Source organism: Ochlerotatus camptorhynchus, unplaced genomic scaffold (assembly GCF_037179485.1).
Source record: "Ochlerotatus camptorhynchus isolate MF236.1 unplaced genomic scaffold, CSIRO-AGI_Acam_v1.1 ptg000077l, whole genome shotgun sequence".
Classification (NCBI taxonomy): domain Eukaryota; kingdom Metazoa; phylum Arthropoda; class Insecta; order Diptera; family Culicidae; genus Ochlerotatus; species Ochlerotatus camptorhynchus.
Window position 1 is genome coordinate 2,766,208 of NW_027040567.1, and position 72,089 is coordinate 2,838,296.

Consider the following 72,089-nt stretch of genomic DNA (forward strand, 5'->3'; position numbering starts at 1 on the left):
AAGCTCATCCCCTTTTTAGTTTTTCTCGTTAGTCTCCTTCTCTCAACAAGTTGGTAAATCTTAGTCTTTAGGGGAAATACGCTTAACACTTTTTGCGCCGAATTTGATCCTGTTGCACGTCATGGTTCATCGGTATGTCTGCTCAGATAAATTAGTACTTTTATTTATTTTCTCTATTGCGCTAAATCGAACGAATAGAAATAAAAAGGGATGCCGGTTACGCGCTCGAATAATTGAAAGTTCGATGAATCGAATAGCTGAAAAAATCTTTACGATTAATCGTTAATCGAATAATTGTACGTTTAGGCATCCCTATAAAATAGTGTAATTTCATGTTTTTTGTGGTCCTTCGAAAATGTCGAACATTAGAATTGCAACCAGCTAGTGTAAACCATGAACCAAAAACGTTGCAATGCTAGTTTTCATTGCTATGACGACGACTGAATTAAGGGGCTTAGAAGCAGAGGGGTGAAAGTAAATTCTCTTCATCGAGTTCCGCTTTTGATGACCATGGCTTCACTAACCTATTTCGCACTATTTTTGCTATGCTCTTCTATCATCCATGCCGAGTTATTACGTCGAAACAGAAAGTCGATGAAGAGAATCGATCAAAATCACTTACATCCCTTCTTCCAAGTTTGGATACTTGCGCCCCTACTTCCAAGTTTGGTTACAAGATTACAACTCTGGTATCATTTTGCATGGTCATTGGGGGCGTGTAGATCTGAATATGGCGATGAGTGTGCAAAATTTAACGTAATATCATCCTCCCTATTCGCAAACGCCCGAAGATCGGAGGCGAATGCCACTGCGACTTGTTTCGTCTACTTACGACTCTCTGATGACTGTGTTGGGGAAACAGCATATGCATGTACATACGTAAATGGTGGATTTGTTAGTTATTTCGACACTTTTGGACAATGCTTGACATTTACCACTTTTTCAAAAGTTTTTTTTTGTTGAAATCAACAGTTGGAAGCATTGTTATCGATGTGTAGAAATGTTTCTGATCGATTGGTGATAAAATTATTGAAATTGGCACAGTGTCAGCTTAGTTATTAACGTTCAAAATCTTTCATAATTTCGTTACATGTTCCATTTTTGGTTTTCACAAAGTGTACCCCCATATAGAAATTTAAGACGTAGTCCTTCGTCAAAAATAAATTTTAATATCACATTAAAGTGGATGCCAGAGTTGCGACCTATCACAATCACGATCGCCAAACAGCTGATGGTAGTAACGCTTTGTACATTCCTATCAATGTGTTTATCGAAGCTCTCTCCATGACCATCCATCAAGTTGACGAAAGAAGTAAACAGCAACTGGTGAATGTCGTCTTCTGTTGTGATCCATCACCGATCTGGTCATTCCCGACAATCACGACACTCATCTGTGCTCGTTTTGAAGCAGTTACTGCTTTGCTTGCTTATGTGAGTGTGTTGATGAGTGAGCCCAACAACTTCCGTTTCATGTTGCATGCTTTGTTTGTAGCTCACACAGTCGCGCCTGCCGAGACGAACTTGGAATGCGTAGGCATTGTTTTCATCTTCTTCTGTCGTTTCGCTTTTTCTCATGATCGTACTGCAGAAGTCCTACTGGTTTCGTTGTGCTTTTCATCGTCAGCAGCGAGTGTAACGTTTTGCTAGTGAGCACCGAGCATTACTGGTGATTGTTGTTTGCTATGGCTCTAACTCTCACTTCGTGACAAAACGATCTTTCAGCGATATTCGGTTGATGCGAAGACGAGTGTCACGTGAGTGTCATGATATTGTGCATCACTGGTGGATGCACTTCAATTATGAAAATCATCAAAAAAAAAACATGGTGTAATAATACTTGTCAAAAAGTACAAAATTATCATTAATACAGCGCATGAACTGACATTACGCTGCTTTTACTGCATTTGCTTATTTTTGTGGCCACACAATTACATGAGATTTTCGACATGATTGAAGTGCATCCTCTTGGATGTATATTAAAATTTATATTTTGCTGTGAATGACCAGTGTCACTATTTACTCACACATTAAATCTACCTTCACCAACCTGGCAGAAAGTGCCCTAACGAATCTTGAATGTGGAGGGGCATGAGATTAAAGTCATAATGTTCTGCTCAGTAAGCAAAATTGTCGCTCTAAGGCCATCGAGCCCCTCATATGACATGACACCACTTATGATCTAGTTGTTGCCAGGGCTGGCAAATGTAATTCAAATGTGTTCAATGAAAGATCTCACGCGATATTAACAGAGATTATGTCACTATCATCGGATGAGAAGACAATGATAGAGATTTTCTTCAAAATCTGATCGATATTTTTGTCATGACAGAACGTGACAGTGTGGTGTTCATCGTAATTACTGGTTCCTTTATTGCTATTAAAGTTATTTGTAACGAGGAAATCTTAATAATATATTCACTGTACCGGTTACTCGTGGTTGCTTGCATGAATTTATTTAAATCAGTGAAAAATGTTGATGTCAAAACCGCATAAGAATTATTCTCATTGGAAAATGATAAAAAAGGCAGGGAAGACTACCGCATGATTCAGGATGATTTACTGGATCGTCTGCTTCGCCAAGAGAGGCCACTTTCAGGAAGGTGGGAGGACGAAAGAAGGATGCTGAAATCGGCGCATAATAATTGACCGTTCATGATTCGAGGAGAGAAGAACACCACTTCGCTGAACGTCTTCTTGGATCGCGTCGAGACATTTGTCAGATCGAAGAGTATGAGCGATGGTCGACTGGTTACCCGAGCAACGTCACAATAGTTGTTACCGAAAATCCATGAGATGTCGCCCCTTCAGTGGTAGGAAAATCATTTTTGCAGTATGGAGAATATCAGAAAATCCACGATTTGTTTCTAAACATGCTCGTGCAATTTTTGTGCATCTAAAACTGCTCATAAAGACGATAATGAATAAAAACCTAAAATTTTCATGCATTTCCAAATGGTTTCCTACCATTCCCATACATTCGAAAGTGGCTGACCCTCTGGATGTGGATGATTTAAAAACAACAAAACATGATTAATTGAGTCACTCACTATCATTTGATATACGACAGTGCACAGTGGTCCAGAATGCAGATTTAGGTGGAATGATATGTTTTGAGCCTGAAATTGAAACTTTAGACTAAAAGTCTCTTCTACAAATTTGTTTCTTATAGTTAGGCCCTCATTTTTATGACAATGAATTCTAGGGTGGTTCCAATTATCATTGAAATCAAAAATCTAACTTCTTTGTTCAAATAAATTGAGGTATGCATTCTTCGACAAAGTTATAGCTGAGCTAATTTCAAGCAACTTTTTGCAAAACATTTTTTTTTGTATCTCTTAAATTGGCCGATTTAGAGCTATTTTCTTGAATTGAGTTAGGGTGGCTCTAAAAAAACAATAGTTGTGCTCTAGTTTCCTTATTTCGAATTTCTCAGCAAAGGTGTCTTCAAATAACTTTTAGATCTTAAAAAGGCGCAAATTTTTGCGTCACAAAACTTGTCAATATCTTTCACCGATCAAGAGTTATTGACGTTTTTATACTAAAAATATGCACTTTTTAAATATTAATATCTCTGGTTGGGGCAAACAAAAAAAGTTTTTTTTAAAGCATTTGAAAGAACGTATGTTATTCTCAATAATATTAAAAAAAAATTAAGGTATGTTATTTTTTAAACTCGTTTAAAATCAATTTGAATTTATTCAATTTTTTCAATATATTTGGGTGTATCTTTTTTATTATAAGAGATACAGGCAATAAATCTCGCTATAAAACATTTGTCTTAAAGAGTTTTTAAAGTCTCTAGAAGATGACTTTCATGAGAAATTTCAAATAAAAAAGTTATTGGCAAAAGATGAATTTCATAGGACCACTCTAATGACAAATTTTAATAAAATGTGCTAGTACATTCGTTTCAATAGTTGGACATTTAGTGTCTAGGAAGAAGCTTTTGTTCTTAAAAATTCCCTTCTTTTGGTGTTTGCAAACGTCAGGATGGTCCTCAAATAAGGGAAATTTTAAAACTAACTTTTTTGTTTTACAAAATAAAAACATGTGTGGTTTAAAAAAGTTGTGCCTTAGTTAATTGCGAGCAATTAGCGAGCGTCGAAGAAATTTTTTTCTATCTCTTAAAGTTCTCATTTTAGGGTAATTTTTTGGAGTTGACTTAGGGTGTTCCTGAAAAAAAAGGGCTTTTAGCACTAACTTTTTTATTTGAAATTTCTCATGAAAATCATCTTCTAAAAACTTTTGAAACTCTTTAGGACAAATGTTTTATAACTAAATTTGTTGCCTGTATTTCTTCTAATAAAAAGATATACCCAAATATAGTAAAAAATATGAATAAATTCAAATTTATTTTATACAAGTTTAAAAAAATAACATACCTCCAATTTTTTCATATTATTGAGAAAAACGTACGCCCTTTTAAATGCCTTTTTTTTGTCTCAACCAGAGATATAAGCGTTTGAAAAGTGCATATTTTTAGTATAAATACGTCAATAATTCTTGATCGGCGAAAGATATTGTCAAGCTGAGTACAGCAAAAATTTGCGCCTTCTTAAGATAGTAAGATCTAAAAGTTATTTGAAGACACCCTTGCTGAGAAATTCGAAACAAGAAAACTAGATCAAAACAACTGTTTTTTTAGAGCCACCCTAACTCAATTCAAGAAAATAGCTCTAAATCGGCCAATTTAAGAGAAATAAAAAAGTCGTTTTCTACAAAGTGGCTTGAAATTAGCTCAGCTAGATTAAGTATGTAGGTTACACTCAATTGAATGATAAATAGCGTTTCTCAAATGAGAATGCCTTGCCATGATGAGAATGCCAATGCCATGCCTTCGTCAAATGACTAAGCAACTGATATCACCCATTCGAAGGAGGTCCCCTTTGATAGCGAATAGCTACTTTTCTAATTTTCATCAAAAATGTTCAAATGATTTTGAGAGTTTACTGCACTGCTCCCACATTCTTCGACTGCAAGTCAGTTTTCGTTCCCAAGGAGCTAGTGAGACTTTTGCAAACTATTACCGATACATTTCAGCATTTTTTCGGTTTGTGGAGCCACCAATTCTGGAAGAAGATAGGGTAACTGATGATGGTTGGACCTATTTTTTCAATCGCTAGTTTAGTCAATCTTCGCTAATTTTTTTTTCAAAGATCACTTTACTATCATAAAAAACTCCTTTTCTTCAATTTGCATGGGTGTTTTATTGAAAAAACTTCAAAACAATTGAGTTTCAATGTGTTTTCAAAACAGTTCACTTTCCACGCATTAGCTCGTCATCATGCCTTACTTTCAAACATACAAAAAAGGAATATTTTTTACATTTATTTTTATTTTCATGCAGTAAAATACTGCTTCAAGGTGTAAACAACACGTTAGTACGTCATTTATCCATTGGTTTCACTAAAATGTTTGAATAATTGACGAAATTCGAATAGATAAATATGATCATGGTTGGACCTACGCATGATGATGGTTGGACCTATGTGTTTCCTAAGACGGCCGCTAGGTGCGCTTCGGTTTGTCTACATCCTTCATGCGCAGCTGATTTGAAATTCGATTTCGTTTTGGCCGAGTGATCAGTTTCTTCGATTGAAAAAATAACTAAAGAAAAGAGTTATACGGTCGAAAATCTTCAAAAGGCTGTTCTTTAAGTAAGAAATAAATCACTTACCGCGTATCAGGCACAGAAAAGGTACAATATTCCGAAAACGACACTTCACGCAAAAATTAAGGGAAGCCACGGCAAGAAAAAGGAAGGGAAATAGTGTTGAGTGTTGATTTGGAGAACCAGCTAGGGGATTGGGTTTGTATGCGCGCTGCTTCTGGCAGTCCCAAGACGACCAAAAAGATCTTGGAAGCTGCTAAAGACCTTGAGTCACTAGTTGGGCGTAAATTTAAAGGAGGACTTCCATCGTCAAGCTGGCTGAAAGGGTAACCACCGATTTCCAAACTACCACGAAAGCGCCGAAAGAATCTGTTAATATGAATTTACATTAAGCACTTCTCATACACCTTATGTGTGTGAATTAACTTGAAATAAAATGTTAACAAACTAAAAATTGCTAACTGAAACTTATTTCCGAAAAAAAAAACTCCTAGGAGAAAAAAAAACTATAAAAGTGGAATTAAGTTCTGATATTCTGTCATTTTAAGCCCCTAAATTCCCCGGGGGCACCCAGAACATGCCCAGAAGTGGCCAATGTGGTCCAAGGCACTCAATTTTGTTATTGATCTTGTTATCGAATTTGGAAGTAATGTGAAGTGTCGCATGATAGGTTTTATTCCTTCCATGTCAAAATTACGTCCATGTTTCATATACCCTGGAACTTGTTCCGGCCATATCTCCGGAACCAGTAGACCGATTCCAAAAATATTCGATAGCTTTCAATGGGACCACAATACCTATATATTGACGTTAACAAAATTTCCAAATCGGGTCAATGATTTCCGAGAAAATGAGCCATGATAAATAGCTAATTCGTGGAAAGTGCACTTTTTTAAAAACGAAGTTAAACTAAAATTTCTTGATTTTTTTAAATAGCAAATTCATAAAAACTGTATAAAAAGGGTTTTTTCATGATACCAATAAGCTCTAAACAAAGTTTTTGAACAAATATGGGCTAAACTAGCATTTGCAAAAATAGGTCCAACCATCATCATTTTTTAGGTCCAACCAACATCATAATTCTTTGCTGAATAAAAACGTTTTATAAAATCATTTGTTCATAATATTTAACTTTTTATGTTATTATTAGAAACAAGAAAGGTAGATCTTTCCCCTAATCACGCATTTTTCAAAATTATATGTTGAATTCATAAAAAAAAATACGATATTTTATTTTATTTTTATTTAATACATCCATCTGACAATAAGTCTTAATGAACCAGAAGCCATAACAAATACTAAATGTATCTGGAGTTAATAATACGTCTCTGGAATTGAGCAGCAGGTTCCCCAAACTCGAACAACTCTTCAACTGTAGAAAACGTGCGAATCATACTCGTAACAGGTTCATGTTGTCCAAAAGAAGAGCGGTGTGAGTCTTGACGCAATAGGAACGTTGAGCGTAGAAATCTGCTTGGCGCACGAAAGTTCAAGCAAGAGAGTAAGTGGGTAGAGTCAATTTCACCACTTAATAACTTCGCGACGAATGTTGCCTGTTGAATTTGTCGCCGTCGTTGTAACGTGTCCATGCTTAGCAAGCGACATCATGAATGTTGACGTCGTGTGAAACCGGCCTAAATAGGTCCAACCATCATCAGTTACCCTAAGTGTTTCATAGTGAAGAATCGTCACCGCAGCAAGGCCTCGATCGTTGCGGGAGATGGTGGAGATTTATACCAGCTACGATAAGACTAGGGTGCTCATGAAGAGGCAACGGCGGATCACCATTCCAAACAGTACACTACTGGAACCGAACTTTGCAACGCCGGTGTCTAGCTATAGGCCTGCACCAATGCCGCAGCAACAGCCGCATCGTTTCAACAGGGTGCATGCAGTGGAGGTGGAAAGAGATGACCATGAAGACTGGAGGTCGCAACAATACGATTATCGAGGCCACGAAGCCTCAGCAGACACAGAGGAAGACAACTGGCAGTACAAGTTCGATGAGCTCGTTGAGCAAGTGAACACTTTGAAGATGAATTTCGAACGGAAGAGTTCCAGACCGAACGAGGTAGCATATAACCAGCGGTCTCGGTTAGTGGAAAGATTCAATCAACAGCACAGTAGCATGCAACCGATACCAGCTCAGCAACAGCAACGTCAGCAGAACGCGCCATAACCGATACCGCGAATACAGCAACAGGCAGACCAATAGCAGAGTGTGCAAGGCTGGCACATAAAACATTGGAATTAGCAGCAGGCAGCGGAATGAATCGAACAAACACAAAGAAGAAGTTACCCGGAGCAACAAGACCATTCACTACGGGCGGAACACCAGAACGATCAAAAGCAATAGGTAGCAGGCCAGCAACTGTTAGTGGTGATCTGTTGGAACTGCGACGAACAGTGATGGAAAAATCATCAATCAATTGATATTTTTCCGCTCTCAGGCGGACAAAATATCATGCTTGATATTGATTTTACAAGCTCCTTTGATATTGCGAGACTATTCTCAACATGCAAAAACCAAGCTGAGAGTTGATTCGACACAAAAATGATTCTGTTGCACATCGTTTTCTTAGAAAGAGAAAGTATAGTTTGCTATCTCTTTTTACTCTTCACCGATGGCAGACACGAAGTGACTGCTGCCAGCCGTTATGGAAGTTCCGGTTGCATTCGGGTGTAAAGCAAAAATCATGAAACTCAATCTCACCATAGTTTGTCGAGATTTGCAGCTGGTGAGTTTTGTTAGCTTGATATTCTGAGCTGCAATATCACAGTTTGCAAATTCAACCGCAGTTGTTTGCTTGTTGATTTTCGTCTACGGAAATCAAGCGTGATCTTGGGCGTTTGTGAGATTTGATTTTTTGATATTTTACCAACACTGGCGACGAAGAAGGACACTGGTTCATAGACTGTCTTAAACCGCAGGCGTGACGGAAATGATATTCGTTGCGTAGCTGCTTCACATGCCGCTCGGTAAATTACGCGACGGAGTACGCACAATAGATGGAAGCAGCTCTCCGGAAGCACTGGAATACCACTCAAATTTACCAGGATTTCAGTATATTAAGTCACAACCGTCTGCAATTTCTAATATCCGTAATAGGGATAGCGGAGCCGGGGGTAAACGTACCCAGCTTGCAGAGGAGTACGGTTTGTAGAAAGGAAGCGTGAAAGAAGGAATCAAGACAGCAGACGGAACACGACACAATATCAGTGAGTTTGTCTACCTTCCTATAGTGTACAACAACCGAAACGAAGTTCTCCCGGTTCGGTTAGTGCCATCAATTTCAGACTGCATCATCTTGAGAATGAACTTTTGGGATAAATTCGGAGTCAAGGCCGTTTGCTGTTCAGTCCAAGCATAAGGCAACGAGGAATGCAGTGAAGATCAGGAAATGAAGAAGCTGTCAAAGATAGGAGACGCAAATTCATGGAAGCAACGGTACTATCATAGAAGTAACTCTAAAACCAGAAGATCCCGAGGAAACATGCTCAACTTTTTGGCTCAACTCTGGTACTCTCTTCGGTCCCAAGCTAATCAATGCACCCCTCGAAACATATGAAAAATCACGAACCCCTAATTTTAACTGCTAAACTATCATATCGAATCAAAACATACATACACACTTAGAAATAACTAATTTTACACGTGACGGAATCCATCTTTGACATAAAGGATCAGACGTAAACAAATACGTTTGATTGAGTTGAGTTTCGCGTCTGTTATGACTCAATTTAATGTCAAAATTGACGCTCGTATATGCCAGTATTAGAGCACATAAATTTACATGATTTTTTCTAAGTGTGTAGTTTAGTACTAGCATTTCGACTATAATGGGGTACGCTTATAGATGTACTTGGGACCATTAGGCTAGTCAAGTAGTGAGCCAATTTAAAATCTGTAGTTTCCCCCGGTTGGTACTATCCCATGTCGCCGCTGGACGTCATAGAAGAAGCACAGTTCTCGCCGTGAAATAGTACATTAGTAACCGTCAAAGAAGACCGGTAAGTATCACGTTTGCTTGTGGAGTTTATATCTGTGCTAATTTGCTAACGCTAGTGTACTAGAACTGTACTAAAAGGTAGTCCGCATAATGTAAACAGGGCGTCAGCATCTACCAGCATGATATTTCAGGAACAACTAATATTCATGCTAGTTGGTTGAGCTGGTGAGCTAGTGAACTAGCATAAGTTTAAACAGACCATGAAGCACACAGTCGATTCAGTACAAACGAACTGTCGTCGCGAGAAGGCTGTACTATTGGGAAGCCTGGTTTGACCCTATTCAGCGGTCATGGTGTTGCGCATGGAACCCTGGACTGGTGCGGTGCAGAAATTCACAATCGAAACCTTCGAGTTGGTGCTGAAACTAGAGCTGATTGCCGATGGCGCAGATGTCGACGAGGGGATCGTTGAAGATGAACAAAGCACGTGGGTGCATGTGGTGGATATTGGTGGATTTGGTCAATGCTCTGTCGGAGAACCGTGTAACAGGGTGTCTCTCTTCCAAATTCTCTCCCGAACGCTGAAGCGGGTCTATCTCCCGCCTCTTTCACGGTTCATGTCAAAGTGCACGAGTAGTAGTTCCAGAAACCCTCAGATAGGTGTGACTTTAATCGAAGACAACAAATCAAGAAGACTGGTAACTTTGCCAGAATCCAAGCGACAGATACAGTAGCGCTGCGCTTGAGTGAAGGTGGAAGCTACGCATAGAAAAATAAGCAAATACACAAACCCTTCTTCTGAGGATGTAATCTTTTCTATAAAATTCGTTCGAAGCATTTACCTTTGAGCGGGAGATGACGTGATTGTACCTGTCTCATATCGTTTGTATGAGAAAATAGAAGAGTTGCCAGTCTTCTTGATTTGTTGTCTTTGTTTTAATGGTCATAGTGGCTGGAAGTACGCCAAATTACCGAAATAATTCAACGACCTTTACAACGACAATTATCATCATTTTTCTCTGAAAAACATTCAATGCTACATCTGTTTCCTATCATGAAAGTTCAATATACTATCTTGCTCAATTTTTTTTCAGTTACTCTTATAAAAGAGAGAACAGTTCGGACCCCAGCCTTCAACGAACAGAGAGCGTATTTGGGTCAAATGAAATTAATTAGCTGAACGTATTAGGAACTCATTGCTTTTTGTATGACAAGTGTAACTCTACAAGAGTGGACATTCCTTGGCGGTGATCAAATTTATGAATTTAATTGTAAACAACACAAGTTCATTGAATAAAATTAAATGTGGAAAACTGTACAAATATGAATTCTGTACCAATAAATAACAAACTAAATATATCACTAAATAAATGGAAAAACGTACTTATTATCGAATACGCCTTGTCGCAATGTGGTTGCCCAAATCGGTCGAAGTTTCGTCGACCGGCGATGAAAAACCAAACTCCACATCGCCAGCGCCGCTGGGTAAACGTGACTACTTTCTCACCCCAAATGGGTCTGGGTTCAGTCCCTGCCGAGGTCGGTGGGATTTTTCTGAGGCATAAAAATCTCTGGCCAAATCTTCCTTCGGAAGGGAAGTAAACCCGTTGGTCAGACCCATGTGTGTTGAATGGGTGCGATATCCTACACAGGTGTGGAAGCTGCCTTCCTGCATATTCGATTGTCGTCAATGGATGGCAATCGATGCCCGTCGGTGATTGGCTTTAGATTGCGGAACAGAGACTGACGTTAAATAAAAGAAAGAAGAAAACAAACTCCACGCTACTGCGCTTCGATCATTCCCACACAAACTTGATCAAACAACCCATCCTCCCACAAAGGTTTGGCTCCCAATTACCACCGCCATCACCACCTCTGTCCATGTGAAAAATTGTACTGCACTAACTTCAAATGAGTTTTGAATTCTGAGAAATATATGGCTATATCTGGAAAAAAAAGGGGCAGAACCACTGAATTAGGCAATTAGTTGGAGAAATTAGTTCAAAGATTCAATTATTTCAAGCAAATTGCTTTGAAAGTCGAGTAGAATCCAATTGCTTCATAACCTTATGGAACGAGCGAATGACCTCTTTAACTGCAGTCACTCAATTTTGCTTGGGTCAAATCCATTTTTTTAACCCAGTGCATCGTCCGGATCATTGTAATGAATACCTTTGGCCATGATGTGTGTACGTTTGTACACATCTTTCCGCTTTGTCCCTTGAAATGAGAGTGTTTGACAAACAGCAGCATGCAGCTTCCATCAGAACCATCATCATCGCCATCGAAGGGTGCAAAAGCACTGGTTAACGTTCTCTTGTTTGCATATCATCATCATCATCCTCATCCTCATCGGTCGGTGTATAGCAACATCACCGACCATCCATCCATCCATCGTAGAGACCCATAAAGACCGACGAGCTAGCCAACTTGAGCCCGGCTGAGTACATCACTTCAGAGCGGCCTCAAGATTGTCCCCATAAGGCTGGGATGCCTGGGAAACTGGATGGAATGGGAACGCTTTCATGTAGTCTTTCTCCCATCCATTCTCCGGGATGAATGTGCGGCGGATGGTTGACATAAAGACCTCGTCACGATACGCTCGCTTGAGTAAGCCATCGTCGCCAAAGTCATCAAACCGCTCTGGCTGACGCCGTCCGTCGTCGTCGTCGTCGTCGTCGTTTGGCATCGTCCTATCATCACATGACCCGACCCCCAAAGATTCCGGCGACCGACAAACGCCTCACCCATGCGTTTTTGAGTAGCCTGTTTCATACATAATAAATCCATTCTCATTAAAAGATGACTGTACACAATTTTTCCAACCCATTCCACGGGCTTCCCGCACATGGGCTGGGAAGGAATTTCCATACCTCATTCCCTCGCACGCACCCCATCATGGCTTCGCTATTGTTTGATAAATGTACGTTCCATGTACATTTTCCACCCTACTTGTCAGCACAGGGAAAGACACAGACACGAAAAAAGAACCTCGCCGAACTTTCTACGATGGGTTCCAAAGGGAATCAATTGAAATGTTCTAAGCATGACGGACGGACGACGAACCTCACTTGCTGTGCTACGACATTTAGCTGTATGATTATTATGAATAAATATGATGATAACGATGACGGTGGTGGTGGTGATGACAAAATGTAACGTGATGGTGCTTGTACGACAGCAGAATGGCAGCAGCAGCAGCAGCAGTAAGCAATGATTGTCACTTGTGATAAAGCTATTATTAATAACCTTCTCTGATGGGAATTTCCCTCGACGAGAATGGCTTATTAGCTCTGTTCCGGGGGATTTATCATACTCTTTTCAGGTTGGAATCTAGAATTGAAAAGCCACTACCGCTCTTGCATTCGAGTTGTATAGCTGATTATGCTAGTCAAACAGTGTTCTTCAATTTTCTAGCTTCAACCCAGAATCATCCTGTTTACAAAGAGATGCTATAATGTGCTATCAACCTATCACGAAAACCATGAAAATCCGTAAGTAAACATTCAACAAGAATCTAATTGTCACCGGGAATTAGCTCCGTAGCAAGAGATTTCTACCCCATTATTCGAGAAGGACTCGACCACAGGAACGAACTGCAACAAAAAAGGGTTGACATTTTCCCTCCCGCCGCGGGTAGACCGAAGCGTCGTGCAACATCCCATTAGGGAGCAATAAATTATAACTGCTCAACAATTGCTTGTGGCATGTGGACATACTGGCTGACTGCCCGAAAGAATATCCTTCACACTACTTAGTCGTTCTGCCTGCCTTGCTGCACGCGGTGTCATTACAATTTCATCATTTTCGTTATTAATGTATTCACCCTTCTACCGGTGGGCGTCTCAATTTCGGTCCCTCCGGAGGATTGTCCCCGGTGGTGTCAAACACATGTCGTGCTGCCGAAGAGCGAGAAATAATCCCACCCCCACATGTTCCAAAATTACACATTTTCCTTTCATCATCATCATTGTCATCGTCATCATTTTCGGCATGTGGGAGACAAATAAGCAGCTTCGGAGATTTCTCCCCATCACCGATTCTCCTGCAGATTCGCAGACGAGATACATTTTTAATACATATTTAATAAATGCGGAATCATTGCCACATCGACAGGCTGCTATCGCCCGGCTTCTCATAGGAGGAAGTAGGTATTTTTCCTCTCATGATCCTATCGCGAAGATCCGAGAGCGTGACAGTACTATATGCTATCAAACCAAGCGTCTCCATATTTTGAACCCCGTCTTCTTCTTCTTCTTCTTCTCGGATCACGTGATTTGCGCCTCATCAGCTTGATGTTATGATATGATACTTATATGAGACGGGCGAATCGCGATACGGCAAGGGAATTGATTTTGGGAATTTTCTTCCGCAAAATGCTTCTCGGTGAAAATATGTCGCTGCTGCTTTAGGATTATGATAACGATTTCAATCCAGAAGAGTGTGTGTGTCTGTGTGTATGAGAGGGAATGCTGACAACAAGTGCGTATAATACGCGACCGTCATTTCTTTGATTTTTTTCTGGTGATTAATCATTGTTTCGCATGAAAAAGAAGAAGCGCAAAAATATGAGGATTTGAACATTTATTATGGGTTTTCTGGGTAGTCATAAATTTATAGCATTCTTACATAATCGATACACAAACAAAATCTCATCTATAGGTACTGCCCATAATCGCACAACCGTCCCAATTCAGATAGGGAATCATAGGGCTGATATTCGATTTTGGAAATTTGTACAGGATTTACTGACTGAGCTAAACTTTCCAACGCCCATAAGAGAACTGTAAAGTAATCTACTTTCTATTTATGAAAAATTGTTGATACCACTAAAAGATGTATTTTTGTGGCTCATTTTACCGATTCGGTTTGAATCGGTAAATTCAATGTTATATGTTATGCATTCATTATGCCAATTTAACTTGTAACAAGGACGCTTTTAATTTATTTAGTTATTGTTTTAGAATGTAGCTTATTTTTTTTATTGGGTATCAAGCTGGAGCTGCGTGACAGCTTAGTTTTCAAGACATGACCCATTTGAATAAATTTTGCTTCTATCTTTGACAATACAGCAGAAGGACTAGCCTATGTTGGCCACTTGAACACTGGATTCCGTTTGTATTGTTTCAAGATAGTTATAGAAAAAATGCTGTGACGTGTGCGCGTAGATACATCCGCGTAGTAAACCGATTGAATAAGTAAATCCCTTTCGAACGAAATATCTAAATTATGTAAGTTACGAAAACCGCGCGAGTGCCACCAAAATAAATGTGATAGCCCATGTTGGCAAGTTGATTAATTTTGGTTTCCTCCCTAGATATTCTACTTATTTACTACTGAGCTCTGTATCAAACTAGTTAATTTAAAGAACGTATGAATCATTTCAAGATTTCGCGACCGCACCGAACAAACTCTATATTACATAAGCTCAAAAGCGTTTGACAAGCTCTACCGAATTGCGTATCACTTCTGCGTAAGCTCCGTAGACGTAGGCGGGTTGAATCCGACAGTCGGAAAAGGTTTAACCTGTACCAACACCGCTTAAGGAACGACCTCGAGTCAGTAAGACCGTATAGAGCCCAACATCTAAATCACGTAAGATACGAAAATCGCGCAAATTGTGAACGCCACGCAAAACAACCGTAGAGAAAAAAAAACAGCTTATTATCACTTAAAGAGTGCCACCAAAATAAATGTGATAGCCTATGTTGGCAAGTTGATTAATTTTGGTTTCCTCCCTAAATATTCTACTTATTTTACTGTTGAGCTTTGTTTCAATTTAGTTACTTTACCGCACGTATCAATCATTTCAAGATTTCGCGACAGTACCGAACAAATTCTACACTACAGAAGCTCAAAAAAAAACTTTTGGTGAGCTCTACCGCATTGCGAATCACTTCTGCGCAAGCTCCGTAGACGTAGGCGCGTTGATTCTGACAGCCGCGAAAAGTCAAACATGCATCAATATTGAAAGATTGATTTTACGTAGGGTTTAGTTCATAGATAAACATTGACATAAACATTGCAAAACCGATACTGAATCAAAAGCCCCCTTAATATCCAAGAATACAGAAGCCATTTGCTCTTTTTTAGCAAAAGTCAACTGAATTTCAGTGGAAAGCAACGCGAGACAGTCGTTCGTTCCCTTGCCCCTACGGAAACCAAATTGAGTATCTGAGAGTAGGTGGTTCAACTCAACCCATTTGTCCAGGCGAAAAAGGATCATTTTCTCCAACAATTTTCGAATACACGATAACATCGCAATGGGACGATACGAATTGTGATCTGACGCGGGTTTTCCAGGCTTTTTAATGGCTATAACTCTCACCCGCCTCCAATCATCCGGAACAATATTAAGCTCCAGGAACTGACAAAACAAGTTCAACATGCGCCTCTTAGCGACGTCTGGGAGGTTCTTGAACAAGTTGTACTTGATTCTATCAGCCCCCGGAGCCGAATTGCCACACGAAAGGAGCGTGAGTGAGAGGTCCAGCATTGAAAAAGGCTGGCTGATCTCGTCTACCGAATTCGTCGTTTCGCGAGGAATCATCTGTGCCGGCACAGAATCAGGACATACTTTTCGCGCGAACTTGAGAATCCAACTATCGGAGTACTCCTCGCTCTCGTTGTTTGAAGACCGGTTACGCATCCTTCGCACCGCATTCCAAAGCGTATTCATCGACGTTTCGCGCGATAATCCGTCCACGAATTGCCGCCAGTATCCGCGTTTCTTGGCTTTGATGAGAATCTTGAGTTCGCGTTCAAGAGCCGAGTACGCTTCGAAATGTACGGGTGTTCCACGTTTCCGGAAAAGCTTAAACGCGTCGGACTTTTTACGATAAACCTCAGTGCATTGCTGGTCCCACCAAGGGGAAGGAGGTTTCCTACGGAAAGACGTTCCTGGAACCGGCCGAGTTTGAACTTGAAGCACGCTGTCCAAGATAATATTGGAAAGGAAGTTATATTCCTCCAACGGTGGAAGCCCTTCTACCGACGTTAGGGCATCTTCTATCACATTCTTGAACTTTGTCCAATCGATATTACGGGTAAGATCGTACGCGACGTTAACGGGTTCCGACGGATTGAACCCACTGGCAACTGAAACTTTGATTGGCAAGTGATCACTACCGTGGGGATCTTGGATCACATTCCAAGTGCAATCCAACGATAATGAGTTAGAGCAAAGTGTGAGGTCTAATCTACTTCCATTCGAGGATGGGCCAGCCAAACGTGTTACTTCTCCATTGTTAAGAATTGTCATATTAAAGCTGTCGCAGAGGTCATACATCAAAGTAGAACGGTTGTCATCATACAGTTCCCCCCAGCCTGTACCGTGGGAATTCAATCTCCCATAATCAACCGTGGAGCAGGAAGTACCGAACAGATATCTGAAAGTTGTTTTCGATTAACAACGGCTCTAGGAGGAATATAAACAGAAGTAATACAAAGGCTCTTACCTTTAATAATAGCCTGACATGCGATAACTTCAATACCTGGAAATTGTGGAAGATTCACTCTATAGAAGGAATGGCACTTTTTGATCCCCAAAAGTACTCCTCCACGCGAATCCTCACGATCCAGTCGAATAATATTAAAATCATAAAAAGGAAGATCGATATCTGAAGAGAGCCAAGTTTCACAAACAGCAAATGCATCACAATCATTATTGTGAATTAAAAACTTAAAAGAATCTAATTTAGGAATGAGACTTCGACAATTCCACTGTAGAACAGTGATCAAATCCCCGACCTCGTTTGGAAAATTATCCATCGAAGGAAATGATTGCTGCAAGGAGGGGCCACTTCAATGTCAATTGCTTCAAGAGGGTCTTCACAGAAGGAAGCATTGCCAGAACAATGCTTTTGAGAGGATCAGAAATATTCAGGTACTTGAGAATATCGTCCACAATTTTATCAAATGAGAACAACCCGGATGAAGAAGGGGCTTCTGTTCTTAAAAAATGGGCCATCAGTGGTTTTTGATGTCCCCGGGAGAGATGGAAAATTCTGGTTATAATCAGTTCTGCGGAAACCAGGAGGAGTTGAAACTTCCTTTTTTCCATCACTCCTTGATTTGGGCAAGCTGATTTGGGGTTCCTTATCTGCAACTTTCCGCGAACGGATGCGTTTTCGTTTCCGTGCAGAACCTTCCGGAAAACTGAAAGAAACTCCCTCCTCAGCCAAGTCAGAGTCAGACTCGTCATCAGACAAAACAGCAAAGGGATTTTTGTCGTTGGTTGATGGTGTGGCTGTCTTTAGCATTGCTGCAAAAGACTGCCTGGAACGCTCCTTAAGAGAGCGTTCTAGTTTCTCCCCGCGTTGTTTGTAGCCGGGCACGACGAGAGACCATGAGGAGTTCCCTTACAGTACACGCATTTTGGTGCAGTGACTGTGCAGGCGCCATCCTCGTGCTTCTCCCCGCATTTGGAACAGCGTGCCTTGCTGCCACAGTGAGAGGCCGTATGACCCAACTGTTTGCAGTTTTGGCAGTTCATGACCCGAGGAACAAACAAACGCACAGGTAGCCGAAGTTTTCCCAACTCGATGTAGTGAGGAAGGGCTGAACCAGAAAAGGTCACCCGAAACGAGTCTGTGGGGGTAAAGCTCTTTTTACCCTCGCTGAAAGATACTGAGTTCAGCTTCTGGACTTCCAGTATCTCAACCGTGGGAAGCAAGGGGTTCTTGAAACGGCCAACCGCTTGCTTCGCCAAGATCTCGGGGGTCAGACTCGCTTCGGTGACCACACCTTCGATCTCCACATCACGAGCTGGAATGTAAACGCTGTACTCAATCGTAAAGAGCTGGGAGGCAGCAATCTTGTTAGCCTGCTTCAGGTTAGAAACGACAACACGAAGTTTATTATGCCTAACCTTCGTGATTTCGGTCACGGCCGAGTATCGCTTCGTCGGATCAGTGGAAATTTGCATCAAGTTCAAAGGTTTGTTTTTGGGCTGAAAGTAAACAACCCATGGGCCAGTCGAGTCTTCTGGGTAGGCTCGCGATCGGGGGCTTATCTGTCCCTGTCCATTACCAGACTGAGATGACGAACCGGGGAAGGCAACACCTGTCTTCTCCGAAGACGTACGTTTTCGACCCTTCTTGCCATCGCGTGGCAAAGAAGTGTCATCTTCCGACAAAACGTCCATTTCGTCTTCCGACAAAATGTCCATTTTGCCGTACTAGTGGGAGCGAAAAACGCTCTACCACTGCAACGATAATCAAAATTACTCGGACACAATACACGAGAAAAAAAAAATACAAACACAGAAACACAAACTTAAAATTTAACTGATGGGAGAAAGAAAGAAACAAGAACAAAAACTTATCTTATAATCCTATACTACTACCACCGAGCGTTTACACAGCAGCAGCGGAGCGACGCGCAGCTTTGATGATCTTCGATCCGCGTGTGCGGGCGGTCTTCGTTGGTGTGTGCTTGTATGAAGCGCGGCTCAGGAGGCAGATGCTAACACTCGATGACGATGATCCGTATGCACAGGTATGCGTGACCATGCACCGATGGTGCGCAAAATGATTGGCGAATTGCCAATCGCAAAAACAATTTTCGATGATGCCGAAAACACACTTTCTTCTCAGAAAAAAACTCACTTTTTGATAAATTTATCCGGAATTATGCCAGGAGTCACTAAGCGAGAAAAACTGATTATTTACGTCAGATAATAGCGAGAAAACTTCCAAATTAACGGAGCGCGAAACAAGTCGACCGTACTTCTTGCTAGGACGCGATGGTGGAACAAAAGTTTTGAAAATAATGTTTTTAAATTAGACCCGAGTTCCCCCTTTTAGAAACTCACACGACATTTTGAAAAAAAAAAAACCTCAAAAGCCTATTCCAGCGCTTAAATAAGGTGGTAAAATTTTGATCAAAAATTAGGAAAAAGCTTAGAAACTTGCTAAACAATTCCCCATAATTTCAGTTTGGGTCTTCCTAGTCCTATTAAGAATCAGGTTGCTCTGGATTATCTGAATATTTTCTCTCGGGAAAATATTTTTGATGATACCTGGGGGACTGATTTGGACGAAGTAAGATCTATAACTAAAAAGTTTCAAAATATGAAAGCTCCAGGTGATGATGGAATTTTCTATATCCTCATCAAAAAAAACTCCCAGAGAGTGCCTTGTCTTGCTTGGTAAAATTATTTAATAGATGTTTCCATTTGGCATACTTTCCTGATAAATGGAAAAATGCAAAAGTTGTTTCAATTATGAAGCCGGATAAAAATCCAGCTGAAGCTCTTTGCTACCATCCAAAAAGTTTTCTTTCTTCAATAAGTAAACTTTTTGAAAAGATAATTTTAAATAGAATGATGCTTCACATCAATACGAATTATATTTTTGCAGATAAGCAGTTTGGATTTTGCCATGGGCATTTAACTACTCATCAACTCCTTAGAGTTACCAATTTAATTCGTTCAAACAAATCTGAAGGCTACTCAACTGGAGTTTCTCTTCTAGACATAGAAAAAGCATTCGACAGTGTTTGGCATGAAGGTTTGATTGCTAAATTGAAAAAAGTTTAATTTTCCACTTTATATTATGAAATTAGTTCAAAATTATTCAACTGACAGAACTCTGCAGGTAAATTATCAAAATTCCAAATCTAATCGACTACCTGTTAGAGCAGGAGTTCCTCAGGGTAGCATTCTTGGGCCTATATTGTATAACATTTTCACTTCGGACCTCCCTGATTCACCTCAGGGTTGCCACAAATCTTTGTTCGCTGATGACACAGGCATTTCCGCTAAAGGAAGAAGTCTTCGTGTTATTTGCAGCAGACTGCAGAAAAGTTAAGATATGTTCTCTTCTTATTTACAAAAATGGAAGATTTCTCCCAACGCTTCCAAAACTCTGCTTATAATACTTCCACATAAGCCTAGAGCTTCGTTTTTGAAACCTAGTTGTAGTCACGTAGTCACTATGAACGGAGTTCCAATTTCCTGGTCAAACCAAGTTAAATATCTTGGATTAGTACTAGACCAAAAATTAACTTTTAAAGATCACATTGAGGGCATTCAAGCCAAATGTAACAAATATATAAAATGTTTGTATCCTCTTATTAACAGGAAATCCAAACTTTGCCTGACGAATAAACTTCTAAAATTTAAACAAGTTTTTAGACCGGCCATGCTTTACGCTGTGCCAATATGGTCTTGTTGTTGCACTACCAGGAAAAAAGCATTTCAAAGGATTCAGAACAAAGTTCTGAAGATGATTTTGAAGTTGCCTCCCTGGTACAGTACTATCGAAGTACATAGAATTTCGAATGTTGAGACTTTAGAACAAATGTCCAACAAAATAATTAATAATTTCAGGCAAAAATCGTTGCAATCCTCAATTGCAACGATTAATTCCCTTTATACTTAGATAAGATTTAATTTTAGTTATTAGTTTAAAGATATCAATTGTAATACTGACATGCAGGTTCAAAAAACCTGTTTAAAATATGAATTGCCAAGGCAGAAACAATGTAAAAACAATAAGATATATATCATAACAATTAAGGCTGGTAAGTTACTGTAGTAACTGGAACACCTAGGTTTAAATGAAATGTAATTTATTTTGACTATGGAACAAATAAAGAGTAAAAAAAACTCCACGTTCATTTTCACCACCACTTCATTCAGCACCTCTATCCTGTGTTGCTTTGCTTTTTATGTCCAACGATACTTGCGGACTTCCTTAAAAACGTCTTATGAAAAACGTTCAAACTTGCAGCTTCAAATCTTTAGAATCCCTCCAACCGGGGCATATCCACAAAACTATGGAAATTCATAATTACCTTGTATTTACACGTATACATAAGACAACGTTCACTGGGGGAGGTAGCTCATCGATTCTTCCGCTTCGCCTCCTAGCATCGTGCTATAAGGTACCAGGCGATAACCAGGGTAGTTGATCGATAGCTCGATGACATCATTTCGTTGGCGTCTGCAATGGGAAATTCTCATAGCAGGCGTTGACGATGGGACGTTGCGAGTTGTTGAATAGCAACTATCGTGGTAACTCACCGATTACCTGTCGATCTGCCAAATTTGGAAAGACGTCTGCATTGAATTGTCTCATATAATAATATTCCGCCCACTATATCACAAGAAATTGCGAGTAGCTGAGTGGAATGGAGATAAGTTAAGCATTGGGTACAGGACCAAGTCTCCCCTGGGTGGTGCCAAAAGATGAGCGCAATAGAATCATCCATTAGGCCATTAGGCACGGAATGAGACTATTGCATGGCTGGGTAGTCAAAGTCTTCCATTCGTTAGTCATTTCAGGTGGATTAGAACAGGTTTGGATTTTTCAGATATAAGATACATTCATACCATTGGCATTTGGTATTTGAGATAAAGACAGAGACAGGATGCGGAGGGCCCGCTTAGGGGGAGCGTAACCCATGTTATGGCTTCCATTTATTAAATAGTTCAGATAGGCTGGAAATGATAGGTTCATGGTGAGAAAATGTGCCCGTTCACTGATCATTGCAACGTTGATGATTTCCTATAGTGACACATATCACCTTCTTAATGCTTCAGTATGCCTCAAACGATTAATTCTTAGTTGTTAATAGAACTTCCTTGATGAAATCGGCTGCTTCATGCAGACTGAGCAATTCTGATTATAGTGTCAGATTTGTTCTGTATACAGAGGAACTGGGAGGGCTTATTAGAAACTTATCACCAATAAAATAATGATCTTCTAGTAAATTTTGCATTTTATTTTATTTAAGCATATTATTTTTGTTACAGTCAATTTGCATTAGCATATGATACAAGAGATTTAATATTACTTGCTCGTTTTCGCGTAAAATAATCAATATTTATCTTACTTGTAATTACCTTTGAAAGTTTTTTTTTTTAAGTTTTTTTTTTGTGATCTGATAATTTACCCAGTTTGGTTAGAAGTTTCGAAGCTAACGCATGTCCACAGGCCTAATAGAAAGATAGGCAGAACAAGTGTATCATTAAGAATGGTTGCATGCAGGGTTGCTTCCACTCACTTGCTATAGATGAGTGATTTTCGGAGTTTTGAATTCGTTAGATGTTGTAATGGAGATTTGTGCTGTTGGATGCGGGTGGAGATTGGAGGGCGGGTGTTTGATGCATAGAGCCTTTCAATTTCGCTTTCAGAGTGTCGCAGTCAGCGGTTTTATGATTCGTGAGCGATCGCGATTCGTAGAATCGTTGATTGTGACTGCAAGTGGATTTGACGGGTTTTGTGTTTCGGACGCTTGTTTTTGGCCTTTTCTTGTGTCTAACATGTGCAGAGTATCATTATAACGTCTACTGGTTTTGAGATTCCTGGTGGCGTGAAATATATTTGTGAGAATATCTTTTTGAGATTTTAACAGTCACGTTTTGTTTGTAGTTTATATTTTATTTATTCATGTAATTATCGTAAATAAAAGTTATTCAATAATAGATAGTTCATCCATATATTCGTACTTTGACGCGAAGCGCTGTGGATTATGAGATGCTCGATGACCCTGGAGGGATCGATTTTGCTTACTGAGCAGAAAATCATAGATTTAACCCCAAGCTCTTCAACAGCACAATAAATCGCCACCATCATGTGTATATTTGATATTAAACATTTACCTTGGAAACTATTTGCATATCAAGCGAAAACGTAGTCCTGTATTGTCGCGAAGCGTTATGGTTCTGAGATGCTCGATGACCCTGGAGGGATCGTTTTTGCTTACTGAGCAGAAAATTATGGGTTTAATCCCAAGCTCTCCGTCATGACTCTTAAAATTCATTATCACTAAACAAAATTAATATGTTCTTTCGATAGCCGGCTATCGAGAGATTAAATAAACAACAAATAAACAATACATACTTTTGGTTGCATCGCCAACTTGAGGTGAATCCTAACCGAATACCCTACCCAACCCTCCAACTCCGTAGCACTTATGAGGGTGTCGCTAAGTCGGTGGCCTCTCGTTAAGTAAGTACTACATCAACATTTCCTTCCTTATCCCTAGTTATGGTAAAGATGGGCGTGGCCGGGAATAGCGACAGTCATGCTTCTGTTACTCTTGTTTAGATTGGAACCAATGTTTACTCCTCAGCATTATTCCTGAAAGTAGTCTAACTGAGAATTTCAGAAGAGACGTGAGTGTCGCTAGTATCCAATCTACGAAGTATATCATAACAACGCTAACGCTAACGCTAACGTATACATAAGACAACGTTCACTTATCCACTTGCATCGGAGGAGTTCGGTTTTCCTGGGTCTGGCCTTTCAATTTGATACCAATATTAGAAACACATGGCAAACATACTTTTGAATATAAAAACCAATAAATGATCCATAAAATATTGGAAAACGTTCCATTAAAAACATCCAAATGATCCATAAAACATCGAAGAAAATCCTTAAAAAAGTGTGAATGATCCATAAAAAATATCAATATGATCCATATTTTATGTAAAATTTATCAACACAATTCTAAAAATGTACCGCTAAATTTCTAAAGAATGAGCATTGAAATTGTACGAATTACCCATAAGCATATTTAGCAATTGATCCATAACACATTCAGCAGTGAACCTTAAACTAAAGAAAGTGATCCATAAAACATCATGTTTGCGCACTTAAAAATATAGCCATGTTCGTATTAATGAAAGCAACTTCCTCAGAGCAGTCTCGTTTTGGGCAGCTTTAAGCTGAAATAGGTTTTATTAAACTAATATAAACTCTAAACCAATCTTAACGCTTATAATAAAACCTAATTCAGCTTCAATCTGTCCAAAATGAGACTGCTCTGAGGAGGTTGCTTTCATAATTCCGAACATTCTTGAAGAACAACATCGGATATAACCTCAAAATGTCAGAGGGATCAACACCACAATTCAGTGAAGTACAGAACAGCGATCGAAACTGTACGCTTTGTTAAGGCCATGACCACGTAGATGATATGGTCCAGTGTGATGTCTGCGATGTCTGCACCCATTATAGTTGTGCTGGTATAACAACAACTGTAAAGTAGGTTCCGTAGACGTGCTTGAAGTGCACAAATATGCTGAAGGTGCCGAAAGGAACCAAGAAGTTTGTCCCAAATAAACCACCTCGCAGAAAGAATAGTGCGAGGAGTGATGCCGGATCCGAATCTGGAAAAGGAAGTACCAATGAGGTCAGCCTGGAGGAATCCCTATTTAGACCTGTTGCAGCAGGAGAAAAGTGCAAAGGAGAAAACGCTGGACGAAGAGAAATTCCTCCATGAAAAGCGATAGGAGGCTGAGCGGAATATTTTTCAAACCGAGAGTTATCTTCCTGCACTCTTTCAACAAAATTTGGCTGGATTTAGGATTTAGGGATTCAATTATTATTTTAGTTAAGCACGCAAACGATGTATACTGAGCTACTTACTAGTTACTTAGGGTAAATCAAGTATATAGCGTTTAGGAACAAATTGTAGGTTAGCAGATTTTAGTATCAAATTGTAGTATCTAGATTAAGCAAATATAACCCTATATAAATTCAATATTTTCACGAATTCCACCTCCAACTAACCTACTTTAGCAGCTACATAGTTCACTACAGATCACTATAATTTAATTAAACGATAGGTATAGTAAAAAAATTAGGCAATTGACTTAATTTAGCTGTAAAACGTGTTCTAGATGGTTTGGAATTGTACCTTCTTTTCCTCTTTTTTCTCGTTCTTACTCCGACCTATCTAAACTCACAGTTCCGTTGAACCGTTCCAAAGGAAGCTTCTTAAGAATATTATTATAGAATCTTCTTTTGGAAGCCAATTCTAGACGCTTGCCCGTCGCTTCGCACCTCTACCTAAAATACATGGGCAGGATAGTAAATCTAAATAGATATGCAGAGGAGCAATTTTTCAAGGTTTATGGATCAAAATTTTAAATAATAGTGTCCAAATCATGAATAATCTACTTCTAATTTATGGATCATGCCTGTATTTTTATATGCGCACACTTGATTTTTTATGGATCACTTTCTTTAGCTTAAGGTTCATTGCTGAATGAGTTATGGATCAATTGCAATATGTTTATGGGTAATTCGTACAATGAATCATTCTTTAGAAATTTAGTGGTACACTTTAACAATTGTGTTGCTACATTTCACATAAGATATTGATAACATTGATATTTTTTATGGATCATCCACACTTTTTTAAGGATTTTCTCCGATGTTTTATGGATCATTTGGATGTTTTTAATGGAACGTTTTTCAATATTTTATGGATCGTTTTATCAATTCTAAAGGTGCATGCTTAGGGCTGCCGAAACACATCTTCTCAAAAAAGAGGCATTTCAACGTCTAACCGTAGCAGAAAATCCTGTAAATCGAGCTAAATCCTACACAGCCCTTGAAAGCTTATCACGCATCCACTCATCACTCTCCGTTAGCTCGTTTGCTTATCTCACATGCATCGATTTTCGTTCCAATCTCCACACAGAGGGTGTTGTTATCGCTAAATAGATTTAGCAATTTTCACAGTTGACAGCCATCTCACACCATGATGTCCCACGCACGCTGGCAGCATCGGTTGTTGTAGGTGAGTCGAAACATTTTCCTGGGAAACGGAACGATTCTCTCCTCGAACAGCTTGAATCTCTGTTGGCTTACAGGAAATCGGAAGGAGCCGGAAATATGTGTGTATGTCAATGGCAAAAACAGCGACGCGTGGATGCGACAGAACGAATGCTGGAACCGAAGCTGAATGTGTTGCGGCGGAAAATTGAATGTGATTTAACCTGAGTTGGTTTACGGGATTTGCCAAGATTGACGAAGGTTCCGGGTGATAAAGTTATTCCGTGGAGCATTTTCAACGATCAGAAAAATCTCCCTTCAGTGAACGAGAAAAACTTTGCTTGATTCTTTAAATTTAAAGTTTATTTTTGCAGAGGCCCCGAACCGAATGCTTGAATTCTTCGGAATGCCAAACGGCTTCCAACCCCAAACTGTTTAGAAGCTTCTAATTGATAATTAAGCGAAAGATCTCCCACCGTCTTTGGTTCGCTGCCGGGGGCTCGCTTCACCGTACCACCTTAATTACTTAAATCTTTATTCCATTCCATTTCTACCACACTATTGGGTGCTACAGGTAGGTATCTCCGTTCCCGTGGTGTTTTTTCTGCACGCAACTAATCCTACCATAACCACCGCTCGCTGCCAGAACCGAGCATAAAAAAGTTTATAAACATCTCGGCAAATCAACACAGATTCGATTCACCCTGCCGCGCCCGGGTTGGATTAGTGGAACTCCCGTAGAGCGTGCTCCCCATCGACCGGCGCTTGGCTGACTATGGTGGAACAGGTGCAGGCGAAGGAATGAAAATTAAGAAAAAGAAAATATAATCTCATCCAAACCGTCCGCCAGCTTAGAACTCAGTAAAATAATTCACATACCACATTGCGGTTACGCTGATGATGGGCAAGCAATAGAATAAACACTTGGACTTTCCGGTTCCCACAGTGGGTGGTAGAGAAGCTGTAAACTGATTGTTTTCATTATCCGGTTGGATTGCTCTATCACCTCTGAATGTGAAAAGCGGAGTCGTATGATAAAGGGATTTTGTTTAAAAGTTGATTGTTTTGCCATTCCCACTCACCTATCAGAAATGTAATACTTTGTGTTGATCAAATAAAGTTTTTCGCTAAGCGTGACTGCCTTTTAGTGAATCTCACTCCAACGGGCCTGGGTTTAATCCCAGTCGGTGCCATCGGGATTTTCTGAGGCATAACATCTCTGATCACGCCTTCCTTCGGAATAGAAATAAAGCCGTTGGTCCCCGGTTCATGAGTTGATGAGTCGATAGGTAGGGTCCAGGTGTGGGAGCTGCCTCCCTGGCGTCGGTAGCATTGGTGCTCAGCACGGAAAACAAGATCGACGGAAAACAAATCAAAGGAAAAAAAAAAAGGTTGGACGAGATTACCACTTCCATCTTATGAAACACGATCTTTGTTAATAAATTTAGATGGTCTGGAAAAACGATTGGTGATTGGACCTAGATTGCGGAACAGAGACCGAAGTTAAATATCCGTTCCCCCGAGGAAACTGAAGTGCCCCAGGGATCCGTCATAGCGGTTATGCTATTCCTGGTGGCAATGAACGGGGTGTTCAGCCGACTGCCCAAAAACGTGCACGTAATCGTCTATGCCGATGACATACTCATCGTCGTAACGGGACGAACGACTAAACGGACCAGGAATATTGCCCAAGCAGCTGTCTCCGCCGTCTGCAGGTGGGCGCTTTCTGTTGGTTTCCAGCTCTCCGCTCCAAAGAGTGTACGGTGCCATATCTGCCACTCGGGCCATCTGATTCGGGGACCACCGATCACCATCCAGGACCATCCAATTCCGCTTAAGAAAACAGTACGTGTTCTGGGGGTAGTTCTGGATCGGACTCTAAGTTTCGACCAGCACTTCAGATCGGTGAAAGAAAACTGTCGTAGCCGCATCAACATCGTCAGGACAATCTCCCGCCCGCACCGCTCCAGTAACCGCGAGATCCGCCTTCGTGTCGCCCGGGATGTTATCGACAGTCGACTTTTCTACGGCATTGAAATTACCTGCTTAGCCACCGAGAAGCGGAACCGCATCCTCGCTCGGTATACAATACCTACGTACGCATCGTATCCGGCCTTCTACCTTCCACGCCTGCAGACGCTGCTTGTGTGGAAATCGGAGTCCTCCCTTTCCGCTAGCGATCTGCTGCAGCTACTGCTACGAAAGCCGCTGCTCTCGCTGCTAAGACATCCGGGAATGATAGGGTCTTTCTCCTCAACGAGGGGAACAGAGCCCTTCGCACTGCAGCCAACCTTGACCTCCCCCCGGTGGCCAGGGTCCACTGGCATGGAGAGAAAAGTTGGCGATCTAACGTTATCAAAATAGATAAGCAGATTAAGAGAGGATTCCAAGCCGGAGATAACTCTGTAGCGTTGAAGCGTTCAGTTGCAGAACTTTTTGGGTCGGTCTATCCGGGGTACGTTCATCGCTTTACGGACGGATCGCGATCACGGGCTGGAGTGGGACTCGGAGTGGCAGGACCAAACTCCGCAACAAGTCAAAGTCTACCGGAGGAGTGTTCCGTTTTTTTCCGCAGAAGCCGCTGCTATTCTTGATGCAGCCATCACTCCTGCAGATCAACCGATCCTTGTGGTAACGGACTCACACTGCGTCATCCAGGCGCTGGAAGCCGAAGCCCCGAGCCACCCCTTTTTTTTTTTTTTTTTTTTTTTTTTATACAGGGGGGAATCTGCTCCCAGACACCTGAGAAGATAACTCAGGGTGTGGGGATGGGAGAAGTAGCTCTCCCGACCCACTAAACCTTACCCTGTGCTCTAGACCCTTGCCCTCCCCGGAACCGCCCGAAGGCATTACGTCATGGGAGGGGGCCGGTTGCGCTATGGCGCATCACTAAGTGTTGTGTCAGACATGACACTCGCTACTGCACAGTGAGCAGCTGTGCAGGGCCTTCCTCTTGTTGCTCGCTGTTCGTTGTTCGCCTGAGTTCTAGAGCAGACGTGATAGCCAGCCAACTGTCCAGGGCCCATACAGGACAGATGTGACCGCTTACCAGCTGCGTGTGCTAAGCACTCTAAGAACCCGGCGTCACTCCTGCCTTTGCACAACGAGGGTTTGTGCAGGGCTTCTCAACCTCCTCTTGTTGTTCGCTGTTCGTTGTTCGCCTCGGTTCCAAGCAGACGTGATAGCCAGCCAACTGTCCAACAGGGTAGCTTAGGACAGATGTGACCGCTTACCAGCTGCTTGTGCTAAGCACTAAGAACCCGGCGTCTTTCCTGCCTTTGCACAACGAGGGTTTGTGCAGGGCTTCTCTGCGGTAGTTCGTTTAGCCGCAATATCTCTCCCTTGGGTTCGATAATTAACGTTTCCAGGGCACACCACGAGGAGGCGAACTACTTCATGCCCCCGAGCCACCCCTGTATACAAGCCATTACACGATATGCCCCACCCTCAACCGTTTTTACGTGGATTCCCGGGCACTGCGGTGTTCCTGGAAGTGAGGCTGCGGACAGGCTGGCGGGATCTGGTCCATCTGGTCCCCGCTTCATCAGGAACGTACCACTCCTAGAGGCGAATATTATCATGGAAGTCTGGCAGGAGGAATGGTTTCAGTCACGGACCACTTTCCTGAGAAAGATCAAAGAAACCGTACGACCCTGGCTAGACAGCCACAAGTACAAGGACCAACGGATCATTTCAAGACTCCGGACCGGCCATGCGAGGATTTCCCACAATTTTAGTGGGACACCCTTCCACAAGATTTGTCCAATCTGCAGCATCCCTGCTTCGGTGGAACACGTGCTGTGTGTCTGCCCAGAGTTTCAGAGGTTACGCGAACAACACCGACTCCCAGAGAACATCAGGGAGCTACTTGGCAACGACCCCTCGACGCTGGCTGCGCTTATTGCTTTCTTGAAGGATGCCCACCTGTACAACCAAATCTAGCACTCTCGTCGTTGGCTGCGCTGTCCGTGTTCTTCCACCTTCCTATTTTCCTGCCGTCGGGGTATCTCTGCCGGACTGGGGCACTGTCTCTTACGGTGGAGCTCTACCTTGTTCGTGCATCCATTCCTCACCACAGTCCCGATGTAGCCGCAGGGAGGGTGCGAGTGGGCTAGTCGGTCTGCCCCGTCAGTATTCCCCGACCGGTTACGGCTTGCTTTAGGTGCTTCGGTCAGGGCCATGTGGCCCGTGACTGTAAGAACACCGACAGGAGCAAGCTTTGCAGATGGTGGGGCTCGGAGGGCCATAAGGCGCGAGGTTGCCAAAAGCCGCCGAGGTGCACTATATGCGCGGAGAAGGGGAATACCCCTACCAACCACATGACAGGTGGACCACGCTGCCCGGGGTCCAAGAGCAATGCTGCTAAGGCAAAGAGCAATGCTCAACCATGTTCGAGGTAGCGCAGTTGAACCTGAACCACTGTTCGGCTGCCCAGCAACTGCTGTGGCAACGGCAGTGGGATGGGGAGCGGATGTCGCAATCATCTCTGACCCGTACCGCGTCCCAACCGGCAACGGGGATTGGGTCACGGACGCGTCGGGGATGGCGGCGATATGCACGATGGGGAGCTTCCCCATTCGTAGTCGTGTCCAACTCGAGCGAGGGATTCGTGATCGCCAGGGTTAATGGAGTATACTTAAGTAGCTGCTATGCTCCGCCCCGGTACTTGTCGGCCTAAGACCGGTGGTCATTGCGGGCGACTTTAACACATGGGCGGTAGAGTGGGGTAGCCACCACACCAACCAGAGAGGACGCATCCTACTGGAGGCAATGGCCAAGCTGGACGTTGTACTATCCAACACCGGCTCGGTTAGTACCTACAGAAGGAATGGTGCAGAATCCGTCATCGACGTGACATACTGCAGCCCGAGTTTGGAGGGCAACCTACACTGGAGGGTCGATGAGGGTTACACTCATAGTGACCATCAGGCGATTCGGTACAGTGTGGGGCCAGGTGAGAGGCGAGTGGCAGGAGGAAATTCTTCCTGCGCTCGAGGCTGGCGGACGTCGTTCTTCGAGGAGGAGGTCTTCGGCGAAGCACTGAGGCGGGAGCGAATAACCCCGGATCTGACGGGGGAAGAACTAGTAGCAGCACTGACAAGGGCGTGCGATACAACCATGCCTAGGAGAGCCTATCCCAGGCATGACCATAGACCGGTGTACTGGTGGAGCGAGTCGATTGCTATCCTCAGGGCGTCTTGCCTCCAGGCGAGAAGGAGGATGCAACGAGCTCGTACGACTGAATCTCGCGAGGAACGCCGCGTCACTCTCCGAGCGGCTAAGGCAGCCCTCAATAAAGAGATCGCCAGACGCAAGCGCGCGTGCTTTGACAGCCTATGCCAAAGCGCCAACACGAACCCATGGGGGGATGCTTACAAAGTGGTCATGGCAAAGACCCGCGGCGTGACGGCACCCCCGGAGAGATCACCAGCGGTACTGGTTCCGATCGTTGGGTTCCTGTTCCCGCGTAGGGACGTAGACTCCTGGCCGCGGATCCCAGGCGCGGATCAGGGAGAAGTGTCTAAAATGACGAACAGTGAACTTGGCGGTATTGCCAGGTCGCTGGTGGTGGGCAAGGCCCCGTGGCTCTGAGGGCGGCCGTTGCGGAAAATCCAGACATGTTCCGTTCTGTTTTTCAGACTTGTCTGGACGTAGGCGTCTTACCAGACGCGTGGAAGCGGCAGAAGCTGGTGCTGCTTCCGAAGCCAGGAAAACCCCCTGGGGACCCGTCAGCATACAGACCCATCTGTTTGCTGGACACCACTGTCCTCAACAGGCTGTCGGCCTACACCGAAGGTGTAGACGGCCTGTCAAGCAGCCAGTACGGGTTCCAAAAGGGCAGATCCACGGTGGACGCCATCCGCGACGTCATCCTGACGGCAGAGGTGGTCCATCGGAAACGAAGGGGCATTCGCTACTGCGCGGTGCTAACCTTAGACGTGAAGAACGCGTTAAACAGTGCGTGCTGGGGGGCGATAGCCCGCTCGCTACACCAGCTTCAAATTCCCGGAGGGCTGTATAAGATTCTGGAAAGCTACACAGAAGATGGCGAAAAATGCGTTAAAGTCACCGGAGGTGTGCCACAAGGCTCCATCCTGGGCCCGGTGTTATGGAACGTCATGTACAATGGACTGTTGAGGATAAAAATTCCGGTAGGCGTGAAAATTGTAGGTTTTGCCGACGATGTCACGCTGGTAGTCTGCGGGGAATCCCTCGAGGAGGTAGAGCTGACAGCGGCCCACTGCGTCAGGCTTGTGGAGGAATGGATGAGAACCAGGAAACTGGAGCTCGCCCATCACAAGACGGAAGTGGTCGTAGTAAACAATCGCATGTCAGTACAGCATGCGACGTTGACAGTCGGCGGAAGCACAATTAGGTCTGTGCGCTCTTTAAAACTCTTGGGGGTCATGCTCGACGATAAGCTCAGCTTTGGCTGCCACGTTGAGTACGCCTGCAAGAGAGCGTCTATGGCTGTGGGGGCATTATCCCGTATGATGTCAAACAGCTCGGCAGTGAATGCCAGTAAGCGCAGGCTCCTCGCTGGGGTCGTAGTATCTATCCTCAGATACGGCGGCCCTGCGTGGGCTGCGGTACTGGATATTGACTGCCACAGGCAGAAATTAGAGAGTACACACAGGCTAATGTGCTTAAGGGTGGCCAGTGCATACCGCACTATCTCGAGAGAGGCCGTCTGTGTCATAGCAGGGATGATGCCAATCGGCCTTATCATTAAGGAGGATGCGGCGTGCTATGACGCGAGGACCGTTCGAGGGGTGCGCAACAACGCGCGAGCGGTGTCGATTGCGAGATGGCAGTCGGAGTGGGAAAACTCCACAAAGGGGAGGTGGACTTACCGCTTGATACCTTCCGTATCAAGCTGGGTCAACAGGCGCCATGGGGAAGTAAACTTCCACCTGACACAGTTCCTGTCAGGCCATGGCTGCTTTAGGAGCTATCTGCATAGGTTCGGACATGCAAGTACTCCCATCTGCCCCACTTGTGCTGGTGTCGAGGAGACCGCCGAATACGTCGTGTTTGCCTGTCCACGTTTCGAGCCAGTATCGGGCGCTTTGCTAGCGATATGCTAGCGATATGCGGAGCGGATACCAGTCCGGATAACATCGTTCATAGGATGTGAGGTACCACCGAGAACTGGAGCGCGGTGGTGACTGCGGTCACCCACATAGTTTCGGTATTACAACGACAGTGGCGAGCCGAGCAGCAGTTACCTACTGCCCGACCAGATCGTTAGAGTATTGCTAGAGAGGCGCCATAGCGCTACAGCGGCCCCTCCCACGAAGTAATGCCTTCGGGCGGTTCCGGGGAGGTCAAGGGCCAAGCGCACAGGGTAAGGTTTAGTGGGTCGGGAGTGAAATGCTCCCATCCCCACACCCTGAGTTCCTTCTCAGGTGTCTGTGAGCAAATTCCCCCCTGTATAAAAAAAAAGTTCCGATGTAACTCCCATTTTACATTAAGTTTTTTTTTTAAATGTTGTCTCAGAGTCAGTTTTACGTTACGTTAATGTTAGACTGAAACGTTTCCTTAGAAGCAGGCCCTAAGCCTGGCCTTCTGCTATCAAATGTGATGAACTAGCCTACGGCTAAAAATCACAAAAATAAAGAAAAAAAAAAATAAATAAAGGAAAGAAGAAGAAGAGATAATACCATTGAAGTAAAGAGTTGCAGAATCGCCGTCAACATCAATACTTACTGAGCATGTAACCATATATCTGCTTTTCTTTCATAAGGGCCAATGCCGCAAACGTAAATAATAAATTTTCGGCGAATTTCTCGAGAATGAAAATCCACCCAAGTAAATCACAACGTTGATTGTGTAGAACGAGAGTCCTCCTATCCGATAGAATTGGTGGCTTACATTGATTGAAATTTACGAAAGAAGCCATTGTTTATGTTTTCAACATTGGTCCTTATGAAAGCTCAGTGTCGATATCGATTCTAAAACTGAATATAAAATCGATCTTCGGAAATATCGAAAGAAAAAAAAATCGATTCGAGGAAAATCGAATTTTTTTTCTTTGTAGGGGAAATGGCTCGAATGTTGGCCTATGGATCTAAGATTGGGCCCATTACTATAAATCTGCTATTTATCAATTTTATCTAGATGAACGCGTCATTGGGAAGGTACTAATGGATATTTTTGGTTGCTATTGAAAATTTAGTCGATTGCTGAATTTTTGTATGGGCCCAAATTAGGGGTATTTAGGCCGACATTCCATCAAAATTTGAATTACGCTTTATAATCTACTATTAGACGAACTATTCCGCTTCTTGTTATTTTAGTCTATGTACCAGGATTTGTGTTCCCGTAAGTCGGAACAAACACCGTTCTTTTCAGTTGCTGACTTAGCAGCTTTAAAGCTGTAGGAGGATCGCCAAAACGAGCACGCAGCATCCTAGAAGCAACAACGGTACGGAGAGGAACTCGTATGGAGGCGGGTTTGCTCTGGCGTAAAAACAACGTAAACTTCCCGGATAGCTTTCAAATGGCGGTAAGCAGGTTGAGAGGTTTGGAGAAACGGTTGGCAAAAGATCCAGAGCTGCGCAGAAGAGTGAACGAGCAAATCGAGAGCTACGAACAGAAGCAGTACGTCTGTAAGGTGTCGTCGGAAGAGCTGGAGAAAACGAACCCTGAGCGAGTCTGGTTCCTTCCGTTAGGGGTGGTAACGAACCCCAAGAAACCGAACAAAATCAGAATGGTGTGGGATGCTGCTGCAAAGGTCGGTGGTGTTTCATTGAACGACATGCTGCTAAAGGGTCCGGATCTTCTCGTATCACTCGTGGAAGTTTTGCTACGATTCAGGGAAGGCAAGATTGCGGTGTGCTCCGATATCCGCGAAATGTTCCTGAGAATCCTGATTAGGGAGGCAGACAAGTGGTCGCAGTGCTTCTTATGGCGTAGCAGTCCAGAGGATGAAGTGCAGGTCTACGTAATCAATGTAGCGATGTTTGGGGCAACCAGCTCTCCGTGCACGGCACAGTTCGTTAAGAACAAAAATGCTCTCGACTACCCGGAACTATATCCCAGAGCAGTAGACGCGATCATCAAGAACCACTACGTGGATGACTTCCTCGACAGTGTCAACTCGGTGGAGGAAGCAGTACAGCTTGTCAAACAAGTGCAATTCATCCACGCAGCAGCAGGCTTTGAATTCGGCAAAATCCTGTCTAACTCGCAGGATGTGCTCGATCGTCTAGGGGAGACTGAATCATCAGCCTGCACGTCGCTGAACCTAGATAAGGATGAAGTCTACGAACGCGTCTTAGGAGTGGTGTGGGTCCCTTCGGTGGATCATTTCACCTTCGATCAGACAGGGCTCAAGGAAGTATTGGGCAGCAACGGGGTGGTTCCAACGAAAAGGCAAGTTCTACGGACCGTGATGAAGCTGTACGATCCGTTGGGATTCGTTGCGCACTTCGTCGTACAAGGCAAAATCCTAATGCAAGAGATCTGGCGAACGGGTACCAACTGGGACGAGCCCATAGAAGAGCAGCTACACGATCTATGGAATAGATGGATCGAACTATACGAGACAATCAATGAAGTGGAAGTTCCTCGTTGCTTTTTCGGGAATCTTCTGCCGAAGGAAGTTGACGAAATAGAAATCCACGTGTTCACGGATGCTAGTGTCACAGCATGTGCATGCGTAGTATACTTGCGATTGTCGGTCAACGGAGGTAGCTGGTATTCGTTGGTAGCAGCAAAGACTAAAGTCGCACCAGTTCGAGCGCTCTCAATTCCTCGCCTGGAACTTCAGGCTGCCATGATGGGATCACGTTTGCTGCAAAACGTTTGTTCGGCGCTCACTCTCAACATTCGGAAGCGTTTTCTATGGACGGACTCAGCTACTGTTCTGGCGTGGCTTCGATCGGACAGCCGCCGATACCATCAGTTCGTATCTTTTCGGGTTGGTGAAATTCTTTCGCTCACGAATGTGGATGAATGGCATTACGTACCCTCAAAGCTCAACGTGGCTGACGATGCCACCAAGTGGAATTCGGGGCCATCGTTCGATCCAGATAACCGTTGGTTTCAAGGCCCACCATTCCTACGAGATACAAAAGAGCAGTGGCCAAGAGAATCAGCAGTATTAGTGGCCGAAACGGATGCGGCAAGTGAAGAACTTCGTATGGTAGCCGTACATCAAACGGCTGACGAGGTAGTTGTCGTTGAACGCTTTTCGAGATGGAGTCGTCTAGTGGAAGCAAACTATGTACGGAGAAAGTCGACGGCAAGGCCTCGATCGAGATGATTTCGTGAAAGCAAAGGAGACACTTTGGCGCCAGGCTCAAGCGCAGGCGTATTCGGAGGAGGTTCACGAGCTAACAAATGGTCACAGCGCTGGAAAACGAAGTTCACTGCACTCGCTGGTTCCATTTTTGGATGAAAACGGGGTCGTTCGGGTAGGAGGTCGAATCGGATGCGCACCGCACATTCCATACGCGGCGAAACATCCCGTTGTGCTGCCAAGAGATCATCGTATCACTTTCCTTTTGGTGGATTCCTTTCACCAACGGTTCCTGCATGCCAACGGAGAAACAGTCTGTAATGAACTACGGCAGGAGTTCTACATACCCAACCTTCGGGTGCTGGTACGAAAAGTTAGCCGAAGTTGTCAGCACTGCAAGGTCAAGAAAGCAGTTCCTGTGCCACCACTGATGGGGCCACTGCCGAGGGTACGCCTAACACCATTTATTCGGCCGTTCACGTACGTCGGCGTGGATTACATGGGGCCTTTCGAAGTCAAAGTGGGTCGCAGCGTGGTGAAAAGGTGGATCTGTCTATTCACCTGTCTCACTATACGGGCTGTCCACCTAGAGCTGGTCCACAGTCTTTTATCGATCGCCTGCGTTATGGCGTTCAGGAGATTTGTAGCCAGACGGGGAGCACCGTTGGAGGTATTTTCGGACAATGGCACAAACTTTGTTGGTGCCAATTGCCAGTTATTAGAGGAGAAACAGAGGATCCAGAACATCATCGAGGACTGCGCCGCCACATTCACCAATGCAAATACCAAGTGGCATTTCAACGTTCCGGCAGCTCCGCACATGGGAGGACCATGGGAGCGTATGGTCAAGTCCGTGAAGGTGGCGATGAAGGCTATTCTGGATAGTCCACGACATCCGAGCGACGAGGTGTTGGAGACGATTATGTTGGATGCGGAAGCTATTGTCAACTCCCGTCCACTGACCTACGTTCCCTTGGAAGCACCAGACGAAGAGGCACTCACGCCAAACCACTTTCTGCTGTACGGATCAACCGGCATCAAGCAACCAGCAACCGATCCTGTAAACGGAAACATCCTGCGAGACAGCTGGAAGCTTGCGCAGCACATCGTGGATGAATTCTGGCGCAGATGGGTGCGGGAATATCTCCCGATGCTAACGAGGCGAACGAAATGGTTCGAGGCGGTAAAGCCGCTGGAACCTGGCGATCTAGTCGTGATAGTCGACGAGCATTCGAGGAATCGATGGGAGCGTGGACGTATTTTGGAGACCTTTCCGGACAAATCCGGGCAGGTGAGGCGTGCTATGGTGCAGACAGCTAGGGGAGTGTTCGCTAGACCTGCGGTGAAGCTAGCAGTTCTGGACGTTAAGTGCAACGACAAGAGGACAGAAAAAGTCGCTGCGGATACGGAAGTGGTTCACGGGTCGGGGAATGTCGCCGATACCCCTCGTTGCGGCGAGTTGTTGGTGAACCAACTGACCGAACCCTCGCGAGCGAAACGCCAATGCCGGATAAAGTGAACGGAATGACAGAGGTAGTAAACAATACATAGACATCGAATAGTGAGCAGCTTTGAATTGTTTTGCACTTCTGCATAAGTTCTTTGTAAATTTAGTTAAGTGAATTGAATATCCGTAGGTTTTAAGTGAGTTTATTAGTTATAAGTAATTGATTATTAATAGATTTTTTATACAGATCGCTAATTATTAAAAGTCCGCTATAATAGTGCCACGCAGTGAGTGGAAAATTAATGATTACGAGGTATGTTACCTGAAAATTAATACTTACCCTATTGTCATTCAATTGTTAACCTAATGTTAATAATGTGTAGAATTGTCCTAAACTGATATAAATCACTTTTACAACGCTTCAAAATTCTCAAGTGAGGGTGACTATTGTTGGCAACCTATTTTTAATAGGCAACCTTGCCGGCAACTCGAAATCAGCTACATTGTGTACTGCGTATGAATCATTTCAATAAAAACCGAGCAAAAGCTTCAAGTTTTCTCAGTCGTAAAAATCTAATCAGAAGGAAGCTGAAGGACTAATCGTTTGAATACATCCAGCGAAGTGTTTTGGTAAGAAAATCCAGTGAAAACGGTCACTGGGGGAGGTAGCTCATCGATTCTTCCGGTTCGCCTCCTAGCATCGTGCTATAAGGTACCAGGCGATAACCAGGGTAGTTGATCGATAGCTCGATGACATCATTTCGTTGGCGTCTGCAATGGGAAATTCTCATAGCAGGCGTTGACGATGGGACGTTGCGAGTTGTTGAATAGCAACTATCGTGGTAACTCACCGATTACCTGTCGATCTGCCAAATTTGGAAAGACGTCTGCATTGAATTGTCTCATATAATAATATTCCGCCCACTATATCACAAGAAATTGCGAGTAGCTGAGTGGAATGGAGATAAGTTAAGCATTGGGTACAGGACCAAGTCTCCCCTGGGTGGTGCCAAAAGATGAGCGCAATAGAATCATCAAGTTGCCATAAGGCACGGAATGAGACTATTGCATGGCTGCGTAGTCAAAGTCTTCCATTCGTTAGTCATTTCAGGTGGATTAGAACAGGTTTGGATTTTTCAGATATAAGATACATTCATACCATTGGCATTTGGTATTTGAGATAAAGACAGAGACAGGATGCGGAGGGCCCGCTTAGGGGGAGCGTAACCCATGTTATGGCTTCCATTTATTAAATAGTTCAGATAGGCTGGAAATGATAGGTTCATGGTGAGAAAATGTACCATATGGTGCCCGTTCACTGATCATTGCAACGTTGATGATTTCCTATAGTGACACATATCACCTTCTTAATGCTTCAGTATGCCTCAAACGATTAATTCTTAGTTGTTAATAGAACTTCCTTGATGAAATCGGCTGCTTCATGCAGACTGAGCAATTCTGATTATAGTGTCAGATTTGTTCTGTATACAGAGGAACTGGGAGGGCTTATTAGAAACTTATCACCAATAAAATAATGATCTTCTAGTAAATTTTGCATTTAATTTTATTAATATTTTATTTTATTTAAGCATATTATTTTTGTTACAGTCAATTTGCATTAGCATATGATACAAGAGATTTAATATTACTTGCTCGTTTTCGCGTAAAATAATCAATATTTATCTTACTTGTAATTACCTTTGAAAGTTTTTTTTTTAAGTTTTTTTTTTTTGTGATCTGAAAATTTACCCAGTTTGGTTAGAAGTTTCGAAGCTAACGCATGTCCACAGGCCTAATAGAAAGATAGGCAGAACAAGTGTATCATTAAGAATGGTTGCATGCAGGGTTGCTTCCACTCACTTGCTATAGATGGGTGATTTTCGGAGTTTTGAATTCGTTAGATGTTGTAATGGAGATTTGTGCTGTTGGATGCGGGTGGAGATTGGAGGGCGGGTGTTTGATGCATAGAGCCTGTCAATTTCGCTTTCAGAGTGTCGCAGTCAGCGGTTTTATGATTCGTGAGCGCTCGCGATTCGTAGAATCGTTGATTGTGACTGCAAGTGGATTTGAAGGGTTTTGTGTTTCGGACGCTTGTTTTTGGCCTTTTCTTGTGTCTAACATGTGCAGAGTATCATTATAACGTCTACTGGTTTTGAGATTCCTGGTGGCGTGAAATATATTTGTGAGAATATCTTTTTGAGATTTTAACAGTCACGTTTTGTTTGTAGTTTATATTTTATTTATTCATGTAATTATCGTAAATAATAGTTATTCAATAATAGATAGTTCATCCATATATTCGTACTTTGACGCGAAGCGCTGTGGATTATGAGATGCTCGATGACCCTGGAGGGATCGATTTTGCTTACTGAGCAGAAAATCATAGATTTAACCCCAAGCTCTTCAACAGCACAATAAATCGCCACCATCATGTGTATATTTGATATTAAACATTAACCTTGGAAACTATTTGCATATCAAGCGAAAACGTAGTCCTGTATTGTCGCGAAGCGTTATGGTTCTGAGATGCTCGATGACCCTGGAGGGATCGTTTTTGCTTACTGAGCAGAAAATTATGGGTTTAATCCCAAGCTCTCCGTCATGACTCTTAAAATTCATTATCACTAAACAAAATTAATATGTTCTTTCGATAGCCGGCTATCGAGAGATTAAATAAACAACAAATAAACAATACATACTTTTGGTTGCATCGCCAACTTGAGGTGAATCCTAACCGAATACCCTACCCAACCCTCCAACTCCGTAGCACTTATGAGGGTGTCGCTAAGTCGGTGGCCTCTCGTTAAGTAAGTACTACATCAACATTTCCTTCCTTATCCCTAGTTATGGTAAAGATGGGCGTGGCCGGGAATAGCGACAGTCATGCTTCTGTTACTCTTGTTTAGATTGGAACCAATGTTTACTCCTCAGCATTATTCCTGAAAGTAGTCTAACTGAGAATTTCAGAAGATACGTGAGTGTCGCTAGTATCCAATCTACGAAGTATATCATAACAACGCTAACGCTAACGCTAAATCCAGTGAAAACGGTCACTGCCTGCCGAAGCCGCCATCAATCCTAGTTTAAACGCCAATTTCATTTGATATTTTCCGAAGAAAGCATAATGCAAAAAACCACTTCCCACTGTTGAAAGAAGAGCTAGATCACCCATCGACCTAGATTTCCACTTTTAATTTCACACTTCTGCCGCTGAAACATTTCAATTAGAGAATCGGACGGAAACTTTCCTTGGGTTCTGGTTAGTTCTTGTACAGTTTCCTTCTATAGTTTTGGTTTCTCCCGTCCTGACTGGCAGTTTCCCGGTAGTTTTCCTCTCTGTGTAGTTAGTCAATTCCCAATTTTATCGCTTCGCGTGGTTGCAATTGTGAAAGAAACGGCTATGAATGGAACATGGCCGCTTGGTGATGGAGTTTCCCCTCTCACGGCAGAAACCGGTGCGAATAAGTGGAAGCAAATTTAAAAAGTTTTTCTCCAAAGGTGTGTTTGATAAGGGCAGAAAGTTCTGTCCGTGTTCGGTTGGCTTTGGATAAGAGATAACTTTCACAATCGGTTTCATAGAAAAAAAAAGAACTGAACTTCAACTGGGAGTGAATTAATGGAAGGATTCTAAGCAAATCAAATCAAATTCCGTCTGTTCGGTATCTTCAAAGCCATGTCTCTTCATTATATAGATTTCCCACTGTAGCAAAATGGAATAGCATACTCTTCGTCGGATTCAATATTCCACAGACCAATCCACCAGCCGCAGGACGCTATTCGCATAAATTTCACAAAATTAATTCCGCTTCCAATCAGTTCAATTTGCAGCACCCATCTACAAGCCACCAACCAACCAGCCGAAGAGAATACCAGAGTCAGCAGAGGAACCGGAAACACAAACATCGGAAACAGCTGCTCAAAAACATCGGCAGCCACGGGCTCTGATGCGGTGAATAAAAAATGTGTGTGTGTGTGTGAGGAATGGAGAAAGCCAAGGCTTCGACAAACAGTTGAAACAAGCGATCGAAAGAAAAAAAGCCACCACTTGACTGTTATGTAACAAATTACCGCACATAAAGTTTCGCGTTCGCATTCTTTGGTGGCGTTGCGGTGGTGGAGCCTATCGTTGCTGTCCTCCAGGACAGAGTTACCAGATTGAGAAGGAAACGAGCGAGAGTTATATGGTAACCCTTGAAAAAGACGATGCAAGTGTTTAATTCGTTCCATCCGTTCCAACACCGCTTGTATCGATACCGAGAAAGCACCGGGACCGGGACAGCAAAACACGTATCCCATGGAGTTGCGAGATATTTTTCAGCTTCCGCATGATGATAATGACATCGGTGGCATTCGTAGGTCGGAACCGGCAGCCAGCGAGCGAAAACAAGTGAAAAAGTCACACCCCACGGTTGAGTTGTTGTCAGCCAGGGTCAAACTGAGTCACGGACTACGATTTTTCCCTTATTGAACCATCCTGGCCGTTGCGATCCTGTTCGCAAGTTCCCCACACCGCATCTAAATAGTGCCGGCAGATAGGTAGGTCGCATATGACAAAGTGCACCCAGCTGAGCTGAGGGCTGCTGTGCCTCTTCCGTGGAAAGGAAAAACTTTACTCCTCCGTATGAGTAACGCGTTTTCGCACCTTCTTCTGTTGGAGTTTTCCTCCGCCGCCGCGATGGGTACCGGATGATAACAGAAGGTAGGAACAAACAACAGGACACGTGTTGAGAGGAAGAAGGTACTAATCCAATATATTATAAAACACGCGCGTGTGACAATGACAAGTGATCACGTACTTTTGCTCCAAAGGAAGTTCCCGTGCTACTCACGGCTGCTATAACTCACATCTCTCGGAGGAAAGCTGCTGCCTAGTAGACAAGCGTACAGTCAGTGTGGTGAGGAGAAAAAAAAGAAGGTAAAAGATAGATAAGTGCTAGAGGAAGTTGGTTGCGGATGTTTGGTGAGTGGCGGGAGGAAGCTATTTAGAAGAAACAAACGAGGGAACTTGTTCACTTTGCTTGTTGATAATAGTGTCATTTGGTGTGGTAGGTTGGTGAGTTTTGCTGGGTGCCTTTTCGACTCTGCGCTAGCGATGTTGATACTGATGATGATGGCAGCAAATTGCCTAAACGAGTTTTCTCATCATCTAATTTTTCAATTGCGGGAAATCTTTCCGCTGTGAGTTTGATCTGATTGTTGTTTTAGTGGACTTGAAGTTAGGCTTCGGGTTGAATTTTCTCGAAATATTAGATCACAGGAGCTTTTTTGAAATTCAACAACTTCGTCTTTGTTTTGAAATAAATAGTTTACATGTTTGTAGGATTAAAGTATGCTTGTTGCAATCCATCACAGGGTGTTGAATCCACAGTGCATCAATAAATTTACCGTTCAGCTGACCGTATATTTTAGAGAATCATAAATTATAAGCATAGCATTGATATTATTTAATTTATTTGTGATTTAGATTGGTTTAGAGCTCCTTATAAAAAAAAACCTTGTGCATCCACTACGTAGTTCTTTGTTTAAAAATTCGTTTATTTGTCCTGGCTCATTTGCTGTAGCTTTGCGGAGCCGATATTCATTGTTTGGATTACAAAATTTCTTAAAACTAACGTTAGTAAAGCAGGGCCGATTACTCGTGGCTATCTCGAGGTTAGGTATAATAAATTTAAACAAATGGATGGCAGGGTAGGGATTGAGAACACAAATTTTGGAAAGCAATGTGCTCTTGATCTCGAACTAAGCGTCATACTGATGAAAAACAGACATGGGGGTTAAACTGATGCAACATTTGAAATGATCGCTCCACAGTGCTCAAACGGTTCCAAATTGGGTCCTGATTAGCCTCCCATAATTTGAACTCATTTAGTAAGAAACTGACTTGGAACAAACCATTCGAAGTTTATATGGAAACTACTATGGAAAAAATTATAATTTCGCTTCATATGTACCTCAAAATTTATCAATTTACTCTGCTTTGGAAAATGATAGCTCCGCTTGTTGAAAATTTCTTCAGCTACAACTTTGTTAGAGACCCCAAGCAACTCACTTGTCATAAACCGGATTACATAACTTATATATGACAATCTCAGCTGTGAAAATTTACATCTAGTCACTCATATTCAACTCATTTATAGCAAAAAAAAGCGCAAGAGGTGGGATCTATATATAACATATGTCAAGTTATATATGATTGACTTGCGCCACTAATGTATGACTATAACGCAACTACTGTTTTGAAGATGTTCTAAATGGATTCAATTCTTCCAACGAATGGCATTTGTTCATTTTTCCATCATCATTATTAATTTTACTGTGCGAATAAAGTGTATAAACTGAGATTCCGTACTCTAAACATTTTGTCCGTTTGAAAATTCATGGTGAATCTTTACATTCTTCTTCTTCTTTTAAACTCAGTGACTCTTAGAAAAAGCTTTTTGCAATAAATTGAATTGCACAAAAAAATCTGTATAAAATTCCCCAATTTCGAAAACATAACATTTTTAGCAAAACAAATAGAATCTCATTTTTTTTTCGATTATCATACTTGTCTCTTCTACACAACGTGAATGGGATGTTGAAAGCACAACTGAAAGTTTTTTTTTTTCATTCTATATTTTGCTTCATCGGTCAGCCATATTGCAGTGCAATTTGTAGAAATCATCTAGAAATGAAATAATTGTTATCAAAACAGGAACATTACTTGTATCATATATTGAAATTATAATTCGGTATTGCAACTCTCAATTACATATGTGTTATAACATTTATAACTGATTGTATTTGATGAAAACTTCCTAGCCTTATATACAACATGTTTTCATATGTTATTTTTGGAAGCATGAGTAGAACTGAAATAGAGCTTAATAATGACATGTTATAAATAATTTATAGTCAAGATGTATTCATGTTTGCTCATGTTTCTAAAACTGACATATGAAAACATGTTGTATATAAGGCTAGCAAGTTTTCACCAAATACAATCAATTATAAATGGGTTATAAACAGGTAATTGAGTCAAGCAATACCGAATTATAACTTCAAGATAACAAGTGCCTGTCAGAAAGGATGAATACTTCACAATTAACAATATACCAGGTTTAAAACAAGATGTTTTCTAAGCAATCAATATATAACATATTTACAAATGGGATTTGTTACATTTTTCATGAACGATGTTGCAAGTGTTACTTGGGACCACTTTTCGATCAAACGTAAGAAACAAAAGTTTATTAATGATTAATGATTCAAGTCACTGATGTCTTATGATTATGCTCCATCAAATTTTCAGCAGGCAACCCTGGTGTTTTGGCGCGTAGAATAGAGGACAAAAATCATGGCTACTATGTCACTCTGCAGAATACAGTGTTGCCTACAATACAGTTGCTTGATCATGCCATAAGATTATGAATCTCTTAAATAATTAATAACTATTTAGTTTGACGCTTGGCTGAAAAACGATCTTCTGCTGAGAAAATTTTCCATAAGAATAGCAAAAGAACTTGTTAGCAGTATAATATGGAAAAAGGCTAGAAGACAATGAACAAATTGTTTGGTTTTCACATAGTCATTTCCATATGAACTTCGAATGGTTTGTGCCAAGCCAGTTTGTTATCAAATGAGTTTAAACTTTCGGTGGAAAATCAGGACCATATTTGGAACCATTTGAGCACTGTGGAGAGAACATTTCAAATTTTGCATTAGCCTAATGGGCCGATGGGCAACTATCAACTTCGGAGAACACAAGATGGCACTAACTACTAAATTCTCAGATCTATCCGTTTAAAAAACACATAAATTAAATTCCAATAGTCGAGATCGCGGCTCGCCAAGATGTCTCTAACGCGCATAGGTTGTTTTCCTCGGGCCTTGAGGGATGCGGATAACTCAGATCTAGCAACACAATGGAAGGTGCATGACCAAAACACATGGTCGATCTCGTGATAACCACTACCACAAGCGCACAAATTGCTGCCTGCGAGCCCGATACGAAATAAATGTCCCAACAATCAATTCAGAGTCACAAATCAGCATATATATGGACTAAATGCTTTATAATAGTGTACAATGCTGAATAAAACGGGTTGTCAAATTATGAGTTGAAAAAAACCTCATTGAAATCGATATTCCACTGTTTGCTCTGATTTGATTACTATAGGGGAAATGGATGTAATGTCAGCCTAAATGCCCCTAATTTGAGCCCATATATAAATTCAGCAATCTACTAAATTTTCAATACCGACCAAAAATATCCATTAGTACCGTCCCAATGACGTGTTCATCTAGATAAATAGCAGATTTTTAGCAATGGGCCCAATATTAGATCCATAGGCCAACAATAGAGCCATTTCTCCTACTTACTAAAAGCTATACAAACGATGACTGTCTTCCTGATTCAACACAAGAAGTTTGATCTGATAACATGCTGAATAAGTGTAATTTGCACATACATTGACGCTTTAATTTGACTGGTTTCAATTGATTTAATTACATGCTTTATTATACGAATTTCTAGCTCAATTAAAGTCTGGAACGCGCAAAAATTTGTCAACTTCAAATTGGTGTATTTCTGTTAATAATGCATAAAAAAACCTGAAATGATGCATTTGAAAGTTGAGTGTATAAACAATGGCTGCTATGATGAGTTTTCACCGTTTGCTCTCCATTTTTCAAATTGACGTCCAAGCAAAAGGAGCAGCGTGTCAAAACTTTGCTCGCGCAGCAAGAGAATCCGACGTTCTCACACGCCAAGTTGGCAGAATTGCTGGATGTGTCCAAATCGACCGTGACAAACGACGAAGAAGGTGGCGGTGAAATATAAGCGGAATCCTAACCTCTCCATCCGGGACGTCGCTGGCAAGCTCAATGTCTCCCATAATACTGTGCAGTGGGCCAAGAAACGAGCCGGGTTGTCGACGTTTAAAAAGGTGAAGATGGCAAACCGAGATTACAAACAAAACACGTCGACAAAGAAGCGGTCCCAAAAGCTGTATACGAATCTGCTCACAAAGTTCGACTGTGTCGTCATGGACGACAAAACTTATGTGAAGGCGGATTTCAAGCAGCTTCCGGGACAGGAGTTTTATACCGCATCAAGAAAAGGGAAGGTGGCTGAAATTTTCAAAACCATCAAACTATCGAAGTTCTCGATAAAAATATCTTGTCTGGCAGGCCATATGCACGTGTGGTCTAAAAAGCGGCATTTAAATTACTACGGGAGCCATCAATCAAGAGATTTACATACAGGAGTGCCTGGAAAACCGACTGCTACTATTCCTAAAGCGACATAATAGACCTGTGCTGTTCTGGCCGGACTTGGCGAGCTGCCACTATGGGAAAAAAGGCAATCGAGTGGTACGATGCGAACAACGTGGTTGTGGTACCCAAAGACCACAACCCTCCAAACAGCCCAGAACTCCACCCTATCGAACGGTATTAAGCCTTGGTCAAACGAAATCTTAAAAAAAAAAAACTAATAAATCCATGGAAAACGAGCAGCAGTTTAAATCTAACTGGCGTTCGGCGGCGAATAAGGTCGATGAGGACACTGTGCAAAATTTAATGGAAGGGTCCCAAGTAACACACAAAACTTTTTTTAAACAAGAATTCGACGGCATGTTCTATAAGTGTATAATAAGTGATGCAGAAAATATCCCGAGCTTTGAAAGAGCTCTGTAAATGATTTCTGACTACTTCTAAGATTTTTTTTACCATTCAAAATGATCGTATTTGACTTTGATCCTTGAAAGTTATATAAATGTGCATCTTACTTTTATAATACCACAACAAAACATGAAAAGATGCTAGATCGGTTGTCATAAAGGAGTTGAAATGATAATTCAGATGCCGCTTCCAGTACTTGTCAAAACATCTTTATGACGAACCAAATGCATTTTCTCTAAAATATGATTATACTGCCATTGACGAAGAACATCATAGATAGTAAGTCTAAGTTAGTCATCTTTCAAAATTAGTCTAGTTAGGAAGGTTGAAACCTATCACCTCTTCTATCATCCATTTGAACCAGTGTTCGAATCCCATGCTCATTTTTTTTTTAAATTATGGTTTATTTATTGGTTATTATGATGTTTTTCAAAACATGCTATAAGACCATGATCTACTTTACAAGCTCCTCTCACTTGGTTTTCTGCCATGCGTGAGAACTTGACGGTTATTAAACAAAATTTTACCAAGAAGCGGAGTTGGTCTACTAGACAAGTTTCAAACCGAGTACGCTGAATACCTGATTTCGAATCCCATGCTCGGTTATGTCTTATTTTTGTTTTGGAGAATACTTTTTGGCCATTTAATTTTATTGGTTATCGCGATGTTTTCAAAACATGTTATATGACTATTGATTTGTTTTATAACGCCTCAAAACTTGCGCTTTTTCAGTTGTATAAAAGTATGAAATGAAGTATTTTCAAATCAACTTAGAAACGCATATATGTTTTAAAGCAGTATTTTAAGCACCTTTATTACAAGTTCTGTTGCTTGGGGCTTAAGCGGAAGGCACGGTAGTTCGAATTTGGCAAATCTAAAGAATAATCGAACATTTTTTCCTTTAAATATATAAACTAAACTACCAAAAGAAAAAATAAAAAGATTTTTGTGATATGAATTTTGACTGAAAGAAACGATTTTTTTGTCGACCAATTTTTGCGCGTTCCAGTCTTTATTAGATTCCATTGCATTGCTTAACAATATTGCTGAATAATGGTGAATACAGAATAGCTCTTATACCACTATGCGTCCATGTTTAAATTGTATGCTTTGTAAATGCTTTACAAACGACGTATTCATTCATTATTCCACAACACTGTTTCAGGCTTAGAAACAAACCGAAATTGGTAGCAAAGTGGTTGCCGTTTCCGCTTTCCAAGTTGAAGGTCGCGTGTTCAGCCCCAATCTCTACCCTTTTTTGAGTTATTTTCTACGCCTTATTAATTTAAATTGTAATCATAGAACGTCAATCTATCCAGCGGGACAAACTTAACGAATTTCAAAGTTGATACGTGTTTTGAAATGTACCAATAGCGTACCATAGCGTACCTTCAAGGATTTTGAACGTACCTCAAAGTTTACCGGAAAACCCGTGTCCAGCTGGATAGACATACGATTGCAGCAATGACCAAGTCGGTCGACCAGATTTCTACGGAAATGTGACGTACCAAATGCGTACTTTACGAATCTGTAATTCATGTTTAACGTACCTCTTATTTTCACTTAAATGATTATACTGAACTTTTTGAATCGGTTTATATATGAATTCTGGGCACGGAATTGGATTTCTCGTAAAGTTTTAGCCCGATTTCATTCAAAAAACATTATACTTAAGATCACTCTAGCTAATTTGAGGACCAAAAACAGTTTTATTTGCATCCCTTTAACATATACTAATTTCGAACAAATCCGTTCATTTCATGAATAATTATGGAGACGCATGGTGCTGCTTGGAAACCTCCATCATGAGAAATGCCTTGATTACTTTCTGATCGGTTATGATCATCGTAACTAACTGAAATTCACTTTCTGATGTTCATGAACACTTTTTTTCCAGGAATATCAAGGAATAATTTCTGAAAGAAATCTGATCATTTGATCAGGTTTTCTCATCGAAAAAATGGAATTTTTAATAATGTTCGAAATTAGTACCTATATGATAAAGGGATGCAAATAAAAAAAAACTGTTTTGGTCCTCAAATTAGCTAGAATGCACTTAAGTATAATGTTTTTTATATGAATTCGGGCTAAAATATTACGAGGAATCCAATTCTGAATTCATATTTATCCCGATTCAAAAATTTTAGTATAAGCATATAAGTGGAAATAAGAAAAAAAAACGTTAAAAATGAATTACAGATTCGTAATGCACGCATTTCCGTAGAAATCTGATCGATCGACTTCATTGCTGAAATCGTACGTCTATCCAGCGGGACACGGGTTTTCCAGGAAGCTTTGTGGTACGTTCAAAATCATTGAAGGTACGCTATGGTACGCTATTGGTACATTCCAAAGTATCAACTTTGAAATTCGTTAAGTTTGTCCCGCTGAATAGATTGGCGTAATCATAGATCGTATCACTCACGGCTACCAATTCATCGATCTATCAAAAAGAATAGCCCAGCATCCTTTCCATCGAAATTAGATAGGCGGAGAGGTAGTAGTCGGTCTCATATAAAACAAATATGAATGAATTTTTCATTCCCACATCTCCATGAATTACCTAGAGTTACGGCTAGGAGTGCAGATAGGTATTCAGATTCAAGCTTTTATTAATTATTTAGCTGCCCATATGATGTATTCTAGGATAGCTCAGATGGCAAGGCAAGCGGCTGGTGATAGGAAGGTCATGGTTCGAATCCTATACAACGACATGTGTGTATGTATGTATGTTATCAATTTTCTAGTATCTGTGTGGTGGGTGCGCGCTTCAACAGATATGATAACACAACAATCACTAACGAGAACGACACAGCTATGTCCCGTTTTTATTTTCAAATTAATTTTCATGTATAATAGTGTCTAATTGAACATTATTTCACAAGAGAATGTAACCGTTTAGGTACAATTTACTAGATTTTAATTGTTGCATGTTGTTTTAGGAAACTACAATGTTTTTTTAGTGTCAGTGTTGGGTTAGTAGGATTAGTAGGATTGTTGGTAAAATTGCTGTAAATTGAAAAATGTATACATTTGTGTTAGTAGGATTAGTTTGAAATCGATATTTGTATAACCATAATTGGACGAGACAGGATCGAAAGGGGGTTGTGATCAACTGTGGTAGGAAAACTGAATAGGAGAAGAAGATGGTATGCATGGGTGGTGATAAGCTACAAGGAGGGAAAATGGAGGAAATAAGGAACGGATGGAAAACTGGATTGGAAAAGGAGGGCTTTTGATATCTGGGATAGGCAACCATTGCTGAGAAGTTAACCGGCGCACGTGCACAAGACGTGAGTGAATAGTAAGTCTAAAGTACAAAAGTGAACCGAACCAAGTGCCTCAAAGTGCAGTGAACGACATTCTTCTATTCCTGTTCCTGTTCGTTCAGTAACTGAGTTTAACCAAATTCTGATTTTGGCTTGGTTTTGAACAACCATTTGTCCTTCAGGACCTTTTTTTATGTCCCACGTACAGATCCTCACGATCGGCACGTTTCGACCAAGTCAGTCACGACTGTCTTGGTCTAACAGTCCACTTTCCGGCTTGATAATCGCCAGACAGGAGAGCATCCGCAGACGCGGTCCTAATTGAAAAGGAGGAAGACCCTTCTCGGCTCGACCAAGGTGGCCTTGTCACGGTCAGCAGATATTTGCCAACGAAGGGAGACGCCGTTGACCCCGAAAAGACTACTTCGGTAGCTGCATAGGGATCGCTACATTCCCTGGTTGTGAACCGCCATCGCAACGTGCAAACCCAAGTCTTCAAATCCGTCATTTTTGTGACCACAGCTCCAGTCACCAGGAGCCATCTTCCAGACCAATCAAGAAATCACCGATCCACCATTGTCGACGGCAGTGTTGGCAAAATCACCAATCAAATGGTATTTTTTCGCTCTCATTTGCTCTCAAAATATCATGCTTGATATTGATTTTATAAGCTCCTATGATATTACAAGACTATTCACAACGTGCAAAAATCAAGCTGTGAGTTGACTCGACATACAAATGATTCCGTTGCACAAAGTTTCCATAGAAAGAGAAAATATAGTTTGCTATCTCTTTTTACTCTTCACCGATGGCAGACACGAAGCTACTGCTGCCAGCCGTAGTTAAAGTTTCGGTTACGTTCGGGTGTAAGGCAAAAATCATGAAACACAATCTCACCACAGTTTGTTGAAATTTGCAGCTGGTGCGTTTTGTTAGCTTGATATTCCGAGCTGCAATGTCACAGCTTGCAAAATCAACTGCAGTGGTTTGCTTGTTGATTTTTGTCTATGAAAGTCAAGCGTTATCTTGGGCATTGGTGAGATTTGATTTTTTTGGTATTTTACCAACACTGGTCGACGGACTGATCAAGCCACAAACTGCCTAGACAAATCATTATCACCGTCGTAGTCGGCGTAGGCTGTGCCGTTGGTATATTTAAGATTAACCATCACCTCAACCATCAACCTCGTTAATCGATTCTCTTCATCGACTTTCTCTTTGATTTACTACGGCAAAATAAACGAATTTGTTGCCAAGCTCGCAGCACAGTTCGACAGAAGATGATGTTAGCTTGCACCTGGAACAACACACTGAATGGGAAATTCATTTGCAGTTGGGTTATTCGCTAAAGAGAAAATCGATGAAGAGAATTAACAATGATAGGCTTTTTTCTCGTGTTGTGCGAGAGTTATCGCGTATTTCTGTTGTTCATTACATACCAAGTGAAAACTTAATCATATTTTGCCGTGGAGTGTTGTGGTTTTGAGATGCTCGATAACCCTAGAGGGATCGGTTTTAATAAACCGCCATCGTTGGAGTCGTTCGAGTAGTCCTCAGAACTGGCCAAGTGGCCCCCCAAAGTGCATCAGTGTTTATATCACACATGGCTGGAGTAAATTTGATCATTCTGGTGAGACGGTTCCTTTTGGTTTGTTCACAGGATTGGAATTTAAATTTAGAAGCTCGGCTAGCTTGGCGGCTACCGCTTTTGCTTACTGAGCAGAAGAGCATTGGATTAGTCATAAGCTCATCGAGAACAAAATAATTACTATGCTCACATCACCTGCTTAAGCGAATCCTGATCCATCTCCTACCAAACTATCCATATGGGGGCGTCGGTGAGTTGCTGGCCTCCCGTTAAGTAGATGTTACATCAACAATATCCTTCCTTTCCACGTAACTGAGAAGATGGGCGTGGCCGGCAATGGTAATTGTCATGCTTTTCCTGTTGTGAACTTTGATTGGAGAACTATTCCCCAAATAGTTTTCCTTAAGCAATCATAATAAGAACGTTAAAGTTGATACATCCCAACAAACAATTTTAGCTGCAGATCAGCTTATACATACAAAAATTAGCTGCATAAGGCAATTTTCGGCTGTATTAGCTAGTCTGCAGCTAAAATTGTAAGTTGGGATGTCAGTTGCCAGTATGCAATATCCGAATTACTCCGTTACACACGCAACGCATGCAACGCAACAGCTTATTTCCGCATGGACTAACCAATGTTGAACTTCAAGTAAAATAAGAATAATCCATCAATTCAAAAAGAAAATCCAGAGCGTTGAAGTACATTGGATTTATCGATATCAATTATTCATTTTTTTATTATTATAGTCACTTTAACGCTCTTGGGTCATTCATGACTTGTATATGTAAACATACATAACAATACAAAAATTAAAATAATTAACCTACTACATACTTCTACAAGATCAACTTTATCAATATTAACTGGATTATTTATATATTCAAATTACAAGAATACAATACATTATATACATATATTTATTTTACAGGTTATTTTTACAGGCAACTCGCTAATTCAGAGAACATCAGCAAATGCTGATCTTTTAAAACTTCCTGGCTGTCTAGGGAGCATATCTGAAAGAATATCCTGTAACTTATGCAACGTTTCCTGAACATCTACAAAATTTCCTTAAGTTTTAGAAAATTTACTCAAATTTCAAAGTACCTTGAAATTAAACGATGGTCCAAAATCTTCATCTTCAGGAAGTTTATTGAGATTTTTAAGATCTCTGACAAACTGCTATGAAGTTCCCTAAACTGAAACGAAAATCCCTGAAGTCTTCTAAATTTACGAAATTCCTTGAACTTTTTCAAAATGCCCTGTACTTCTATGAAGTTATACGCAGTTCCTCGAATTATTACACAGTCCACAAAACTTCATCAAAGCTTGCTTCACGTCTACGTTTCTCGTTGATTTTCCGCAAATTTCGACGCACGAAATTTCCTGAATTTGTGCGGAATTCTCTGAACTATTTCAAGTCCATGAGGTTTCATCAAAGCTCTAAAGTTATAAAAAAAAAGGTCCCTGAATAATAGAGAGGTTCCCTGCCATTAAACAATAAACTTTTACGAAGATACCTAAACTTGTATAAAGTTCCCACTTCTACGAAGTTTTCTGAACTTTTCCATGATCTCAGAACTTCAAATAATTTCACTAAATTTAGCTCATGATTCATCTGACATATGTTGGTTTTAATGCATAAAACAAAATATAATAATAATACCAAAGAAACATTCAAAATCAGGACAGTGTTCTAGTGAAATCAGTTAACGGAACATTAGAGTCAAACGAAGCATAAGTGTTACTAATAACATTAGCGACAGTATGAGTATGAATAGCCTCATTCAGCCCATATTGTCAATTACGAGCTGCGAGGTGTATGAAGTGTCGTTGTCTTATAACTTTTTCAGGTACGTAGAAGAAGAGTTACCGAAGCAGTTCGATGAAACTCTACGAAGTTCACTGAAGTTCGGTGAGCTTCTACAAAGTTAGCTGAACTTTAAAGAAAAATCTGCACTTCAAGAAAGTTTCCTGAACTTTTAAAAAGTTCCCTTAAGTACCACGAAGTTCCTTGAAGAACTACAAAATTCCTTGCAACTCGGATAGCAGTTCGTACCCTGGTGTAGTGGCTGTAGGTGCATTGTCAGACAGCACCAGAAAATCAACAGAGGAAGTGGTAGAGGTGCAGCATGAAGAGGGGGTGATAATGGACGTGCCCTCAGGAGGCCGATAAAGCATGCAAAAACGAACATCAGCATCTTCGGCAGAAAGGGTTTGCGGATCTGTCGAGATTCGATGCGTTGCAAGCACAAAAAATATAGGAAATCGATTTAGATCTCCATTGTAATAAAGGGCGAACACGAAATTATTGCGACACATTCAACAGGGCATAACTTTTTTACCATTGGGTAAAAATCAACCAAATTTTGCACACTTTCTCATTGATGTGTATTGTGTACATGCTGTCAAACTCGAAGTCGTGTTTTTCGATTCAACGAAAATGGAGGTGAACCAACGCGAGTTGAGAGAGCAAATTCTTTCCAAACACCTGGAATTTCCTGACCTGTCGCACCGGCAGTTGGGAAAAATGTTGAACATTCACCATTCAACCGTCTCCAGAGTGTTGAAGCGGTTGACGTTGGACCACGGCAAAGGAGCTGGAAGAAAACCGGGACCGGAGAACAAAAAGACGGCGGGAAAGGTGAAGCGGATGATTAAAGCAAATCCCAACGTCTCAAGCCGTGATTTGGCTAAAAAGATCGGCATGTCGCAGATCTACGTCCAGAATGCAAAGAAGAGAGCTGGACTACATACATACAAGGTACAGAACTTCCCAAATCGCGATGAGCGGCAACAATCGACGGCTAAAACTCGGGCACGGAAGCTCTACGAGAAGATGCTGACAAAATATGGCTGCTGTGTGATGGACGACGAAACGTATATAAAAGCCGATTTTAAGCAAATTCCGGGGTTGGAGTTTTTCACCGGCAAGAGCAAGTTCGATGTGGACGACAAATTTAAGAAGAAAAAAATGTCGAAGTTCGCCTCAAATATCTCATTTGGCAGGCCATCTGCTCTTGCGGACTGAGGAGTGAGCCTTTCGTGACAAAGGGCACAGTAAATGGCGAGATCTACAAATCTGAGTGCCTCGAGAAGCGCCTTTTGCCGTTCTTGCAGCAGCACGACGAAGCTCCGCTATTTTGGCCAGATTTGGCATCATGCCACTATTCTAAAAGTGACCTGGAGTGGTATGAGGCCAATTCTGTCCATTTTGTTCCAAAGGACATGAATCCGCCAAACTGTCCGAAGCTGCGTCCGGTGGAGCAGTACTGGGCAATAATGAAGCGGGAACTTCGGAAGAGCAAGAAGACAGTCAAAGACGAGAAGGACATGTTAAGAAAATGGAAAAAAAACTGAGAAACTGGTACCGGATGACACTGTAAAGACTTTGATGGAGGGCATCAAGCGAAAATGCGTTCAATTTTACACTCAAGGCTCCATCGATTAACTTTTCTTTTGATTTTTGAAGTAAATACATGTATAAAACTACCCTAAAATTTTGGTTTGATTCTAAACATTATAAGAAAATTGGCATGACATTTTCGGTGTCGCAATAATTTCGTGTTCGCCCTTTATTTGTTTAGTCCTTCGGCTCCACAGAGTTTTCAGATACTGACCGTTGAGTGTGACAAATTTGTTGGATTCATGCCAAAATTTACAATCCAGTTTTCTTATTTCTCATCATATTTCCAGGTTGACTACTACTTGGACGAACACACCATGCTTTTTGTCTAAATATATTTGAACTGTTCTCAAATGTAAGTACATGTTTGAATTAACTAGTGATGTCGGCTACAGCTTGAAAGGCTGAAAATACTGATGGATGAAGTCACACGAATCAATTTCAACAACGAAGTTTTTTTAAAGGGCCCTCCGAACTATTGGTTCTCAGCTAGCTGCATAATACCTATGAATTTAATCCACCATATATCCCAAAATTTGAGCTAATTTGGTGACGAACTGATTCTGCTCTGGCTCTTTGAAGTTTATATGGGAATTACTATAATAAAAGTGTATTTTTGTCCTCGTCGTTCTAGCCCTGCACCATAATGATTTACGGAAAAGTTGTCTGTCAGAGAGCCCCCTCCCTCCCTATTACATGAAAATTTCCCAGCTACTACTTTGTTCAAAACCACTATTTAATTGAATCTCAAGAAAATTTGTTATTAATCAATTTCTAAATTGATAACTTGCTGGTAGGATTAATCGGCTGTTTTCAGGGCAACACTGCATCTTGCCCTTATGACATAAAATCCTCGATTTGTGTCCTCTTATTCCAATGTTGTCTGCTGAGTAGTAAATGAACCATGTCAGAAGAACATCATCTTCCTAATCAATTAATAACTAATTATCCTAACGTTCAATTTTTCAATTCCCACATAAACTTCAAAGGGCCAAGTGCAGTATGAGTTCGCATCCTAATGAGAACAAATTTTGTGAGAATGATCAGGAGCAGATTTGAAATCGTTTGAACTTGGTGGAGCTAAATCAATATTTTGAACCATGAAAATTCCATACGCATGGATCGGTAACAAATAACCCCGCCGGTAATTGGTTCGTAATCGTTTAACTCATCTTCCGCTTGAAATACTTCTATAAAACCACAATCTCTCAACTCCAAAACTGAATACCAACTGATTGAAATCAATCAGTTGTACCAGCGACACGAGAATGTGACAGGACTACAACAGTTCTCTGCTGTTTTCTTAATCACCAACCAGCCACTTTTAGCATGCACACAGGACGTTGCTGGAGCTCGCCGAGCTTAGCTCATGAGACACAGCACATGTGACATAAATGAGGCACGTAGGAATAAAAAAGAGACGCGAAATAATTCGTCTCGAAATGTACCAGGCACCTAAGATCTTATAGAAAGAATGTCTCTATCACGCGGGATGGATGCACGTGTACATTAACTCTGCCTGTAAGTTAAATTTTTTTCATTCTTGGAATATATTCGTGTTAAAAATATTGATTTGCATAATATAACCTGGAAATTCCAGTGTTACATGCACCTTATATTGGGAGTTGCAGAATACCAGTTTTTTTGTCCATATACATGTATTTTCATTATTTCGTATTTTAATCTTCTGATATTTACTTCATTACAGCAGTAGTAAAATTATGTTTATTTCTGATGATTATGGTAGTACATTGATTTATCATTTTAATTGATAAGCCTACCTGTCTCTTCATCTTTGTTTAATTTGATATTCTAATTTAACATTTGCGTTTTTCGACTAGTTTACAGAATATCCCTTTGGGGATGTGTTTTATTTGAATTGAAAAAAGTGATAACCTACCTAACTACGAGTATAACTTAACCTAACGTGCTAGATCACGTATGATCTGATGATTTGATCTCAGACAGGTGTCTCTGAACCTTTCCAGGATGAATACTCTCCGTTATTCTAATGTCTGAATTCCAGCCAGGAGGTGGATCTCAGAATTTCTAGTCCGCGGGGGACTGTTTGGGACCATCCTAAGGATCTTGTTCTGGATCCTTTGGAGTTTAAGGTGATGGCATTTTGCGCAGCTCTCCCAGATTGGCATACCATACTCGATTACAGGAAGGATGCGCTCCGCCGGGATGTTCTGAGGCAAAGCATCTCTGATCACGCCTTCCTTCGTAGGGAAGTAAAGCCGTTGGTCCCCGGTTCATGAGTTGATGGATCGATAGGTAGGGTCCAGGTGTGGGAGCTGCCTCCCTGGCGTCGGTAGCATTGGTGCTCAGCACGGAAAACAAGATCGACGGAAAACAAATCAACGAAAAAAAAAAAACGATCTTATCAAGATGTTGCACTTGGTTTTTGTTTTGTCAACGTGCTCCCTGAAAAGAAGCTTGCTGTCTAGTGTTAGCCCGAGGTACACGACCTCTTTGGACCATTCCACCACTGTGCCGTTCAGGCAGATCTTGTTATCCTCCGACGGAACAAGTCTAGGAGATTTAGAGTGTGGAAAGATAATGACCTGGGTCTTTGCCGCGTTGATCCGGATCTTCCAGCTGTTGAAATATTCAGACAGGACGTCCAGGCCTCTCTGAAGTTTGGCAGTCAGAGCTCCGATGACCCTACCCTTGTAGACGATGGATGTGTCATTTGCGAACAGAGACAACGATCCACCATCAGGGAGAGCCGTCATATCGGAAGTGAATAGGTTGAATAGGATGGGGCCAAGGATGCTTCCTTGTGGAACCCCGGCACCGATGTTGAACGCATCCGATGAGATGCCATTTAGAGAGACTCGGAACGTCCTGTCTGATAGATAGTTGTTTATGATCTTCACTAGGAAGATTGGAAGACCGTAGTGCTGCAATTTGAACACCAGGCCATCATGCCAGACATTGTCGAACGCTTTTTCAACGTCCAACAACGCCATGGCAGATGTTTTCGAAACAGACTTGTTCCGTCTGAGAATGTTTGTTACTCGAGTCAGCTGGTGGACGGTCGAACGACCTTTCTAAAAACCAAACTGTTCCTCGAGTAACAAGTTATTTCCATCGGCAGATGTTAGGAGCCGGTGGTACACTGCTCTTTCGAACAGTTTTGATAACCCTGAGAGAAGGCTGATTGGTCGATAACTTGAAGGAGAGGACGGATCCTTCCCAGGTTTCCGGTATGACTTTAGCTGACTTCCAACACGAGGGGAAGTAGCCAAGTCTGAGGCACTGATTAAAAATCAGTGCCAGATGGTTGTAGAATCAGGAACTCAAGTGTTTAAGTTCCAGATTCAGGATGTTGTCGAAACCTGGGGCCTTCATGTTTTTAGATGATTTGATATAGGCCAACAGTTCGTCAGCCATAATATCGGATTCCTCTGGAAAAATGTTAGGAATCTGAAGAAGATTGGTTGCATTTTCAGCAACCTCAGATTCATGAGGGCTGACGATGTTTTGTCCGAGATTATGGGAGCTGACGAAGTGTTGACCTATCGCGGCAGCCTCCTCTTCAGGAGTTATCAGATGAACCACTGGGTCGCCGGGACGATCCAGTGGGGTCAGTGGTGGAATGGGCCTAGGCTTGTTTTTAAGAATTTTTGTAAGTTTCCAGAACGGCTTAGCACAATCTGGGAGAGAGCGGATCTTACTAGCAAAATCGTTATTTCTGAGATCCACCATCCTGGCCTGAATTGGTCTTCAAGTTAGGTAGGCCAGTACGCTGGTACTGCCTACGAATAGTGTTACGGAGTCTAATGAGATCTTTGGTAGGGCTGTCAAGGTTCAGAGTGTTACTCACCTGCCTGGATACTGGCACATGTTGTTGTCGCCTCCTCGATGGTTTGTAGACACCGGTCAACATCTTCGGACGTCCCCGGTTGGACATCGTAGTCGATGGTTGTGTCGACGCAGTGTTGATATTGCGCCCAGTTGACTCGATGGTAGTTGCGCCGGGAAGCTTCGAATCGGTTTACCGAGGATCCAACTTCGGCCACCACAGGGTAGTGGTCCGAGCTCAGCTCCTGGAATGCCACAGGTTTCGAGACGTTGTGTCCCATGTTGCTTACGAAGATGTCGATGGTCGCATGGACCCCAGACCGGCTCAACCGGGTGGGAGAGTCCGGGGCCAAGATGGTATAGTGGCCCTCTTGCAGGTCTTCATTGAGGATGATGCCGTTTCTATTGCTCCAACCGTTGCCCAAGCTTGGTGTTTTGTGTTCAGATCGCCAGCGATGATGAAGTTCCCGCTCCTCCGGGTGAGTTTGATGATGTCTTTTCGGAGGACGACCCGTCCCTGATGTTGGTTTGCTTGGGGCAGTAGGCCACGATGATGGTGATTGGGCCAAGTGATGTGCTCACCTCCACTCCGATGGCTTCAATTGTTTTCAGCTGGAAGTTTGGTAGCAGCCGGCAACTGATGTTCCGTCTTGCAGCGATGGCCACTCCTCCACCTCCAGAGCAGGTGCGATCAAGTCTGACGAGCCAAAAGTCGGGAAGGAATATGTTCAGTTCGGGCTTCAAATGCGTTTCAGTGATGATAGCAATGTCGACCTCCTTGGTGTTGAGGAAATCGAGTAGCTCTCTATGCTTGTTCGTCAGTGAGCAAGCGTTCCAATTTGCAATTTTTATAGCTTCACGGTCCATACTTGGTGACGAGTGACAAGGCAGCATGAAGCTGTTCAGATCGAGTCTTGCAGATACGCATGATGATGATGACCTCGGCCACGAGCGTCACAAGTTCCTCCGAGGTGAACGGAGAATCGTCGACAGGTTCACCTGAGACAGCACCAGCGTATGATAAACCAGGGGCGGTGGATGAACCTGGAATTGGCTGGGCCGCAGCAACAGCGAGACGATGCTGAACTGTCCGACTGTTGGGAACCATTTGGATACTCGCAGGATTGTCGGAAGCGGGGCTAGGTTCGGAACATGTCGACGGGGCTGGAGAGCTGGTTACTGGACTTCTGTGAGTACAGGAGGCGAACGATGATTACGGAGGCGACCGAGCTGCTTGTTGATTGTGGCCTTCCGACGGATATTAATGAACTCCACTCGCTTGGGACATCCGCGGTTGGAGGCTTGGTGGTTTCCACCGAAGTTGACACACGTTGGCTCGATGTCATCGACTTGCTCACAGGACGCAGTTGAGTGAGTTCCAGCACACTTGCCACAGTTTGTCTTCATGTGGCAGTTTTTGGTGCCATGGCCATATGAGAGGCAGTTCATACACTGCGTTACATCACGATGTGGGGGTTTTTAATGCTCCCAACTGATGATGACCTGAAACAGGTCCCGGATTTTGGATCTCAGAGCTGCAAAACTGGTGGATCCCTTCGTGAAATGCACCAGGAACAACTGATCACGGAAGCTGGTGTTTTGGTTGGGACGCCGGTTCATCGGGCTTGAGCCCGAACCGCTCCAGCTCGGATTTAACCGCAGTCGCCTCGAACGACGGTAATCCACGCAAAACCACCTTCAGTGGCTTGCTTGTAGGCAGATCATGTGTGAAGAAGTCCACGTTGTTGTTCTTCAGGAAACTTCCTATTTGTTTGTACTCCTCCAGGTTGGAGCACATGATTTTGGTACCGATTCTGCAAAGCTTGAAGCGAGGCAGCAGTTTGTGTTTTGCCAGTTCAGCACCCAGCTTGGCAACATCCTTCACCGGCGTGAAAAGCGGGAAATACGCTCTCGTCTTGCAATGGAAACGGCGTCACCATCGCCATTTTCTTCCGGAAGTACTGCATACTGGTTGGCTTGCAGTACTCGTTTTCCGGCGGCATCCTGCGACGCGCTGGGCTTGATCAGCATCTTCTTTGAAGGGCCCGCTGCTGGCTCATTGGCACGTTTACGCACCATTTGTTTCGTGTTTGCAAGTTCAATTAAACTTGCCAGAACGCGAGAAGGTGGCGACACTTCCACGGCGCAACGCGACAGCACAAAACGAAACAAAATCGAATCGAGAACTCGAGCGAAAATACGGACTGAACAGCTCGACAGTCGAGCAAAGAATAAGTAAGTTGAGGCACGACAGCAGCACTCTTTTATAACTTTTCAGATTCAAGCAGAACGATGTGCAACGAAGTGGTACTCGATTATGACGATTGGGTTTGGGGAGAACGTTTATTTCATGAAAATCAGTGATAAAATCATCACTTTTTTATTTGTAAATTATTCAATTGTTGTTAATGGAAAAATGGAAAAGCATTTATTGTAGCATGGTGTATTTGGATTTTCATTTAATCAATAAATGACGAAGTTATAAGCGTTCAAAACCTTACACCTTTTCGTGACGGTCCCAATTTTAGATTTTCGAAATACCTCCAGTACCTTCCCGTAAGACGTTGTCTACGTCAAAATAATGGGAAATTTTTTGTCAGCTAAAAATTTTAGAAGGGGCTGACACAATCGGTAAAGCATTGTATTATTATTGTGTGGGAAGTACAATCTACTACATGCCCTGGGAAGTCGTGAAATTTTTCAACCCGAACAATTCCTAGACCGCATCCAGCTGCCTCTAGCATGTTTTTGCTTCATAGCTGCGGCTTTACCGACTGAGCTCAGGTTCTCACAAGCAATTGAAAAAACTATATTTTATTTTTATTTTCAGATAGGTTGGTATCATGAGACTGTTGGGATTGCTAGGTATTTTCAAATTATTTTTTATGAATATCAAGATAGAACACAAAAAATATACGGTTTTATTTTTCAGATATAATGAAACGCAAACTCGATAAATAAATTATTCTACCACCTTCTGATCAACTTTCTCGGTCAACATTATTTTCCTCCTCGGAAATCAAGTCGGATTTGAATATATTTAAATCAATCAAATCTGTTTCACCTCATAACGAAGCCAGTAAAAAAAATGTAATAAATCCACAGGTCCCCCCGAAATGTATAACCATCGCACGTCCATCAAACCGGCACCAAATCTTTTCCTGAGCTCGTCAAACATCAGCTTAAGTGTTCAGCACAATCCCTACCTTTCTTCCTTCTTGCCACTTGGGGCCTCAAATGCTTTAGCGAACGAATGGCGCTACGGACTCCCTTTGTGGATCTATTTCCATACCAATCCATCAGTTGCTGTTGTTGTTTCACTCCCATGAAACCGACCATTTCGCATTAGCAATGTTAATGAGCTATGTAGCTCTCTCTCTCTCTCCTGCGTTAGTGGGAAACAGCATGAAAAAAAACGAAGCTAAGTACAGTAACAATAATCAAAACAGAAGATCGAAACAAACGCGCTCGGAGAGTTTGGAATTCCATACATCATCGGATGAAATTACACCGCTGCTGCTGGTTCAAGTTCGCGGTCAGATGTAGGTAGATAGGTATCCGGCAGCCATAAGCTACTGCGCCTGTAGGGAAAGCAAAAATGCGCGAAAATGGATATCCGATCGACCGACCGCATTATTGAGGCAGAAAGCGAGAAATTAATTGTTCCGCTTGCTAAGCCAACTGGGGAGATGCTTTTGGGTGGAGGGGGGAAGGTAAATATTGGGTGCTGGCTAGGTCAATTGCCATACCGACTGTTTGTGGGAATGTTTGATTTAGGTCTTGAGCTGCTGTTTCTACTGCTGCCAAAGGAATGTTAAGTGGGCTCTACGCCGGTAGTAATTAGGCAGGGATTTTGCGGGCCAAAAGTGTGAATGTTGAACTGATGCTGAGATTATTCATGAACCGCAAGAAGTCCGTTAATGACGATTGGTATGGATGATCGTGGCTCTAGTTTCGAGGATGAATTGCAAAACAAGTAGGTAGATATCAATCCTCAACATATAAGAAGGGTAAGCACGTTTTAATTCTTCTGTTGAGGGGCTTCAAAATTCGGTCGGGGATTGTTGGGAACTTACGTGAGTGCAAACCAAATGACTCCAGCAGAAATGCAAAGTTGCATGCACCAGTGCATGTTTTCCAAAAAAAAATGGAGCCATAAAAACCACCGACCATAAATAATCGCTTCAAACATATTGGATTACAGTACATCTGCTGCTCCATCTGATTGCTGTCGAACTGGCTATTCAAATGGGAGCTGCCCGGGCCGCTTAAGATAATGCGCATGAATGATGATCACCCGGGAAAGAAACAAAAATAATTCAACCCAAACTGCTTTGCATGACCAGCTTGCATTTCACGAAAAACGTTAAGCACCCATGAATCTCAAATGTATCAAAATTCAAGCGCTGCAAAAAATATACAACGAAAACACGGTCCCAAAACACGAGAATCGCACCTGCCCTTAAATGCTTCGTTCTGATTTGACCAAAATGATTTTATCTGATCCCCCTATAGCCCTGGGTTTCGTTCGTTCGGTCGGTCCGATTTCGGCAGGCACCGAAAGAGCATTTCCATTTTTCTTTGTCCTACCACCTCTCATTTTCGGCCAATCCACCGCCACCTAGCGCCCAAGGGTTAAAACCAATCTGCTTCAGAAATAACAATACACTTCATTAATCCTTTCGGCCATATGGACACACGCAGCAGTGGCAAAAGAGAGGGCAGGCAAAAAAATATGGAACCTAAACGTACAGGGATCGCTTAAGCCGTGCTTAACCTCACCTGCCTGATGGGCTTTGTTCTGTGGCCGAGTGTGTTGATTTTGCATTTTGGATTAGCCGAAAGTTTTTCGCTGGGAATATTTTCTGCCAACTCACTGAAACTGGGTAGCGCAGTGGATGAAGGGTGCTGGTCGGCAGGAGTTCAGTGTGGTTGACGGAATCAATCCTAGGAATGGAGTGTGAAATTTGTCCCGCTATTCATAACAGAGGGATCAGGGAGGATTTTGTCCTAGCCACAGAAATGGAGCTAGGTAAAAACTAAAAAGGATTCTGTCGCAGGTTAGAACTCATCAAATGGTTGTTCATGGGTGTGCATAGGAGATGGGTGGAAGATTTCGTGAAAGGTAAGATTTTTCATAAGCTACGTAGACAGTTTTTTGGGATGCTTGACCCCCCTTCCCTCCCCCTGCGTAGACAATTGTCCATAATTTTATTTTTAAATTTGTATGGGCCGTGCATACTTGCCAACACCCCCCCCCCTTCTAAACTGTCTACGTAGCTTATGGACAGCCCCTAAACGTTTTTTAGGTAGCCTAGGAGCTAAATGGAACCAGATCCAAGTTGAATTTTGAAATCTATGCAAATTTATACGTTAGGCACGCAAATGTCAAATTGGTTGGATTGCAAAACTGTTTCCTTGCAACTAATTTTCATGTCTAAAAAATGATTTCGTTATTTTCTGTTGTTGTTGTTTTAACAAAAATATTATATTTTAACGCCTTTCTTATTGAAAACTTCGGTCGAAGTTCTGGAAAACTCAGAAAATTGTATTTAGCCAAATGAGAAGACACCCTTCATTAAATAATAGACAGTATTCATTCACAGATTGTGTTCCAGAATTTTTGACGTAGGATTACGTCTTTCGGAAACATATTGGGGGTGCAATTTCCATTGAAAAAATCGACCGCGTTATGAAAAGTGATTAGGTTTTAGCCCCATTTAAAACTCTGTCAATAGCGGATGAATTTTAAATCGAAACTAGCCAATTTATTGTAAATTGTTCTACAAATCTGTTAAAATGAACACTTTATCAACTTTCAAAAGGTCACTATTGAAAATTACACAAATGTCCAACTGTTACAATGGTGATCAAAATTACCACCTGCAAAAAAGTGTTTTCCCTAGCACAACAGGCGAATATTGATACCGAGCACGTAATCCTTCATCAAATCTACGGTCGTGTCTTGGATACAACCATACTTACATACAAACATATTTCAAGTCTCCGCGTACATCGTACGGGTTAGGCAAAAGATGTGCGTCTATCTTAAAAAAAAATGTCGCATTAATGGCCCTTCGCTCATTTTCAACTTCTATTCAATTTTCATACTGCCGTACTCTAACGGAACTATCCACCTACCCTCTTCTAAAGATCATTCTCTAGCTAATAAATCATCACACTAAAGCTTCATGTTAACATTTCCAACCAACTCTGAAAATCGTTAACCTCGCGTATGAAGTAACATAAAAACACTTTGAATGTTATTTTTATTGTTATTATATGTCTAAAAATTACCTTTGCATTTCGGGATTCGAATTAGCAGTCACTGATTCACAGGCATCAATTATACCTACTGACCAATTAAGCATATGTGTGGCAAAAGGTATGATCATTGACTTGAAACACGTCAAATTTAAATTGAATGACAGCAACCGGAAGAGTATTACACAGCAATGCAGAATTGTAAACAACAACTGGTGACAGTTAAACATTCCTTTCACTTTCAAGTGTAGTTGACACAATATGGACACACACAACACAGAAAAACAAATGTTAATGCTTCCGACGTCGTCGCAGTCCACTTATACCTGGAGCTATTCCTACAAAACTCCTCTAACTTGCTCTACTGCTGCCGCTGTTTGGGTTAGAAAAGTAGGCAGAGAATTTAGAAGAATTAAAATGCCGGAAATGCAACGAGTGACAACTACATTTAACAAATCAGGCTATCAAAATATTTGTAGTGCATTGCTGATTTGTGGAGTAGTGTTAAGCTAAAATAAGGCTTGTTCAATCTTTAGATCGGCTAACTTATTGAGGTTGAATTATGGGGATACAATTAGCTTCACGCACTACTAATCAACGAAATATTCAGCCTGCTGTTAATCAGCTTTGTACACCTTCAATCAACCAATAATCAACTTCTGTTCTGCTGAAGTTGATTATTGGTTGATTGAAGGTGTACAAGGTGTACAAGCTGAACATTGAATTGTTCCTTGAGAGTCGAGTATGCGAGGAAATGAGCCCTCTTGTTTGCTTTTAGCCTATCCATATCCCGAAGCATGGAGAGAGCAGTGGAGAAAGCATAGGCCTGATAATCGCAACGTTCGTGGTTCGAGAGGCCCCCAGTCGGCACTTTTCCAATATGATTTATTTCAGTAACTAATATTCTCCACATACTTCTTTCTTCATTTTCTTGCAGTGGACTGCAGCTCGGTATATCGCATCTTCGGTTCATGCGGTTCCCACATAATTGTAAGCAAATCTTGGGTTTGGGTGTAAAAGTAATAATCGAAAAAAAAATAACTTAAGGAGTATGCTGATACGAATTATAAGAATAATGTCAATGGAACTCTGTTCAATGTTTTGCGAAAATAACGTCTGGCAATTTCTGGAAGACTTTAAAGGCCATTTTGGCAAAGTACTCGAGTACTTAGGAGATACGAAAGAGGATTTCAGAACAATTCTGACTTTACCTACAAAGCAGTTTAAAAGGAATTATCGCATAAGTCTGAGAAGAGTGTGACGGTCATGCTGAATAGTGTAACATGGAAATTATTAAGAATATGCTAAAGGAATTTCATAGAGAAAAATGGAGACAAAATTATGCCAATTCTTCGGAAAAGAAGTAAAGCCGATGGTCCTGACCCATGTGCGATATCCTACGTAGGTGAGGAAGCTGCCTTCCTGTGATTGGCACTAGATTGCGGAACAGAGACCGACGTTAAATAAAGGAAAAAAAATGCTAAGAACTTTTAGAATGCTACTGAAAAAGTTTGGATGTTATCAAGATTATTTTTGGAGAATCCAGAAAAGAAGAATGATGGAATTCTAGGATGATTCAAATGGAACTCTGGAAAAAGGATGAAGATATTCCGTGATGAGTTCCAAGTCAATTCAGACTAACAAAAAAATTGATAATCTGGGACCCGGGAAAATTATATTCCAGAAATAAGTATCATTTCAAGATCCTGAAACATGAAAAATGACGCTTTCGGACATTAGTTTTAGTTGTATACTAAAATTATTTTTGGCATGACATTATTCATAATGGTCATGCGAATGGTGGAGTTACCCGTAGTTTAAGTAAACTGTGTGTGAGTACCACGATGTTAGGCTTTGATGTCCACTTTAGCCAGATGAATTTAACTTTAAAATAAGATTACTTACTGGTCTACTGGGTGTTGTGTGTTGTATGATGTCAAGAATTAAATTGTAAGCCTGATCAACCTCAGGGCAATATTAGAATTATTAAGAACTAATAAAATCCTTAGGACATATTCTGATACTGCATCAAATAGTATGGACTACAAATGTCATTTTATAATACCCTATTTTTGAAGGCCTATATTCCTCTAGGTGGATTGACAAAACATTGTAGCTCAGCCATAAAATCTACATTGAAAATCAAAAATAAGTTAGTGAAGTTTTCGACGATTTTTATTTTGAGTTGCAACCCGACGAAATAATTCCACACTTTGACATGGACAAACATGTTAATATCTTTAATCATCTTTAATACGAGCTGAACGTCTCGCGAGGGATAAATTATGTCCATGAAAATACGGGTAAAAAAATATGCAATGCTTTGGTGTCACTACTAGTTTACCAATTTTGACGTAATACTACGTCTAAGTTTTCTATATGTCATGCAATATGCCATTCATTCAGCAATTTTGTGGCATATGGTACAAATAATGAAAATAGTAAAACAGCTAAGAAATGTAACTACAATTGGTAGCATTAAAGTTTCCCATACATATGCTTAGACCACAAGGTGTCTTTCGTAACACAGCCATTACATATTTGGTCCCAAACAAAACAAGCCGAAGCCGCATTTCCTTTAGAACTTCAGACGTGTTCATATCGATCGCTCAACACACGACATGCCGGTGGACAGGCTCTCCGCAAGCAGCTTGCTACCGAGGCTGCCTGCAAAAGCGTTTGTTTGCGATTACGTGTTGCGTCCATTGTTGCAATGGAAGTACTCTGCCCACCGTTGGCGATACTGCCATACAATGAAACCACTGGAAGCGGCTCCCGTTCTGTTGGAGGTGGATTATTGGATAGCGGAAGATAAAGTGTTTATTGTGTTGTACCTTTTGACTATAGTTTTGAGATGTTTTGTATAGTGAACAAGAATCCTCGGCTCTGTAAAGTTAAGTCGATTGAGTCTTATAAAATAAATTAATGCTAAAACAAATGCTATTTGTGAAACGTTTGTAACAGTAATACCTAGATGTATCATTAAAACATGGATCCCTTTAATTATAAGTGCATGGAAAGATCTACGTTTCGAAATTCCTCCTTTAGTGTACATAGAATCGGCAATCTAATAAACTCATGTTTAAAAATAGGACCGTAAAACGGGGTATCTTTGATAATGCTAGTAACTTTTATAGTATACTATAATTGCTAAATTTACCTTCTGCACTATTTCCTAATTGAAAACATTGGTTTCATTTTGTAGCTTAGGGTATTACCTTTGATAACGTATAGAGTTTTCATATAGTATGTGTTACATTTTTCCAAAAATTGAGAAAAAATCTTGGTTTTTGCCTGTTTGAAAAGGTACTCAAACAATCATTTAAGTTTTTTGGCAATTTCCTTCAGTTTAGTGATATTTGTTTACAGTTTTGTTTGATATTACAAATTTCTCATCACTAGGTTCTAGTGAAAGAAATGATCTCCACAACATCACTAAACATAACCACAAGCAATGAAGAGGAACTGCATCCCAAACCCCATGATAAACAAGGAGCAGATGCATCCAACGAAACTTTTAAGCGCAAAAGAATCATTACCAACATAGGAGAAAAATCGGTAAGATAGTTCCATTGCATTATTTTATGATGCTTCAATATTTATACATTACACACAACTACACATAGTAACTCGGAGCGTTTGGTACGGTATGTCCACGCATCCTTCCACCCCTGTAGATTCAAGAAATGTTCCCATTCATTTCCAAGAATCATCTTTGCGGCAAATACAACGCAGTAGGACTGGCCGTATTGATGTTTATAACATATCTCAGATATGCTGTAAACATCAATTAGACAACAAAAATGATGATCGCGCACGGGTGGGATCCCTTCGTTGTGTTTTCGTGATACGGATTGATTAAATATAAAGAACACAGATTGCTTTGCCATCCTGCCATGGCGGAGGCATACGAGACACTGTTGTATTGTTTATTTGTATTGCTCGTTACAGCGGGTAGGGTAGTTATTAGACTGATGCAAAATTTGACTTTTTCGCTCCACAGTGCTTAAATGGTTTCAAATCGTGTCCTGATTAGCCTCCCAAAGTTACAACTCAATTGGTTAGAAACAGGCTTCGCACAAGCCATTTGATGTTTACATGTAAATTAATATGGGAAATCTCAACTTTCTGTTCATTGCCTTCTAGTCTTTTTTAATATTAAGCTACGAAACAGTTCGATAGCCATTCTTATAGAAAATTTTCTCAGCTACAACTTTCCTCAAGATCGTTTCTATGTAAAACGAGGCAGGAAAATGTTATTAATTATTTAAGAGATTGGTAAACTTATGACATGATCAAGCAGCTGCTCTGTAGGAAACACTGTATTTTGCAGTGTGACATAGTAGTCATGAGTTTTGTGTCCTATTCAAACGCCCCAGAAACACCAATGTTGCCTGCTGAGCAGTTGATTGAGCATGATCATAAGACATCAGCGCATTGAACCATTGATAACATTCGATCCTTGTATTTGTAGCTCCTTGTAGCAGACCGATATGGTGAATTATTAGATAGACATGAACAAAAATCTTGGTTTTACCATAGTAATTCCCATACAAACTTTTACTGGTTTGTGCCATCTCAGTTTCTCACCAAATGGGTTCAAATTTTGAGAGGTTAGTCAGGATCCAATTTGGAATCGTTTAAGTATTGTGGAGCGAAAATTTCAAATTTTGCATCACTCTAGTAGTTATACATATAAATGACGTTGCACAAATAAATGATTAGACCTCATCTAATCTAATCAGTTTCCAGGAAGCTTTCTCGTACTGGCTGCGTTTGTATTAGATTAGATTAGATTAGATTTGATTAGATTAATCGAGTATTGTCAAAGTAACCCAAAACAAACAAACAAAACTGATGTGGGTCACAAGACACAAAAAAATAGTGCAAATGCAATAATTTCTGTTAAACATATTTCTAACGAATTGACTCTAGGATCCTCAGCACTTGTATGAAAAAAAAATTGGAAAACATTGATTGTTGTATAAAATATTTAGAATATACTTAAAACACTCTCAAAGTTACCCCGTTTAACGGCACTTAAATTCAATATCCGTATGTTAAAACATCATCTCAACCTGATGTACGTACGGAAGCTCTCAATTAACAACTGTGGATGTGATCAAAGAACACTAAGTTGAGGGCTGGCGTAAAGTCCCAGTAGGGACATAATAAAATCAAAGAAGAATAATGTTAAAACAAGTACAAATGTTTTTTGAAAATCAAATATCTGCCCCGTTAAACAATTTACTACAAATAAACTAAACCATTGAAAAATAGTATTCAAGTCAGGCAGTTCCCTTACTTGTGCACGTCTATGCCGGCTAATGGCAACAGTTGAAATCCAAATCCATTCAAATAAGGCTGCTGCTGTTGCTGCTCCCAAGACCATGGATTGAAATAAAACTCTGCAGATTCTCATTTGCAGCTGAATGGTTTGCTTGTCAAACCTCAGTTGTGCAGACTGCCAGATTTCAGGTGAAAGTAAACCCTTCATCATCCGGAATCGATACCACAAAGGATAGAAATCTCCTTTTGCCACGGAGCATGACAATGACAATTTTTTACTCTAATCTATCTGTTCCTTCTGATCCATGTCAGAAGGATTCTCGGGAACCATATCCCAATTGAGACGTGCATTGTTCGTACGATGTGGGAACCGGCAGGAGGATTTTGCTTTGAACTAAACCACCAAGATAAGCCGAAGGAAAATTGAATATTCATCATTACCCTTTTTTCCCTTTTCATTCTCCGGTAGTGAAGTAGCATCTGACGATCCGAGGCGCATAAAATAATTGCTACTACATGTAGTAAACATTTTATTGACAGCATGAAACAACAACTTTTCCCGGCAGCTATTCGGGATCCATAAAGCTCCCATGGCATGTGGCTGGCCCCGCTCGGAAAGATGGACCACGCGTGGCCGGGAATAGAGAGATGAGGAAAAAAACTGCGCTGCTAATCATAAATGACTGGTATGCCCGGAAAACAGATATAAACGATTTATATTCTCCAAAGCGAAGCAGCGGCACCCGTCAGCAAAGCACGATCATCAGTTTCTACATTTTTATGCCCGTTGTTCGCCTCGACATAGTGGGGGATCGTTGGTACTGCTGTCGGTCTCCCGGTTTTCCCCGGTTTTATGACTTTATTTTCAAGTATCAATAAAACTTACATAATAGAAGAACATGTGCGAACATGGGTTCCGGCTCTGGAGGAGGGCTGGGAATTTGGAATATGGAGGAGTATTTCTGGGTGAAGTTATTGATATATACTCGAAAAATAATTCTTTTCACATCATGATATTCACATATTTTGGA

At 41.7% G+C, this 72,089-nt stretch overlaps 1 protein-coding gene across 1 annotated transcript; it reads left to right on the top strand.

Annotated features, from left to right (window-relative positions):
• The first annotated feature begins 36,307 nt into the window (after positions 1 to 36,307).
• On the top strand, positions 36,308 to 37,843 carry LOC135697659 (uncharacterized). Its single transcript, XM_065217434.1, has one exon. It carries the CDS (start codon positions 36,308 to 36,310, stop codon positions 37,841 to 37,843), a length of 1,536 nt encoding a protein of 511 aa, XP_065073506.1.
• The last annotated feature ends 34,246 nt before the right edge of the window (positions 37,844 to 72,089 follow it).

Bases quoted from the DNA above. Each gene is read 5' to 3' on its own strand.
- LOC135697659 (XM_065217434.1), top strand. From the start codon at position 36,308: ATGTACGGAGAAAGTCGACGGCAAGGCCTCGATCGAGATGATTTCGTG.